Source organism: Notolepis coatsorum, assembly GCF_963971535.1.
Source record: "Notolepis coatsorum genome assembly, chromosome: 15".
NCBI lineage: Eukaryota > Metazoa > Chordata > Actinopteri > Aulopiformes > Paralepididae > Notolepis > Notolepis coatsorum.
This window is the reverse complement of record NC_140179.1, coordinates 45,967,756-46,039,844: the sequence shown is the minus strand read 5'-3', so window position 1 is coordinate 46,039,844 and position 72,089 is coordinate 45,967,756.

Genomic DNA, 72,089 nt, shown 5'->3' with positions numbered 1-72,089 from the left:
GTCGCAGCCCCTGACCTCTGGAACAGCATCCCCATGTCCATTAAATTTGCCCCCTCCATCGAGTCTTTTAAATCAAAACTCAAAACCCACCTATATCGCCTGGCCTTCCATGACTCACTTTGACTCTTGGCGTACTTGTTGACGTGTTGTTCTGTTTTTCCTTTGTCTATCCGTTGATTTTTTTAATTAATTTTTTTGTTTTGTTTATTTTATACTTTTCTTTGTTCTTAGCTTAGCTATGTGAAGCACTTTGGTTGACAAGCGTCATGTTTAAACGTGCTATATAAATACATTTGATTGATTGATTGACTGTAAGTACAGTTACCATTTTGTAATGTAAATTGCTCCGCCATTTTTCATCTGATTGAGCCACGTTTTTTTTCCTAGACGTACACAGAAAGGTAAAGAAACAAACTACGTTATATTTTCATGCTAGAAGTTGAGAAGAGGAGAGGAGCAGGGTTAGAGAGAAGAGGAGAGGAGCAGGTTCGAGAGAAGAGGAGAGGAGCAGGTTAGAGAGAAGAGGAGAGGAGAGGAGCAGGTTAGAGAGAAGAGGAGAGGAGCAGGTTCGAGAGAAGAGGAGAGGAGCAGGTTAGAGAGAAGAGGAGAGGAGCAGGTTAGAGAGAAGAGGAGAGGAGCAGGTTCGAGAGAAGAGGAGAAGAGCAGGTTAGAGAGAAGAGGAGAGGAGAGGAGCAGGTTAGAGAGAAGAGGAGAGGAGCAGGTTAGAGAGAAGAGGAGAGGAGAGGAGAGGAGAGGAGAGGGGCAGGTTAGAGAGAAGAGGAGAGGGGCAGGTTAGAGAGAAGAGGAGGGAGAGGAGCAGGTTAGAGAGAAGAGGAGAGGGGCAGGTTAGAGAGAAGAGGAGAGGAGAGGAGAGGAGAAGAGAGGAGCAGGTTAGAGAGAAGAGGAGAGGAACAGGTTAGAGAGAAGAGGAGAGGAGCAGGGTTAGAGAGAAGAGGAGAGGAGCAGGTTCGAGAGAAGAGGAGAGGAGAGGAGCAGGTTAGAGAGAAGAGGAGAGGAGAGGAGAAGAGAGGAGCAGGTTAGAGAGAAGAGGAGAGGAGCAGGGTTAGAGAGAAGAGGAGAGGAGCAGGTTATAGAGAAGAGGAGAGGAGCATGTTAGAGAGAGGAGGAGAGAGGAGCAGGTTAGAGAGAAGAGGAGAGGAGAGGAGCAGGTTAGAGAGAAGAGGAGAGGAGCAGGTTAGAGAGAAGAGGAGAGGAGCAGGTTAGAGAGAAGAGGAGAGGAGCATGTTAGAGAGAAGAGGAGAGGAGCAGGTTAGAGAGAAGAGGAGAGGAGAGGAGAGGAGAGGAGAGGAGAGGAGAGGAGAGGAGAGGAGAGGAGAGGAGAGGAGAGGAGAGGAGAGGAGAGGAGAAGAGAGGAGCAGGTTAGAGAGAAGAGGAGAGGAGCAGGGTTAGAGAGAAGAGGAGAGGAGCAGGTTATAGAGAAGAGGAGAGGAGCATGTTAGAGAGAGGATGAGAGAGGAGCAGGTTAGAGAGAAGAGGAGAGGAGAGGAGCAGGTTAGAGAGAAGAGGAGAGGAGCAGGTTAGAGAGAAGAGGAGAGGAGCAGGTTAGAGAGAAGAGGAGAGGAGCATGTTAGAGAGAAGAGGAGAGGAGCAGGTTAGAGAGAAGAGGAGAGGAGAGGAGAGGAGAGGAGAGGAGAGGAGAGGAGAGGAGAGGAGAGGAGAGGAGAGGAGAGGGTTAGAAAGAAGAGGAGAGGAGCAGGTTAGAGAGAAGAGGAGAGGAGAGGAGCAGGTTAGAGAGAAGAGGAGAGGAGCAGGTTAGAGAAAAGAGGAGAGGAGCAGGTTAGAGAGAAGAGGAGAGGAGCAGGTTAGAGAGAAGAGGAGAGGAGCAGGTTAGAGAGAAGAGGAGAGGAGCAGGTTAGAGAGAAGAGGAGAGGAGAGGAGAGGAGCAGGTTAGATAGAAGAGGAGAGGAGAGGAGAGGAGCAGGTTAGAGAGAAGAGGAGAAGCGAAGAGAAAAGAGAGGAGCGGGGGTTAGAGAGAAGAGGAGAGAAGATGAGGAGAGGGGATAGGAGAGATGAGAGGTGCAGGGTAGTGCAGTGCTTTCCGGTCTGAGGCAGTTGCCGCGCCGACTGTGAATGTAAAAGTTCACCCCAATCTGAGGGGAGGGCTTTCTTCAGTCTCCTCAGGATGAAGAGGCCCTGTGATGAGAATGTGATCAGATGTGATAAGAGAAAATAAGATAATATGATAACCATTATCTGAAATAATAATAATAATAATAATAATAATAATAATACAAAAAATAAAGATCTAACCCTAACTAACCTTACTGTCATGCACTTGTCCTAATAATAAACTAACCTACACTGTAACACGCAACCCTTTGATGAACATTGTTGAGAGAGTTGTGCCCTTCCTGATGACTTGTCGTACAGAACTTGTAAGTCGCTTAAATGACTAAATGTAAATGTAAATGTAAATGTAATGAGGTGTTGAGGTTCCAAGAGAGGTCCTCGGAGATGTGGACTCCCAGGAATTTGAAGCTGGAGACACGCTCAACCTCCGTCCCATTGATGTGGAGTTGTGGAGGGGTCTCTGTTCTTCCTGAAATCTATGATGAGCTCCTTGGTTTTTGAAAATGAGAGAGAGAGCAAGAACAGAGATAGAGAGTGAAATAGAGAGAGAGAACAGAGATAGAGAGTAAAATAGAGAGGGAGAGAACAGAGAGAGAGTGTGAAATAGAGAGAGAACAGAGATAGAGTGTAATAGAGAGAGATATAACAGAAATAGTGACAAAATGGCATTCAATGTAATAAAAAAAGTCAACAAACAAACTAGATTCTTGTACCGGATCTCCTCTCTGGTAAACAAGAATACCCTGAAGACTCTGGCAGGAGCACTCATTCAAGGGTACTATGACTATGCTTGCACCTCATGGTACCAAAGCACCTCAAAGGCGCTAAAAACAAGACTACAAACATCACAAAACAAACTGGTCAGACTACTGCTTGACCTTACCCCTAGAACCCACCTCACCCCTGCCCACTTTGACAACCTAGGATGGCTTAGAGTAGATGACAGAGTACAGCAACTTGCAATGGGCCTGGTCTACAATATACACTATACGACTAAGGTACCCATGTACATGTCAAAATACTTCCCAAAGGTCAGTGAATACCACAACCACTACACCAGAGGAAGCTCAACAAATCATGTTAAACCCAGATTCGGCTCAAACAAGGGACTAAACACGTTTCGCAATTATGCCACATCAATGTGGAACGCCCTACCCACAGCTGTAAAGGAATGTGAATCCCTACCCACATTCAAAACCGCTCTTAAAGAGCACCTACGGGAGGCTGCAATTCGAAACTGGCCACCGTAAATGCCCAAACCCCCCACCACCTCCTAATAGACAGTCTCCTCCCCGCCGTATGTATATTTCTCTCCCACCCACCCACCCCCTCCTAATGTACAGTCCCCTCCCCATCATATGTATATACTCTGTCAGGATCTATGGGTAACAGTACTGTATATTTGAATACCGTTTACGTCACGAATGTATCAGTACTAAATACCTGTATGTCCCTATGCCATAAATGTCATGTATGTTGTGAATGTCATAAATGTCAATATGAATTGAAAATGGGGGACCCTGATGTAAACAAGACAAACGTCTTTCTCTGGTCTGCATCCCCTTAACAATTGTGTGTATTGAGCCGTACTGTATTGTACCCATTCTGCAATCTGTTAAATAAAGTTTTCATTCATTCATTCATTCATTCATTCATTCATTCATTCATTCATTCATTCATTCATTCATTCATTCATTCATTCATTCATTAATTCATAGAGTGTAAGAGAGAGATAACAGAGATAGAGAGTGAAATAGAGAGAGAGGCAGAGAGGAACAAGGTAAGAAGTGTAATCCCCAGAAATGGTGTATCTTAGTGGTTAAGACCTTCGTCTTTGGGGCCTTGTGTGCCCCCTGCTGGCCTGGGTTTGAGTTAATGAGGGAAAGGTAGAGAGTGGGGGAATCAGGGTATTGGGGACATTCTGCATGGACAGGTCACGTTACTGTCGACAAACAGTGAATACATCTATAGAATTTAGATGGGGCTAAAGATGACTCAACATGGCCTAAATACCCACAAACATACATAGCGCGTTGCCAAGGCCTTGCTGAATAAAATGTAACTGGTTTGCGGATCCCGGACACAGGAAGCACAGTGGGAACATTTCACGAGCAGCTTTGAACCTGTGGCCCTTGTAGAGTCCTCCTAGTCCTCCTAGTCCGGCCCGCAGCTTTGAGCCTGGCTCTTGGCGATAAACCTTTGGGATCACACCGCTCTATCTATCTGATCTCATCTCTCGATACTCGCCTGCTCGTGCTCTGCACTCACAAAATGCGGGGCTTCTATCGATTCCTAGGGTTAAAAAATAAATACGCTGGCCACAGAGCCTTTGTCTACCGCGCTCCCTACCTGTGGAACAAATTACCTCCGTCACGGGCGCCTGCTCTGTCGAAGCTTTTAAAGCCCTGCTTAAGACCCGTCTTTTCTCTCTCTCCTTCAACCTACCCTGATCTCACCTGGTCGGGGACTGACCCTTAGAATAATCTGTCTAGTTTAGTTAGGATGTCTATTTGCTCCCATGTCTGCTTTTCTGCAGCCATGGGAGAACCTTTTTAACCTCTGTCTCAACCGGTCCCATGGAACAGCTTCATACTGCCTTCTGTCTGGCCTGCAGTGCTGAACCTTACCTGCTCTGCCCTGACCAATTCTGAGTGGTTTCTCCTGCCCCCCGGGGGATATGGCCCTGAGCCATTGTCTTGTATATCATCCTGTATACATACACTTGCAGTAGTTCTATCTATTACTCAATTTCACAATTTTCTTATATACTGTGATTCTACTGTCACCATGTATGCATATGCTCACTACATATTTATTGCTCCATCTCCGCCCACTACAAACATGGGAACTCTCTAACCCCTGTCCCCAACCATACCCTACCCCATCTCTCTGAGTGGTTGTCTCATAGTGTTGACCAAGGTGGTGGATGTCTCGGGGTCTTGGCCAAGATTGCAGTGACTGTTCTACGTGCACCGCAGAGGCCATGGATCAGCTTCTTACCGTCTTCTGTCCGTGGTCTGTCAACGTGGTTTAGAGTTCATTGCTGGGTTAAGTACTTCTATTCTATTCACGTAAAATATGCTTACTACATATATCTATTCTATTCACATATATGCTTACCACTTGTATCTATTTCTATGTCCGCCCATCACAATCACGCAAACTGTCTAACGCATGTCCCGTCTCCCTGTCTCCGTCATGCACTTATGTGTGTTTCATTACACATATGAGTGCATGCTTACCAACTGTTTTGCCTGTTTTATCATCACCGACATCTAAGAAGGGAGATCCCCCCTTGAACGGCCCGTCTAAGGTTTCTCTCCTCCACATTGCCTGTGGTGCATTTTTTCTTATTGCTAGTGTAACCCAGGTTTCAGATTCATAACTATTTAGTTATAGGAACATAAATAGTTAATGCCATTGAATAAGAACATAAATAGTTAATGCTATTGTGTAAGAACATAAATAGTTAATGTTATTGGGTCATATGTATATTCATATGAGATTAGCAACGTTTGACCAAATCCTTGAATTGCCTCACTGCCCTTTAAATTACCTCATGACGCGAGATAGGTGTCACGACAGCCACGCCTTGCCTTACGGCAGGTGAGCCTTGCCATACGGCAGATGAGATTACAGATTGAAACGAGACTGACACTGCTGAATGCTGCTGGATACTGAAATGAACTAGCACCACAAAATAGTTATCAAACAGCCATAAAAGATTCCCCCAGTTACAAAACCGAAGAAGTTGTTGCAGTTAAAGAGCATACCATTTCCGGAAGCGGTTTTGGTGAGTTTCATCAATATTGTGCTGTCCATTGTCGAATGTACAAAATCGCTAGCTCAAGGCTAATCAGCTAATAATGTAGCTTCATCCTGAGTCACGCTAGCGAAGCTCCAAGCTCAATTTGGTTAAATGAAAACTAGAAAGAAACCATTTCAGAAGTACTTATAATTGTATTGATATGCTGTACGATAAGAACATGGTCTATATACATTTTGACTGCTTTTGAGAGTTTAATATGGAATGTGAGGAATGTTCCCATATGCTAACTTAGCATAAGACAGATGGATATTCCCACGTGCTGTGATAAAGTAGCCTACTTTAGCTTAGCATAGCTAAAAGTAGCCTGATTGATTATTCATTCTAAAAGCAATGAAAAGATGATGAAGCGATAAAAGATGGTAAATAGCTTTTATTTTCTGAATGCCTGTATAACGCAGGCCAGGTTTTTCTAGCACCCCGTTCCACCCCCGGGAAGAAGTTCCCAGGAGTCCCGGCCGACCACCATTCACCACGTGTGCCCACACGGGACGAGGCAGTGTGCCGGACCGACACAAGATGGCGAGCCAACCCACTGAACCTCAGATCTAGATCAAGGCTATGCCGGCCTGATCTGATTACCCCTGTTGCCTCAACACCTGTTGCCTCAACAGCCTGGTAGGATTGTGAAATTGCCTTCCTCATTCCCAGTGAGGAAGTGGATCAGGAATTAACAAACTAATTGAACTTGAGTCACAAGAACTTCCAAGGACCATCATATCCTTTCTATGACACGAACTGATTGAACGAGAACACAAGGACTTCCTTTGACCCCGTTTCACCTTTTGTATTTTGATATTGTATTTTGTATTTGATTGATGCACATTGTATATATGGGTACTGATATTTCTCCTATAAGAAGGGAGAGTTAAAGGGTAAATGCACCCAGTAAGATACTTGAACCACTGATATTTATCCTATAAGAAGGGAGAGTTAAAGGGTAAATGCACCCAGTAAGATACTTGAACCACTGATATTTATCCTATAAGAAGGGAGAGTTAAAGGGTAAATGCACCCAGTAAGATACTTGAACCACTGATATTTCTCCTATAAGAGGGATAGTTAAAGGGTAAATGCACTGTGGTATCATTGACTTGGTAAAACGGTTAATTGCAACAAACAAGACTGTGTAACCTTGGGTTACTGCTGAAATGCCAGATAACAGGTTGAAACAACATACAACAGGAAACTGTGAGCCAAATAAAACTGCAGATCGCTTACTGGATGTCGTGAAACCCCCACCACCAGCAGCAATGGTTCATCTGTGTAAACAGTGTCACATTCCGGGGTCTGAGTGTGGCCGCTGAGTGTCAGAATATCCTTGTCAACTTAAGAAAGGGTATATTGGAAGGTCATAGGTGTTTCTCTCTTCAATATATATTACATATCTGGTGTAGACAACTGGGCATGGTGTAGAAATGTACAATCAAAGGAACTGTGTATATGTATTTCACACTATACGATTACAGCTTGTAAATTAGATTTCTTTCTATAAATAAACTGAAAAATAGAAAAATCTACATAAATGCTTGGTATCAAACTGAAGGAAATTACATAACACCGGTTGAATATTACATTAGAAGTTATGAAAATAGAACTGTTTTCATTGGGGTCAACTGCTACACCAGAAAGGACTCTGAGAAATGATCCTCTATGCCACCTCAGCAAAAGCCACAGACAACAAGACCCCCCTGGGCTGCAGGACAACACGCCCATATATAGACATGGAGGTCTTTGGGGAGGCAGAGAGGAAAAACCTAGGGACAGCAAACTCTTGGTCTATTATGGAGACATTTCATTGGTAGAGACCATATTTTGGATGTTACTCTGATTGGCTGAAAATAGTTGAACCCGTGATGTCATATTGAGTATAAAAACCAGATCTAAAGTATTAAATCAGGAGGCCAGACACCCAGTCTGGTCTCCCACCGCTTCCATCTGAGAGTGTAAGTACGTGAGTAACCATGATTAACCACTGTTTTGTGTTGTCTAGTTTAATGTGAGGTCATTACACTTGGACCAGGTTGACCATGTATTGCACAGTATATTCCTTTCATTTACAAAACATGACTAATATGTGAGTACTATTCTGCTTGGAATGTTTAAAGTCTGTTAGAGGTCACCAGCGAATTGATAACCATGTATTAGTTATTTGTTTGATAAATGATTTAATCCCTGTATGCCTAACCTGCTTTTCCACCTTGGGCCTCAGACAATAAAATATGAGTTGAATTCAAGCTTGGTTGTTTTGACTACAAACTTTATTCTCCCTCTTGCTAGAGGAGTCAAAAGGGGGGAAACCATTCTATCCTTCTTCTCTCCAATTCAGCAGGCTGTGTACACTGTAAACTAACCTAGGATGTTTACATAATATACGACAGCACCCAATAAGATACCTGAACTACTGATGTTCTCCTGTAAAGAGGACAAATTAAAGGGTCAATGTACCCAGTAAGATACTTGAATCTCACTGATAACATATTGATTATAGTTGAATCACTGCTTGTTCTCCTGTAAAGAAAGATGGTTTAAAGGGTCATTCCACCTGATAAGGTATTTGCATTCCTATAACCTTGAATATTTCTATTGGTACTTTGTTCGTATTACACCTGCAAAGGAAGAGTTTAAAGGGTCATTTCACCTAATAAGGTACTTGCATTCACTCCACACTTAAAGGTTTAAATTAATATGTTTAAACACTTACCAATTGAAATGATAAACTGATATAGAGTTTACTGAACGATAAACTATTATAGAGTTTACTGATCTGCAATTGCAGAAGAAAGATAATGAGTTACTCATGAAAAAGGGATACATCTAATGTCCAACTTTAAACCTAGCTTTTAGCTAGTGACAACCTCAGAGACGTCTGAACCAAACCTAATGTGTTGATCCAATCAACTTAGGACTTGATATCGAATTAACCTTCCTGAAAGAGGGAGTTGTTAAGTAAATAACCAAAAAGGGATACTTCACTTTACGTTTGTATGTATTGTAATTGTCTAGCTAGCGCTGTTGTGAATAAACTACCGGTCACTGTTATAACCTTGTCTTTGGTCTACTACTCCTTTAACTGTGTATATTACTCATCTCCTCATTCGAACCTAGAACTGGTCCGTGGCGAACAGCTCTTACTGTTAGTGACACAAGTGCTACACTAGGTTTTAGTGAGTTTTTCCTTACCTTCGCGTAGGGTATGTCTGGGAGTGTTGCATTTATTTTATTTACAGTATTTAAAATCTTTTGGACTTTATGGTGTTTTTGGTTTGTTCTTGATTTATTGTGATGTTTCTTCTTGACTTGTTTAAAGAAGATGTGTCCGGCCCATGGGGACATTAATGTGTGTTGTTGGGCCTTACAAATACATTTTACACTGAACGATTCACAGAAAGTTAATTTTAATTTAAAGGGCATGGCGAGCATCTGCGATTTGACATATTTCCGAATACAACAGACCTTTGGGGGCGGGGCGGGTTGATTTATTTGACGTTTGATTGACATCGTAAAACACCTGTGCATTTACAGTTTTTATAAAGATAGGGGAGGGGCGGGGTTCAAAATGTAATTGTATTGGACAATTTCTTTGGTGTTCGCCCTCAAGTACAGTGTGATGCAACTCACCGATTACCGTACTTTTCGGACCATAAGCCGCGGCTTTTCCACCCATTTTTCGACCCTGCGGCTTATATAACGGTGCGGCTAATCTATGGATTTTTACAGCTAACTGGGCGCACTCCCTCAGCTCTGTGGCCGTCAGATCAGACTCCTAAATCTGCTGCAGCAGTGCACGCCTCTCCTCCGCCTCATGTCAACAAACCATTACGGCAGTGCTTCTCAAACTTTTTCTGTCAGGCCCCCCTTTGGCGGACCAAAATATTTTGGGCCCCCCACCCCCCCCCTCGCCCCAACAAAATAGTCATGAAATGGGCCATGTTTAAATTTATTGAAATAACACCAATATCGTGACCTTTCAAATTGGCCCTATATTTTGTTTTCAGAGCTGTCATGGATGAAAAGCCAGCTTCACACAGATACTGTATGTGGTGCTGAATGGTATCAACACCTTAACTGCTGCATCATGAGATACTTGGTGGGCCATGAGATGAGATACTTGGTACTCAGCACCACACTCTGAAACTAGCTCTCTAGGTGATATCAGATGAGATTTCAAAGAGTTCTTCCAAGAGTTTGGATGGAGATGTGTCAGGAAGCTTTGTCTCAATGTTGTCTGTAAAGTTTTTTTTTATCCAGAGTAACTTGGTGATCCTTTTCTGTGTTTTATTAAATAATGATTTTCAGATTTTGAGAAATGGTATTTTCATGGAGAACAGTGCAGCTGCAACAGATAGCACTTTAGTGATAATTTTCTGTAATCCAAATATTATTATTTCTTTTTTTATAAATCTCAAGGCCCCCCCTGTCATGCCTCTGCGCCCGCCCTGGGGGGCGCGCCCCCCACTTTGAGAAACACTGCATTACGGCAAGAGTCTACCCAGATAGCAAAAGGTGTTAATTCAATGTTGATTTATGGTCACAATGCTTGATTTTTGGTTAAGGTCGACGATTGATGTTGAATCACCCATTAACCGCTAAAGCAATTGACTAATGTTGAAAACATATCATTGAATCAATATTGTTTTGTGGTTGCATTTTAATGATTGAAGTGCCAATATCTAATAAATGTTGAATCAACGGATGCTGTTCAACGTATGCTGTTTGTCGTCATTACGTTGGACCGATCCGAATCCCCCCCCCCCAATTTAAACAGACGTACGTCCCAGCATGCAACTGAGCACTCTCTCAATGTGAACGTTAGGTTATGGCTATAACCAAGTTCTGTTAGTTAGGGGCGACGCTTGGCATCACCTACTGCACTCCCTCGCGTACGTGCACGCGTACTGAATAACATTCCACAAATATACCTTTAATACCAGTATTAGTCTGACCACACCCCTCATCAGCTTACCTTCATAAGCAGGTGTGTGGTCACCTGCTCTCCTCCTTCCCAAGCTTTCACCACAAGGTGAGGTCAAGGGCTGCAGCGGCCGTCTGATGCCAAGCCAAGGTTATAGCCATAACCTAACGTTCTGTTTCGTTAAGGGGCTCTGCTTGGCATCACCTACTGCACAAGGGAGGCCAAGCGGAGCCGCTGGCTGACAAATACACCCCGCTGACAGCCCCCCACAACCATCAGAACAGGGAGGGCCGAGCCCCCCCGACCCCCCCTAATGGAGGGCATCCCCCCTATTAGGGGCCTCACGGGAGGGCGACGGACCCGACCGTGCGAAGAGGCACTCAAGCAACCCAACGCACAGGGTGAGCAGACCGTGGCTTGACCCCACGACTACACCCACGCACAACCCGCATGCCACCCGGGAACGAACGTAGGAACAACCTCGTCACTGCCCCCAGAATCACGGGGTCAAGGGCAAACCCAACCCCGTGGCAAGGCCGTAGCAGCGGAGCGCGAAGGAAGACCCAGACCCACCAAAAGGACTGGACTCCCTGGAATGGGGGCCCGGAGAAGTCCATGATGCCAGCATCAAGACCCCACCAGGGGGGCACCTAGTGACCCCGCCCCCCACATCGCCAGCGTATTCGGACAAAAGGCCCCTCAGCCGAGCGGGCCCTGTCCTCCCCAACAGCACACCGCCTGGAACACAAGCCCTGCAACAGACAGACAGCATGGTCATAACACACAAGAGTTAACCAACGGAAGCAGGCAGTGCACCGGGGAAAAAGACCAGGCAACAGGCTGTCAACCCAAGCCTGGAAACTGCGGACGAGGCAGGCGCCAGAAAGGACAGCTGAAACAGCCGCCCCGGCGGAAGGGGCGTAAGCTGGCGTTGTCGCATAACCAAGCTTTCAAACAGCACGTCAGAAGTGGGATCCGTAGACCACTCGGCCCCTGACAGCTGCCCACAGAAAAAGCCCATACGATCGGCAGACGTCATGAACGTGCAGGGGCACCCTCAACCGGAGAACCGGGAGTTGACACTGCAGCAACACACCAGAGAACCAACCACCCAGGCATCACCCCATGCAATGGTTGGTCCCATAACCCCTCAGGAAAGAAACCCCGAAACACACCTGCGGCACCGCCGCAGCCCGCGTTCCGGTTCCCAACAGGGCTATCCCGGGCCTACGGGTCAACGAGCATCACCCCGGACCGGGCCCGGTGATACGGGGAGCACAGGGTCTCCGAGGAGGTTAAAACCACCCAACAGGCTCCTCAGCGCCAAAACGCAAGAGAAGAGCGTAAAAATGGAAGACCAGCCCCAGCACCCCGCACTCGGTATTCCCAGGAGGTCACCCAACCAAGTACCAACCAAGACCAACCCGTACAGCGGCCGAGATCCGACGAGATCGGACGCGTACAGGTCGGCACGGCCGTAAGCCATTACGACAGTGCAGAATACAACGCACCCAACAAGGGTCCCATAACGCTCAACCCTGTGACACCCGGATCGACCTAGCATTTTTCCCCCTGAAAAAACCCCAAGTCCCTCAGGGTACCAGAACAGCAGATCTGCATCCCCAGCGGACAACGGGTGCAACTGATCTGGACCAGCGCGACCAGAACCAGTCCCGTGCCCTAATCACGCCGACCTGCCAACCCCAGGAGAAGGGGCAGATATGCGCGTTTGATCCCAACACAAAAAAGAAGGCGCCACCCAGACGTGTCGGTATGAACCACGTCCGGTGGCCCACCCCTAGGGCGTGAGACCCTTCCCCATATGTCCAGACCCATTCCGTCATCATCCCCTGACATGAACGGGAACCCATCGACAACACACAGGATGTCGGAAGAGGAAAACCCCCCATCCCAATTGCTCCATAAAAACGCTGTTTCACCCAAGCAAACAAGGCGCGCCAGTCAGCAAATGGCCCAAAAGCACATCCTGAGCCAGCACTATGTGTGCGTTTGGACATACCCACATCAACAATAGGCCGTTTAGACCACCATATTGAATCCCCAAGACGCCCAGGGAAACGACAAGAGGGGCGAGATGCAATCAACTCCATGAATGAATGAATGAAAAAATTTACCCAACAGACTGCAGTACAGGAATACACACAAAAAGATAAGGGGAGGCAGACCTGAGAAAGACGTTAGTCTTGTTTCCATCAGGGACCCTCATTTCCAATCCATCAAGACACATTCAACTCTTTATAAAAATAAAGAAAAGGCATCACCCGTATGACCCAACTGGACAGCTGGGAGTAAAAACCCTGTTTTTCACATGATTTTAATCCAGTCACTCCTTTTAATCAGAGTGTAAGACCAGACTCTCCCAGAAACACCTTCCCACATGAGACTACGGTCAAGAAAAAAGATATGTAAACTGTGAGACACGTGACCAATAGACTCAAGTTTGACACATAAACCGGGCGCAGCAGGCCTGTAAGCCCTGCGCCCAACCTCGACATCTTTAAGACACCAGCTCATGGAAGGCGTTGCCATAGCAACAACGCTACAATGGGCGGGGAAGAAACCCACCGGATCCTGTCATAACAGGAGTCGGTAGAATACCCCTTCCCCCCCCCCCCCCCCCCCCCCCCCCCTGTCAAGCACTGGCTTGGCCCTGACTGGCTCAGCAGAAAAGATCAAAAATCCTCTAAACCAATCAAGTGGGAAAAAGGAGGGGTTTATTCGACACCCCCTCCCGAAAACACACCCTTTATCCCTACACACAGAAACACAACCGTAGCCATCTTGAAAAACCTCCGGTAGAAAGCAATGCATAGCATAAGCTAATACAATGCCTGCTACCCACAAAAAGTGTAAAAGGGTTTACAACAAAACACAAGTCGCCTGTGCGTGAATCCCATACCCGTTGCCTATGTCATACATAGGAAAGAACGCCGAACGAGAGTAACGGCTAGGCCGTGAAAAGTGTGCGTACGAGCATTACTGCAACTAACAACACAGCATTGTGAAAACACATATACTTAGTTAAAGCAATGGAATAACACCAGTTCTAATTGCATGTGGAGCATCAAGCTAAATAGAACCTATTACCGAGTGTAAGTTGCAGACCTTGCTTAACCTCGTAACACAACACAACTCACCCCCCAACGTAAACAGGGTAGATTCATATATACACAACCCCACCATATGATTTGTATGAAGAAACACACAGTTTGTTCGGCCAAACACAGTCCCCCTTATGTCGGGGAACTTTTTTTATTAAAACTAATAAAGTGTAAGGCACAATATCACAGAGGGGCCGGGAAGGGTGTAGGGGAGGGGACACAGAGGGGAAAAAGTCACTCCTAACGGCATCTGCCACCTCGCGCCGCTCGAGTCTTGCCACCCCGGGGAGCCCCGGAGGGACGGTAGGTTACAGTCTGCTGGACACGACGTTCCCTACCGTCTCCTCCGGTCTGGGATGGGCCGGCGGTGGCCGAAGCGCCGTTTCGTCCCCTGGCCCTCTTGGCAGGGCCAGCAGCGGCGGCGGAGGCAGTGGTAGTGGCGACGGAGACAGCTCGACGTCGTGGAAGCCTTCTGCCCCCACCGGGAAGGACGGGAGGCGGAAAATGGGGTTGAAGGACGGATCTCTCCTCTGCCATTTCTCTGCATGTTGAGGTCATCAATTGCAGGGCCTTCCCGAACAGGCCAGCGTCGGAGAGGGCGGCCGTCAGAAGAGGGGCTCTCTTCTTCTCTGGCACACGGGCCTGCTCCAGCCAAAGGTGACGCTGGCCCAGGGTGGCCAGGGCGCGCACTTTCCCCATGGCTATGGCCAGCACCTGGGAAAGGTGCAGGACAGCTCCCGCAGCCTGGGTGATCTGATCGCATTTTACCTCGTTCAGATCCGTGCCGCCCGTCATTATCCCCGATACAAATCTAGCCAGGTGGGCGATGTTAGACGCCGCAGCCAGCGATTGTGTACCAGCGATGAATGACTGGTCACCCCAATAAGCCAATCGCCTAGCCGACTTCCCCTGGAGGACCGGCTTGCATAGGGGTTCCCACACCATATCCGGACAGAGGAGCGCGGCCATCGGATTGTCAAGCCGAGGCACGCCCTCCCCCATACCTTTGACTAACCCCGACACCCACGTAACTGGTACGTAGGCGGGAGTTAGTCCCATGATGTTGGACACCGCCTGACCCCGACGAACATAGGCCCCCATCGATGGGAAAAATGGGTAGACAACGTCCACCCCTCTCACTGGGGGACGCTGCCAGGGATGGCCTATGAGGTCATCAGGGACAGGTGCAGGCAATGGCAGCGGCAGCGGCACACCGTTTGCGGTGGCGGCTACCGCCATGAGCTCGGGAAACAAGGCCCGCAGTTCCCCCTGCGAACCTTCCTCCACCGACCCCGCATCCCTCGCATACAGCAGGCTGCGACTGGTCAAGGAGCCACAATCCGATGCGGCCGACAGTAGGGCATCCTGCTGATGAGGCCAAGGTGGTTCCTCGACATCCTCGAACAAGGCGCCCCATGGAGCCATTTCTCCCCCCTCCGGGGTCTCCGGAGGAGGGATACTCTCCTCCACGGGACCATCATACAAGAATCCGTCCGCCTCCTCCATGAAGTCCTCAGTTTCCATCAGAAATCCAGAGTCGGACGCATCCTCGCTGGTCTCCAGCAATTCCCCAAACCCAGGCCGTTCGCGTCTGCACGCCACCATCTTGCGACGCGAGCGAGCAGACGCAAAAAGTTTTCGGCGCAAATCCTCCGGCTCCAAAACAATCCCCCGTTCATCAACGGGCGATTCCCCAGAACCAGAGGAACCAGAGTCGAGATCAGGCCATCGCCGGTACTACCGAAGGCACTTCCTTGTGGTGAAAGCGAGAAGGAGGAGAGCAGGTGACCACACACCTGCTTATGAAGGTAAGCTGATGAGGGGTGTGGTCAGACTAATACTGGTATTAAAGGTATATTTGTGGAATGTTATTCAGTATGCGTGCACGTACGCGAGGGAGTGCAGTAGGTGATGCCAAGCAGAGCCCCTTAACGAAACAGAACTGCTGTTCAGAACAGCACGTCTGGTTCCCCCCGGATTTGATTCTACTGAGTGCTTTACAGTAAGTTTTGGCTATATTACTTTTATCTTAACTGTGTTCTGTGAAAAATAACGTTATTGTGAGTGTGCACCAGTGGATCTTGACGGCGTTGTGCATGTGATATGCTGCAGTTTGGTAGGTAAATATATATATACGACAACTAAGATAAATATTCATGAATATTCGTAGCGTGTGCTTAATATAACTCTGGAGAGTGTGCAAGTAGAATCGTACGGTTGTTTAAGTTATTTCGATGTTAACATTACGGTTGTTTAAGTTATTTCGATGTTAATATTAAAGCGCCAACGATTAGAAATTGCGTGGTCCAATTGCGTGCGTTGTTACTGAATGACGTTGTGCGACTCAGCCAATCAAAAGCATGCTTATTGGGTGAACAGGAAGTAGTCAAGGAAGCACGCGCTAGCTGGCCTAGTAAACACGTGGATCCGTAAATGCAACGTTGCCTACCAGACAACAACGGGACCGCGTGTTTCTTTTTGTATGGCTGTTCAAACTAATTTTACAGTTCTGCTAGCTACATGCAGTATTTAGCGAGCTGGGTTAGCCGGTTAGTTGGCTTTGAATCCCGGCTGCGGCTAGGTAGCCAGCTAGCTAAATTCACCGCGACGGTGATGTCACCAAACAAAATGGCGGCGCCCATGTTGATAAAGCGCTTCACATAACAAATCGTTTTTTCTTAGAAACTGCTTATTTTTATAACGTGATTTTTTTCTGTGGCTTATCTAAATACTAATTTGATGCTATGACTATGTTTATATCGCTATATGCTTCATCTCCCCTTGCACTCTTTCTAAGTTGGTTAAGGTTAGAGTTTGTCTTAGAGCATGGCGATAGAACGCCAGGTAGTTTGCAGGCTGTTTGAGACTTAATTGTTCTAGCCAAGTAAATACCACAATTTATGTACCATTACATTGACTATATAGTTAGACGTTTGGTTATATACATGGTATTTTCTAATGAACAATATAACAATAATATAATAATGGACTCTCTTGATATTGATCAAAATGTAGAATTATGCAAGCGTTTCACCCTGCACATTGCAATGCAGCACATTAATGTCGACCCTCCCCCCTTTTTTCTTTCTTTTTCCAGAATCACGTACCAGTTTCAAGAAGCCGCACGTTGCAGCAATTGAAGCAAAGACCTGTTCTAGCCAAGTAAATAGCACAATGTATGTACCATTACATTGACTACAGCACCTCATCACTATGTCATCTTATTCTCGGGCTAAAAGACGTAGAGTCAACAAATTAGTGAGAGAGACAGAGCAGGCTATCCTCACTGATTATAAGTTAATTGTTGCTGCTAATTCAAGGACAAACCATCACTCTTTAGAGAACACAGATCCTGTCACAGCCTATACTGAGTGCCTGCTCGATTTACCAAAGACAGACTTGCCACTAGATTTAACAACTAGATCAGACTTTCCACTAGATTTATCAACTTCAGACTTGCCACTAAACAGACCACTAACTATCAGTGATCAAAGTGAAAATATTGACTCACCAGGTGAGTCAAATGCACATTTTGAAAGTATAGCTGGGGATGACGAAATTGAACCTGAATATGTCTTTGACAGTGATGAGCATAATGAAGATTTCCTCATGACAAGTTTAAAATATTGGGCAACATCCTATTCAGTCTCTCTGGTTGCACTATCATCTTTGCTGTCCTTTTTGAAGATGTTTCACCCCACCCTTCCTAAAGATGGAAGAACATTGCTAGGAACACAAAAACATGTGCCTACCACTAAGATTGAAGGGGGAGAATACTATAATTTTGGTTTAGTCAAAGGGGTGCTTTCACGGTTGGCATGTTTGATTTTACCGGCAACTCTGACAAATCTTAATTTACAGTTTAATATAGATGGTTTACCTTTATTCAAAAGTTCTAAACTTCAGTTTTGGCCCATACTTGGAAGTCTCAAATGTGACTACACAAAGTCCCCATTTGTTGTTGGCATTTTTTGTGGTCTAAGCAAGCCAAAGAGTGTTTTTGAGTACCTAGAGCAGTTTGTCAAAGATCTTCAGAATGTACTGTCTAATGGCATTATTTATAATGACAAGCAATTTGATGTACAGATTTCTTCTTTCATTTGTGATGCCCCGGCTAGAGCTTATATTAAGCAGACCAAGGCATTTAATGGCTATTCTGGTTGTGACAAGTGTTTTCAGGAGGGTGTATGGAGAAATAAAATGACATATCCTGAAACAAAAGTCAGACTTAGGACAGACTCCAGTTTCTCAGACATGGTTGATGAGGCACATCACAATGGGACGAGCCCTTTAACAGGTTTAGTTAAGATGGTTTCTATGTTTCCAACTGATTACATGCATCTCTGTTGTCTCGGAGTTACAAGGAAACTGCTTAATATATGGTTAAAGGGGAAGAATTTGGCAACAAGGGTCCCTTCCAAAACTGTACAAGCCATTTCAGGTAAACTGCTAAAGCTACGTCCCTACATGCCTTGTGAATTTAACCGTAAACCAAGGGAACTGTCAGAGTTAGATCGCTGGAAAGCTACTAAGTTGCGATCCTTCATGTTGTATTGGGGTCCTGTTGTTTTGAAGGATTCCCTCCCCAGTGAGCTGTATGACAACTTCATGTTGTTTTCTGTTGGAATGTACTTGTTGCTGTCCCCTAGTATTTCTGAGGAAATGTTGGCCTTTGCGCACAAGTTGATGGTTTCTTTTGTTGAACACTTTGGGACAGTGTATGGAAGAGGTGAAATTGTGTACAATGTACACCAGCTTATTCATTTGGCTGAGGAATACAGGAAGTTTGGCACTCTAGATAATATCTCAGGATTCCCTTTTGAGAACTATCTTGGACAAATTAAGCATCTTCTACGCAAGCCACATCAGCCTCTACAACAGGTAGTGAAAAGGTTGTCTGAAATTCCACATGTTGGATCCCCATGTCCCACAGATGATCCAATTTTGCGTAATATTCACACTGATGGGCCTGTCCCCCCACAGTTTACTTCTTTACAACAGTACAGGAAGGTCTCCACTCATCGGTTTACTTTGTCCACAAAGAAAGGAGACAATTGTATTGAGGTTGGAGATGGATTTGCATTAGTAGAGAATATTCTTAAATCAGAGGAAGAGGTATATATAATTTACAGAAAGTACAGACACAAACAGCCATACTACATGTATCCCTGTGAATCATCATACATTGGTACATACAAGGTCAGTGGCTTGCAAGAAGATATAGGGATAGGTAAACTTCGCTATATCAAGCGCAAATGTCTTCTCTCTCCAGACGGAGATGGTGCCATTGCAATACCACTACTTCATTTAACAGCATAACCATACTGCCCTACAAAGCTAAAGTGCAGTAACTATATTGACACACTGACTCTAACGTCGGATTTCGGGGCATAACTTACCTCATTAATAAATACACAATTAGTACAATATTACATGTACACAGATAACATGTTTGGCTGGCCAATTGAAACGCTTAAAGGAAAACTCCAACATTTTGTGAAATTAGCTTATTTAACATCTTCCCTGGAGTTGGACAAGAAGATGCATACCTTTTTCGTCTCTCTGCATGCTTTGGGCTTAGGGAACGCCTGGACCGTTAGCCTAGCTTAACTTCATCACTGGAAGTGGGGCAGACATCTAGCCTAGTTCACTACAGTCAGGAAATATACTCCAAATACAACTCCCAAACGTTCCTGTAAACATGTTGTGACCTGTGTGTTGACCCCGTCTCCCAGTCACACAAGTCACACGAGTCTCCCAGTCACATGAGTCTTGTGTGACTGGGAGACTTTTGTGACTTGGAGACTTGTGTGACTTGTGTGACTTGGAGACTTGTGTGACTTGTGTGACTTGGACTTGTGTGACTTGTGTGACTTGTGTGACTTGGAGACTTGTGTGACTTGGAGACTTGTGTGACTTGTGTGACTTGGAGACTTGTGTGACTTGTGTGACTTGGACTTGTGTGACTTGTGTGACTTGTGTGACTTGTGTGACTTGGAGACTTGTGTGACTTGGAGACTTGTGTGACTTGGAGACTTGTGTGACTTGTGTGACTTGGACTTGTGTGACTTGTGTGACTTGTGTGACTTGGAGACTTGTGTGACTTGGAGACTTGTGTGACTTGTGTGACTTGGAGACTTGTGTGACTTGTGTGACTTGGACTTGTGTGACTTGTGTGACTTGTGTGACTTGTGTGACTTGTGTGACTTGGAGACTTGTGTGACTCGTGTGACTTGGAGACTTGGACTTGTGTGACTTGTGTGACTTGGACCTGTGTGACTTGTGTGACTTGTGTGACTTGTGTGACTTGGAGACTTGTGTGACTTGGAGACTTGTGTGACTTGGAGACTTGTGTGACTTGTGTGACTTGGAGACTTGTGTGACTTGTGTGACTTGGACTTGTGTGACTTGTGTGACTTGTGTGACTTGGATACTTGTGTGACTCGTGTGACTTGGAGACTTGGACTTGTGTGACTTGTGTGACTTGGAGACTTGTGTGACTCATGTGACTTGGAGACTTGTGTGACTGGGAGACTTGTGTGACTTGGAGACTTGTGTGACTTGTGTGACTGGGAGACGTGGTAAATACACAGGTCACAACATGTTTACGGGAACGTTTGGGAGTTGTATTTTGATTGTATTTGGAGTATATTTCCTGACTGTAGTGAACTAGGTTAGATGTCTGCCCCACTTCCAGTGATGAAGTTAAGCTAGGCTAACTGTCCAGGCGTTCCCTAAGCCCAATGCATGCAGAGAGACGAAAAAGGTATGTATCTTCTTATAACTCCAGGGAATATGTCAAATAAGCTAATTTCACAAAATGTTGGAGTTTTCCTTTAAATGCTTCAAAAATGCAATGTGTGCGGACTAATTACCAACGTTTCCTCGTACCAGCTAGTGTGCTTATCCAGGCTGGGCTGCTTACCCTGGCGCTTTCACCCGAGGAGCCCTAGACGAGGACCGTGTGGATATGTACACTGGATAACCTACACCGACGACTACAGACAGAAATAAGGCTGGTACTATAGATTATTCACCTTACGTATAAATACGTTTCAGGTGGATACAGCAGTTAGTTACCCCAATAAGTTGAAGCTTTCACCACGATACAACGTGCTGTGAAGTATGCCCGTTTTGCCCCAAAATAGAGCCTTGAGACCGCGTGCAAATTGATAGCTGAAGTGTCAGAGTTTAAAGCTGTATCGTTGAGTTCGACCTATTCTATTATTATTAGTCTATTATGTATAGTGTATCGTGCGGCTACCGTTCTACAGTGACCAGCATTACCAACGTTTCCTCGTACCAGCTAGTGTGCTTATCCAGGCTGGGCTGCTTACCCTGGCGCTTTCACCCGAGGAGCCCTAGACGAGGACCGTGTGGATATGTACACTGGATAACCTACACCGACGACTACAGACAGAAATAAGGCTGGTACTATAGATTATTCACCTTACGTATAAATACGTTTCAGGTGGATACAGCAGTTAGTTACCCCAATAAGTTGAAGCCTTCACCACGATACAACGTGCTGTGAAGTGTGCCCGTTTTGCCCCAAAATAGAGCCTTGAGACCGCGTGCAAATTGATAGCTGAAGTGTCAGAGTTTAAAGCTGTATCGTTGAGTTCGACCTATTCTATTATTATTAGTCTATTATGTATAGTGTATCGTGCGGCTACCGTTCTACAGTGACCAGCATTACCAACGTTTCCTCGTACCAGCTAGTGTGCTTATCCAGGCTGGGCTGCTTACCCTGGCGCTTTCACCCGAGGAGCCCTAGACGAGGACCGTGTGGATATGTACACTGGATAACCTACACCGACGACTACAGACAGAAATAAGGCTGGATTATATTAGTTTAGGACGGTATGGGAATGGCTTGTAAGGAGAGATCATTATGAGTACCGTAAATTCTCATTTCAGCCCTTTGAAGATGAATGGTGAGGTGGTGCTGTGGTCAGTTGTACAGTTCCCAAATGGTGGGACAGCAGTAGTTCTAGGGAGCTGGTTTAATGCTAAAGACCAGACTGTGTTATGGCCCCCTAAACACATAAAGCTCACAAAAGCCCTTCGAGATGGACTGCAACCAGATGATAAATGGATCACCTATAAGGATGTACGTGAGCTTACTACGTGTGGTGAGTATTTCGTGCAACACATACACAAAAAGTGAGGACGCAAATTGTGACGATGCACATATGATAAGAGGTACATATATTTTTTTGTTAAACACTGGACTGCAGATATGTTAATTGTCATTTTCTCTCTGCTCTTTCCAGAGACCCATGATGAGGCCAAAAAACGAGAGACCAAGTACACCTCAACTATGTGTCCAACCTCTGAAATTGAATCTGAGGACGAAGGAGATCTCCCCCAGAAAAGAAGATCCAGGTACAGTGTTCACTTTGTTAAAGGGACAACTCTCCCTAGGGTGTTGTAAATAATGGCACTGCTGTTGTAGTTGCAAGTAGTGCTAAAAGGATAACACACAGTGGCCTGAGGGCCTATGTATTCAGACTTTAGCCTTGACTAATAAACGTAGTATCATAACTACATTTATTTATATGTGTGTATATATATACTTTTTTTTAGGCCAAATCAGCAGTATGTGCACTCGGACTCTGACTCGAGTGGCGACGCCAAAAGAAAACGTTTTGCCAAAGCACCTGATGTGGGTTTCCCAGGTATTGATGCAATGCATTTATTTTATATAGGCACTTTGGAAATGGCTACAGTTAATAATAATAATAATAATAATAATAAACAGTTAAACAAATTAGTCTGACCATGTACCGACAAATTGAGCATTTTAATTTGATTGGACTTCTGCATTTCTTGCAGTTATTCTATAGTTGGCCCAAAATATATACATTGTGAATAACATGCCAACTAAAATATGTTGTAGGACAGACTCCAAAATCGAGCCGGTCTCGTAAGGCGCTAAGATCTGTCAACCCTCCAGTTGTTGGCCAAGAGCCTACAATGAATGGTATGTTGCTATGCATGTTAAAATGCCAACTAGATGACTGTTTAAACATGATTTGTAGCATCTTCAATTCTCACCCTGGCTTACCTTTTTTAGATTCTTTGGATGGTGGCATGATCTACAGCTATTTAGATTCGTTGCAGACTCCTGATCCAAATAACAGTAAGTGAACCCATATCTGTGTTCTTGTGAGGAGATGGCTGGCAGGTCGCTGGCATCATGCATGCAACAGAATACATGTTTACAATGTGCATGCCAGCCCACTACAAAAATTCAAAGCCTTCACAACTTGCAAGCAATGTCACAATAAAAATGTGTAGTTGTACATAATGCTTTTATATTGAGCACAATTTCCACCATGTTTGAGTCGCAACTTATTTTACATTTCCCCTTTGTAGATCTGGTTACTAGCAACTACCGGCAATCGCTAACTCAACATAATGGTGAGTTATCAAGCAATCTCATAACATAATATTCTGGCATGTTTAAAATATCTGTATTGTCTCGCATTGTCTTTGATATTTTTATTAAAGTAGTATTTGGCAGTGCACGTGAAATCAGCTGAATGGAAATCAAACATTTTCTCACATGGGGGATTACAATAGCGTCATTTGCTAATAACTTTGTGTATTTCCTACTGTGTTTCAGCCGAGATGCCAGGATTTGATATTGTTCAGTATCACCAGTAGCAGCAGGCCTCACATGTCCAGCAGCTGCAAGATCGACAAAGTGCAAGTAGTGGTATGATACTGTACTCTTTCAGTAACAGTGTTTTGAGAGACAGGGATACAACTCCTTACACCCCTTCCTGACATAGAGCGACGCGAGCGAGCGAGAAAAAGTGATTAAAATGTATTCGTTTCAATCAGACTATCCTGACCTGCCGCGAGCGACAGTGAACTGAGCAGCGATGTCGTTCACCCCTCAAATATTCGCTCGCTGTGTCTCTAGTTGAGCGATTACGCGGCCGAGTCCCGCCCCTAAACACTTTTTATTGGTCGAGAATCCAGGTAACACACACTCGGACACGCGCTGCGTCATATCAGGACAGTGTCGTGTGCGATTTCGTCTCCAGTTCGCTCGCTTGCTGCCTGTCAGGAACCGGTGTTAGTGATTATGACATGTATGTTAATTTGACTGACAAGTCAGATTTTGTATTTTTAAATATAATGATTTGTTTCTACAGGGATGTCGGGATGCAGCTCGGGGCAATACTACAGTCCCCCTGGTCTCTCACAACATGCACAAAATGGTATGCCATTTTAGAGGGAACTACCACCAGTTTGATCCAATGCAGTCAAACTAGTGAAATATATAACTATGATTTTGTTTCTACAGCGATGTCAGGACACAGCTCAGGGCAATCTGGTGTTTCACAGCGTAGACAGATGGCCGGCGATGACGGGCAGCTTCTGAAAGGCAAGTCTATTGGACATGGTGTAATTCCTCGTGTGATTTGCTGCTTATTTTTATTTCTCACTTAATGATTTTAACTCTTCTTCTGAAGACCTTACCATCCAGAAGAATAATTCAATGCTGGCTGAATTACTTGTCGTGGTGAAGGATCTATCGAGAGATGTGCAGTTCATCAAGACCGAGTTGGCTGAGGGCAACATATCTGGTGGGACCAGGGGACACGGGGTGGCCACCACAACCACTATGCTCCCCTTCCAGCTGCCAATCGCCAGTGAACAAGACTTCAATGAGGCAGAATCATTACTGATGGAGCAATCAGTCCGTCAAAAGATGGTAATTTATTGAACTGCATCCATTTATCAAATGTAGATCGTTTCAGTGTGGTCTTGTTCAGGGGAAAAATGTGTTTAGCACTTTCTAGTTCAAAACGTGTTAGAGCTTGTATATCTGCTATTTATGAAACGTTTTGAAATTGTTCAAATATACCGTTTACATATGGACAGGAGGGTTAATGTGGTTAAACCTAATGACTGGCATGGGCTGGAATATCAGTGCATGCATAAAGTGTGTGTATAAACAAGTTGGTTGCTCTGTGTTCATAAAATAAACGTTATGCTGTTTCTAACGCAGGGCCTTCATTTTCTTCTCTCTGATTTAGATTTCTCGCCTGGCTTTGGTAGGAGGCACCAATTCAGAGAACCTGATCAGACTGATGTTGAAAACTGCTATGACCAACGCCCTGGCCAGTGGGTTCAACTGGGCTGGAAAGAAAGACAAGCGTTGTTCAGAAAGCAAGAAGCCATTCAAGCACACCACACTACAAGCCTGCATGTTTGGTGAGCTTCCTCCCCTGCAAACTACTTCATAGGTTAAGTTTAGGTAGTGAGGTGGTGATGCTGGTGATTCTGGTGATTCAGAATATAATTATGCTGTTGCAAAAACTTTAAAAAAAAGTGTTATGTTGGAATAAAGTGATGAAAGTGCAACCTATAAGAAATGGACAACGTAATTGAGCTTTAGAGGTGCATGGATACACATTGTATTGCCTAGATGGTGTCAGGCTAGGCGATTGCTTAATTCTCTTTCCTGTCCAGTCTAACTGGATGCTGACTGTAGCTTGTTACTGTAGACCTACAGAGTGAGTAATTGAGTGATTAAAAAAAATCGCACTCATGTGAAGTGAGGGCCGGGTGCTCTTATCATCGTACATCATCTCACCCACCTCTCTTCCTCCCTTTTTTATTTTTGTGTCTATCAGCTGCTGCTCGACAGTTTGACCCCAAGCTGACCGACCAGGACTACAGCGAAACTGTCAAGAAGTGGCTTCGTTATGCGCCAGACCGGGAGGGAGGCATCTCAAGGAACCGAAGTGACCCAAACTTAAGTCAAGCGAACCAGAGTCAAACTTAGGGTACCCCAGCACAGCACAGCACACACTGTTTCCCTGGTTCATACAGTACAAGGAATTACCCTGGCATCTACTTGAATGACTTATGCTGCTTCAGCCTGTTCTTGGAACCGAAGTGACCCAAACTTAATTGTCAAGCGAACCAGAGTCAAACTTAGGGTACCCCAGCACAGCACAGCACACACTGTTTCCCTGGTTCATACAGTACAAGGAATTACCCTGATGGACACTGTTCTTCCATGGACGGCATCTACTTGAATATGCTGCTTCAGCCTGTTCTTGGAACCAAAGTGACCCAAACTTAATTGTCAAGCGAACCAGAGTCAAACTTGGGGTACCCCAGCACACTGTTTCCCTGGTTCATACAGTACAAGGAATTACCCTGGACACTGTTCTTCCATGGACGGCATCTACTTGAATGACTTATGCTTCAGCCTGTTCTTGCAGTGTTTATTTTTTTTATTTTTAATTTTACCCAGGGTAGGTTCGCTGAGCACAGATGCTCTTTTTCAGCTACGCCCTGCTTCACATTCACAGAGTTCCATTCACACCTGGGAGCTGCCCAGGCCTAACAAAATTAATAGTTGGTTTCAGGTTGCCGACCGACCCTGCCGATTTAGGTGCGACCCAATATATTTTATGAGTTTTTAGAAAAAATTATAAAAAAAAAAAAAAAACGTTTTTTTTTTTTTTTTTTTTTTTTATAAAGTTTCATATAAATCTTAGTCAAACATTTAGTATTATGGATATTAAACATGCTGGCAGAGTACATGCATCCATGTTGTTGTGAACATTTTAATTAAATAAAGAAATTCCCTATCCATAGTCGCCGTGGGAAAGAATAAAATAAAAAAATAAAATAAAATAAATTCCCTACCTACCCATGGCCAAACTGACAACCAACCTGAAACCAACTATTAATTTTGTTAGGCCCCAGTACAACCACAGTCTGACACTGTTGGCCACTGAGCAACTCCACTGGAGCAGTTGGGGGTTTAGTGCCTTGCTCAAGGGCACTTCAGCGGTTGGTGTTAAGGGTATGGGAGAGAGTTATATGGGAGAGAGTTATAGAAACATTAGGGGTGTAACGGTACACAAAATCCACGGTTCGGTACGTACCTCGGTTTTGAAGACACGGTTCGGTATTATTTTCGGTACAGTGGGGGGGGGGGGGGGGGGGGGAATCCCAAAAAAATTGCTTTTCATTTATCTATTTATTTAACTGTATTAAACAATATAAAACGAATTGGCCATAATTGACTGAGCAAACTAATGCTTACTGCTGTAACCTACTAATAACACTTAAGTAAATCTGAAGATTATTATATAGCAGATGCCTTGGAGGATAAGTCGTGGACAACTGTAGATCATCTAAGCTCCACTGTGTTTAAATTCAAATCCTATGCCATTGTTATTTAACCCTTGTGTCTGAAAACTAAAGTATTATACTCTTATTAGGGGACTAAATTGAAAAACTCCATAAAAAGATTATGTTGAAATAATTTCCCACTTTCTTTTCCATAAATATTTTATTCAACTTCAGCCCTGATCATAACCATTTTTTATATTATTTTTGTAATGAAATACTCCCACTTTTCTGAAAAGAGTTGTTAAATATGACAAAAAAAAGAATATGTGGTGGTTATGATCGGGCTGAAGTGGAATAAACAATTTATGAAGAGTAAAAAAAAAAATACAAGATAATTAAAAGATTATGCCACATATTATGTTGGCTCATCACTGCAAAGTTATCAAACAAATACGAATCTGATCAGACACAAGGGTTAAGTTGTTGTTCCCTTTCTAATTTCCTCAAACATCTAGTCTAGTTAATGTGATCAATATTATTTGACAATTGATGCTTTTTGTTGGACATTTCAGTCAGTAGTGAGCTCATACTTTGAGCTCATAAATTTATAGTTAAAATGATTGCAATCTTGTCTTCGTTGTGCATGAATGCGTGTGCTCACCACACACAATATGTGTGTCACTATTCTGGCAGTGGCTATATTGTTAATGAAAGCTTGTTATAAGGTCTGTTATTTGTTTTTTGTAAAAAGTTTTAGTCACTGGAAGTTCTGATACCCTAGAAAAAAATAAATTTTCATATTAAAGCCATGTTGTCATTTTAGTTCACACATTTTTGGAAATATGGTCATATAAGAATTTTATTATTATTTATTTAACAATAGTGTGTTTAACAGCAGGAAAAAAACATGTAATGTTATGATGTATACATATCAGCAGCAATATTTTAATGTAAAATGTACATTAATCAGTATTGATTCCTTAACTTTACAAGTTACAAGTAGATGTACAAGTTACAAATGTACAAGTAGAGTACCATTTAGATTATGGTTGAATAAACATTGATGTCTAACATTGATTCAATATAAAATCAACTAAAATGTGCATGTAGATTACCATTTAGATTATGGTTGAATAAACATTGATGTCTAACATTGATTCAATATAAAATCAACTAAAATGTGCATGTAGATTACCATTTAGATGATGGTTGAATCAACATTGATATAGTATCAGCTATGGTTGACACCTAACGTTGATTCAACGTTAGGGTCATAGACAACGATCTATATAATTTAGATGTCAGGCTTCAACATAGATTCAATATTTCTGCTGAACCCTATTTCAACGTTGATTCACTAATTTTTTGCTATCTGGGTAGTATATGAGCAGCTCAGGGCTCCTCTTTCAACATAACTGAAGCATTAAACAAAATGACCCAGTCAACGAACTATTCACTTTAGTTTATTTATACATGAGGCGTTGTCTAATGTTATCTAGCTACTGATAGCTCCTGATAACAACGTCTGATATCATCAGTTTGGCACTCGATTTCGCAGGTGCTGGCTAGCGCTGGCTAACTGGCTATCGTTATGAGAGCTAACGTTGCTACCTATATGTACCTGGCACTGCTAACTGGCTATCGTTATGAGAGCTAACGTTGCTACCTATATGTACCTGGTGCTGGTTAACTGGCTATCGTTATGAGAGCTAACGTTGCTACCTATATGTACCCGGCGCTGCTAACTGGCTATCGTTATGAGAGCTAACGTTGCTACCTATATGTACCCGGTGCTGCTAACTGGCTATCATTATGAGAGCTAACGTTGCTACCTATATGGACCTGGCGCTGCTAACTGGCTATCGTTATGAGAGCTAACGTTGCTACTAGGGATGTCCGATATTATCGGTCTACCGATATTATCGGCCGATATCGGCATTAAAATGTGATATCGGAAAATATCGGTATCGGTTTTCAAAAAAAATATATATATATATATTTTTTTTTACATTTCTATAGAAATGATGTCCGATATTATCGGCCTACCGATATTATCGGCCGATATCTGCATTAAAATGTGATATCGGTTGATATCGGTATCGGAAATTAAGAGTTGGACAATATCGGTATATCGGTATCGGTAAAAAAGCCAATATCGAGCATCCCTAGTTGCTACCTATATGTACCCGGTGCTGCTAACTGGCTATCGTTATGAGAGCTAACGTTGCTACCTATATGTACCCGGCGCTGCTAACTGGCTATCGTTATGAGAGCTAACGTTGCTACCTATATGTACCTGGCTCTGCTAACTGGCTATCGTTATGAGAGCTAACGTTGCTACCTATATGTACCTGGCGCTGCTAACTGGCTATCGTTATGAGAGCTAACGTTGCTACCTATATGCACCTGGCTCTGCTAACTGGCTATCGTTATGAGAGCTAACGTTGCTACCTATATGTACCTGGCGCTGCTAACTGGCTATCATTATGAGAGCTAACGTTGCTACCTATATGTACCTGGCGCTACTAACTGGCTATTGTTATGAGAGCTAACGTTGCTACCTACTGTACCCGGCGCTGCTAACTGGCTATCGTTATGAGAGCTAACATTGCTACCTACTGTACCCGGCGCTGGCTAACTGGCTATTGTTATGAGAGCTAACGTTGCTACCTACTGTACCCGGCGCTGCTAACTGGCTATCGTTATGAGAGCTAACATTGCTACCTACTGTACCCGGCGCTGGCTAACTGGCTATCGTTCCTGTTTTAACAAAAATGTTAATAAATGGGAGCTTCCTCAAACAGCCATCTCTTTCCCGACAATCCCCTCTGTGCACGAACCCTTACATATGGTAATTAAACATTAAAACACCTGCAGCTTATAGTCCAGCGCGGCTTATATATGTACACATCATTCAATTTAGCTGCTGCGGCTTATAGTGCGAAAAGTATGGTACATACTTTTTCCAGGAAGAGAGAGAGAGGTGGAGGAAGGCAGGTAGGGAGGGAGGGAGGGTGAGAGCTTGGCCACCTGAGGGGAAGAGAGGATTTCTTTTTTTTGTATCTACTTTTTTCTCCCATTTTCTATTTTTCTCCCATCCCAATTTCGTATCGTCCAATTCTACCCTCCCCTGTCTCGAACGCTGTTAGGCCATGCCTCCCACAAGCCGGCTGCAATGTGGACGAAGCCTTACATCACGTGTCCCCTCCGGTACTCGAGGAAGCAGCGGTCGCATCTTTTCACCTGCACAGCGCGATCTCTCAGCGGCGGGGGTCTGCGTGGGAGGGACACACCGCCCCCGTCGCTTCCTGATTCTGCTGCGCAGGCGCACCAACCGACCTGTAGGAGTCGCTGTCCACAACGTCCGATCCCCACCCATCAGCTTCCCACCCCCTAATACTGCCAATTGTATTAGTATGAACGACCAGCCAAGCTGATAGCAATGAGGAGAGCTGGCCTCGAACCCAGCGTCTCCTGCATTGGTGGCGAGCGCCTTGCCCACTACACCACCTAGCCACCCAGGGGAGAGAGGATTTTGAAGGAGACCGTCATTTGTTTGGCAGACCCACACACACACAGTAATTTGGGCCTGGCACAACCCAGTCTCACTAGACCGTGGTTGGTGCAGCCACTTTTAAACTCCCCTCCTCTGTTATTAGATGGCATCAGAGCCCGGCAGTGTGATCCAAATGTAGCATGTAAATACTGTGGAATATATTGATGTATGAACTACGCCCCCTTCCTCCCCTCCCCTTCCCCCACCCCCCCCATTGTTCACCTGGTACTTAACTGCTCCCCCGACTGGGGAGCAGGATCTTTTTACCTGACTGACGGAGCTGGTCTGTTTAGGTAAGATCTCCAGCCATATTCTCTATTGTTGTAATGATTTGATTTGATCTGGGTAATAAACCTTATTATCTGGACCCTCTGAGTGAGCAAGTCATTTGACTCTATTCCTATTTGAATACTATTATTATCCTACAATTTGGCGTCGCGAACTTCGAGTTTTGTGCAGACTGATCTGTTCTCAGGTGTAGAGAGAAAAGGATTAGTTTAGGCCGGCCGGTATCTGGAACACATTGGTGTGATCCCCACTTCTCTCTACACAAGGTGAGCATTTACAGTGTGTTTTAATATTCGAGACTATGGCTGGACAATAGAATAACGTGTATTGAATATCTGGGCTGTATTGGGATTCGTTACGGGGGAAACGCGTGTACTCCGGTCCTATATCAGGAGGTTCTGATAGGATTTGCTATAGGTTGAAGTGCTATTCCTGGTCGAGTCGGAGCCGACCAAAAGCTAAGGCACACAGTAAGGTTGTCGGATTGCTAACCCAAGTCTAATTCAGGCTGAAATATAGGCAACAAAAGGAGATACGTGAGCTTATTAGAGTGATATCATTGGAAAACGCTACTCTCTTAGAAACTATTCTATGATTCTTTTGGCAAAGAGGCGGGACGTTAGGACCGAGAAGCTGTTATAATCTAATTAGATTTAACAGAGTAACGATATATATTCATAGATGCAACCTTAAACTAAGCTCACAACCTCTTCCATTCCTGAAAACGATATATTTGGATTGAATTAATCAATTAATCATACAGAGAGCGGGAAGGAGACCGGCGATGCCTCGGCAGTACGTGAATGTACATTTAACGGGACATTAATCGCGGGTTAAAGGACCGAGAGTATGATTAAAAGGTATATATAATCTAATATATCGCTATTAAATTTCGAAGTTCAGGATTCGGTCGTTATGTTTTAAAAGACGATGTATAGATAGATCAAGGGTATAAATGCCTTGTCGCAGCAGAGTGCTGGCCGACTAAACGAACAAGCGATCCAATACAGACCAGGTATATACACACGTTAACTTTTATGTATTTTCGTTTGTTTGTCTGTTTGAGTCTTGTTTGTATGTGCACAGTATTATAACCCGCCGAGGTGTTTTATTGAGTTAAGAACGAACCGGCTGATATCGCAAAGCATTGAGAGACGAGTTAACGTTATACAAGGAAGCCAGGAAAGTGATTTCCGGTAGTGATTTCCGGTTGGGAATTGTAGTTTTGGTTCCACTTCCGGTTTCACGATAGGTAATGATAACGGCACTATAAATTACATAGTGATAACGATACATAAAGTAATTGGAATAATATGTATAATGATTCAACATCTAAATTAGGTATAGCAGTATACAACTGAAATACATATATCTTAGAATCAGCCCTGACAAATTAACTTTGACTTGCATGAATACCCAAATTGGTTCTCTAGAACAATATAGATTGCTACAGTTAATAAGTTATAATTAAGATACCAAGTATACAAAATAAGTTATAATTAAGATACCAAATATATAAGATTGAGTGTCTGGTCTCCACCTTATATACAGTTATTTAGTTATAACTAAAAACAGGGCATTTGTTCTAGTTATTTGTCTGTCTATCTCTCTCTCTCTCTCCTCCTCACTGTTTACCAGTCATACCGGTTTGACAACACGGGTGATCATATCAGGGACGTTACATCGAGGGCAACGCGGAGCATATAGCTGGTATCATGGGGCGTTCACTAAGCAAAAATGACGTTACCGGCAACTCTCCGTGCGACTTCATGCTAACAAAATATGGACCTATAGCTGTAAAATATTTGGGATTGTGGTCAAAATGGACAAAAAACAACTGGCCAGTCCTAGGGTGTTTTCATAACGGGAAACTTAGAGGCGTACGCAAAAGTTTCCGTGAACGTGTCAGATCGTTTACCGTGAGAAAACAAAGTCGTATCGAACATGCATTGGTTTTGTGGCAATGTGAAATTGATTTGAGAAATATGACACGTTTAAAAGAAGAGGCGGAAAAAAGTATTATAACGCAGTCTCAAACTAAAACGCTTGACAACGGAAAAGACAGAGAAAGTAACACAAGGCCCAATATCAAAAATGTTAAAGGCCTATATCCAAGCCTGACCGCAAGCGTGGTAGAAGACGATTCAGACGATGACATATCCACAAGAGTGACGTTTAACAGAGACGCACATGTGGTTTTAGATAGGAACCCAGACGAAAGAGAAAATGTAGAAGCAGGACCATCAAGGAACAATAGACCTGCTAGAACACAGGACAGTTCACCAACAGTGCAACCGCCGTCACCACCAGCGAATAAAATAGAAAAGGTTAAAACGCCTCCGGAACCATCACAAATGGTCACTAGATCCGAGAAACCGACCAGCACATATCCTATGAGGATTGTCCCACTAGGCGAAAATGTAAACGCTACAGTTTACCGACCATGGTCACCGACAGAATTAAAAGGACTCGTTGAACAATTTCCCAAACCCGACAGAGACCCAATGGGTTTTATCGAACAATTGGATTTAATATGCCATTGCTATAGCCCGACCCCTAGAGACATGAAACAGCTAATGTTGGGATGTCTAGGAAATAAATATCACAGCGTCTCAACGCAAATGGCTATTCCAAGCAGTGATGCCTGGAGTGAAAACAACACTAGAGAACAGTGTATTACTGCGATAACAGCCGCGGTACAAGGTTTGGCAAGGCGAAATGCATGCATGTCAAATATCACAGCTTGCGTTCAAAACGAGTCTGAAACAGTCGATGCGTTTTACAGTAAATTCAAAGCGGCTTGGGCCGCGAACAGCGGATTAACGGCAGACGAGGGACTCGCAATCCAGGTATCCTATTTCGTTAACGGCCTCCTACCACACGTTGGAAAACATTTGAAAGCCGTCCAGTTAGATTGGGAGAGCTCTCCTATTACAAACGTTAAGAACGCAGCCATCAATATAGAACGACAGCATCACGACAAGAAACGTGTCATCAAAGACATCGGAGTCTTTGTATCTCGACCAGAGGTGGTAGAAGAGGAAGCAATACACTGCTATCCAGCTAGAAATTATTACCCCCAGGGAAATAACCAAAGGGGTGGGGGTGGGAACACGCGAAACGGGCCTCCACAGAGAAACGGGGTACAAACATGTTACCACTGCAATCAACCAGGACACCGAATACAGGAGTGTCCCCATGTAACATGTCATATTTGCCAACAAAAGGGCCATGTGGCGTTCTATTGTCCAAAGGAGAATAGAAACAATGGAAACAAAGGGGAATATATGCAAAGAGACTCACGCAAGCCCCACAAACCCCATCCTAGCGCCCCACCATATGCAGATTACACTATGGTGGATCCGTTCAAAGGAGACGAGGCGACGAATGTCGCATAGAGGTGCCAACAGGAAAAAAAGATCTGTCTGGAGAATGTTATGCAAATATTAACAGCAAATCCCGAAGAGGAACCCAAAATTAACTTAATGATAAATAACAAAGAAGTTACTTCCATGATAGACACCGGAGCCACACAATCATCAATCGATGAGAGTACAATGTCATTACCATTGTCTGGACAGTCTGTATTAACAGTCGGGATAAGCGGCATCCCACAGACAATCCCTTTGTCTATACCAGTTAAAATAGAATCAACTAGCGATTCTTTTTCAACTGAACACTCTTTGTTATTAACATCTAAAGCAGCAGTTAACCTTTGTGGACGAGATTTGCTTTGTAAAATGAACGCTAACATTTACTGCTCACAAGATGGAGTCTTTTTACAGCTACCAGAGAAGGGAGAAAGAATTGAAATGCAACAGATGATGTCACAACGAGTGGGAAATGTGATAGAATACAGATGGAAATTAAATAATGATCCTATCAATGAGTTTGTTTCCACAGCATTGAAAGAAATAACAGAAGCCGACACAGGAGTGAACGCGAGGTGTTTACAGATGAAGTTCCTGGCCGAACACCACGTAACAGCGTCCAAATGGGATACAGACGTACCAAAAGTATATATAGAAAAGGTAAAATCATCCATTGGTAAGACCACACTGTTTCCAGCATTCTCAGAAATATACATCTCCCATGAAGGCATTGCAGCCACAGTAATCTTATCAGAAGTTCAAAGAGTGGCAATTCATGACTCTGATTATACCCCACACATATCAATCGCATTCGACACGGCGGAAGGAGAACAGGACTTGTCCCCCATGATGATAAGACTACAGACACAAAAAAGAACGGCTACCTCCCACACTGTTAAGATGAAAAATGGGTGGAATTTAACTAGATTGAAAGATGGATACATAATAGCCATACCCCCATTCATGATTGAAGGGCCATTGATATGCATACCAGAGCCCCCACACGCTGTTTTCCTTCCTGACACTTCATTGTCTAAGGTACCTCATAAACTGTGGGCGTCGCACTCCACTGAGGTCGGGCTAATGACATCTGCAGTCCCCCACAGAGTCACACTGAAACCAGATTGTACCCCTCCCAAACTAAAGCAGTATCCGCTGAAACAGGAAGCCATCGATGGAATAACACCAGTAATAGAATCACTACTATCACAAGGTATTTTAAAACACTGCGAAAGTCCTTGCAACACACCAATTTGTCCCATTATAAAGGCTAACAAACGCGATTGGCGATTTATACAAGACTTGAGAGCCATAAATCAATGCGTGATCCCCATCACCCCATTGGTTTCTGATTCATCTACAGTAATGGCATTAATCCCCACAACAACAACACATTACACAGTCGTGGATTTATCCAGTGCATATTTTAGTTTCCCAATCCATGCCGACTCACAATATCTTTTCGCTTTCGAATTTAATGGTAAACAACTGACGTGGACAAGGGCACCACAAGGATACACAGAATCAGGAACATTGTATAGTCAAGCTTTGCACCACGACCTAAAAGATATACAGTTCCCCGGCGGAAGTACACTGTTAATGTTCATAGATGACCTATTGTTGTCATCCCCAAGTGAAGCAGCATGCCACACAGACTCTGTCATACTATTGACTGCCCTTGCAAACAAAGGACACAAAGCGTCATTGCCAAAACTACAGTTTTGCAAAACCAGAGTAAAATACCTGGGACACACACTCGACGGTTCGAAACGGGTAATATCCCACACCCGCTCTGCAAAACTGCCCCAATCCAAAATCAAAGACAGAAATGCTATCATTTTTGGGAGCAGCTAATTTTTGTCGCCAACACGTGTTCAACTACGCCGCGCTAGACCAGCCTCTTCGTGCACTAACGTTATCTGACCAACCCAAACAGATCGCATGGACTCCGACACTACAACTTGCGTTCCAAGCAATGAAAGAAGCTTTAACCACAGCGCCCGGCCTTGGCATGCCAGACTACAATATGGAATTCTCACTTTTTGCCGCAGAAAGAGAAGGCTATGCGACAGGGATCCTAGCCCAGAGACATTGCGACAAGATGAGACCAATAGCCTACTATTCACAAAGACTTGATAGTGTAGCCTTGGGGTATGCTCCGTGTCTACGATCAGTTGCTGCAGCCGCGTTCTGCGTATCGAGAAGCGCCAACATTACTCTAGAACATCCAGTAACAGTCTACGTCCCACATTCTGTGTGTATTATTTTACAAAACGCAGCTACACAACACTTATCAGCATCCAGACACACTACATACACAGCGATCCTATTGGCAAACCCAAGCTTGACCATAAAACGTGCACCGCCAATAAACCCAGCAAATTTTGTTCCCCTATATGAGGATAACGAAATGTCACATAACTGTATTGATACAATCTCAGCTGTCACCTCACCCAGAGCCGACTTACAACAAACACCACTAGTTAACAGTGATCTAGTATATTATGTTGACGGTAGCGCGTCAAGACACACTAATGGATGTGATTTGAATGCTGGATACGCTGTTGTTGATGACCATGTGATGATTGAAAGTGCAAAACTACCTAATAATTGTTCAGCACAGGCAGCGGAGATCTTCGCTTTGACGAGAGCGTGCGTGTTGGCCAGGGGTAAGTCTGCTACAATTTTCACCGACTCAAGTTATGCGTTCAATGTAGTGCACAATGTGGGATTAATATGGAAACACAGAGGGTTCATTAAGACATCAGGCATTCCCATCAAACATGCTGTATTAGTCACTAACCTACTAGAGGCGTGTTTACTTCCTAAGCTATTGGCTGTTGTAAAATGTGTTGCACATTCTTCTTCTCCTTCTCTGGTTGCAAAGGGAAACACCAGAGCGGATCACTGTGCCAAAAGGGCAGCGATTGTCCCTTCCCTGTTGGTAAAACAAATGGCTATCACAATCGCCAATGACAATACTCCCACTTTTGATAATGTCGTTTCATTACAGGCAGAGGCGACATCTGAGTGGCCAGTATGGACGTCAGCAGGTTGTTCCAAAATGCCAGACGGCATGTGGAAACATGCTGACGGTAGAGTTGTAGCTCCAAAACAACTCCTTCCCCTGTTAGTAAGATTAGCACATGGACTTAGCCACGTGTCAAAATTCGCAATGGTGGGCAGTATCACTTCACAGTGGCACGCGCCAGGCATCACCAGTTTAGCTCACCAATACTGCTCAAGATGTGTTGTATGCAATCAACACAATATAGGTAAAGCTATAAAGACTAGACGTGGCGCCCACCCACCACCTTGGGGACCATTTGTTAACATCCAAATGGATTTCATCCAATTAGAAAAAAGCATGGGATACCAGTACGCGCTAGTCTTAGTAGATATGTTCTCTAAATGGGTCGAAGTCTTCCCATGCAGACGCAACGACGCTCAAGCAGTAGCTAAGGTATTAGTCAGAGAAATAATTCCAAGATTCGGGTGTCCACACTCCATAAATTCAGACAGAGGTACGCACTTTACGGCACAACTGATAAACAACTTATCTACCGCATTAGGCATGAAAATACACCTGCACACACCCTACCACCCTGAAAGTGCAGGTGCGGTAGAAAGACAAAACTCAACCATCAAGAACCGTCTAGCTAAGACATGTACAGAGACAGGCCTTAAATGGCCCGACGCCCTCCCCTTAGTATTAATGCAAATGAGATCAATGCCAAACAGAGGAACAGGATTGTCACCTCACGAGATATTATTTGGACGTCCAATGTCGACACCAACCACAATGCTTCCCCCGTTATCACAAGTCCAGTTATTGCTAGCAGACGAAATTGCTATTAACTATTACAAAGCTTTGTGTGCCCAGATGAAGAGACTCCACCCCTTAGTGAGGCAGGCACAACCACAACCACCAACAACACCATGTCATGGATTGAACCCAGGTGACTATGTATATATAATGGTGTTCAAAAGAAAAAGTAAACTAAACCCCAGATGGTCTGGTCCATTTCAGGTGCTGCTAGTAACGGACACGGCAGTAAAGTGCGACGGAAAAGCATCCTGGATCCACGCATCCCACTGCAAAAGGGCAAATCTACCATGAGACCAATAACAATAGGAAAAATGACCACCAACTGGAACTGCTTAATCATCGCATGTGGCATAGCGGGATGCATTGTGTGGGCGACACTGGACGAACCTCAATCATGGACCAATGGGTTTAAGGGCAGTAAGGGGAAAGCAGTTGAACGCACCAAAAGATATGTTAACAGTCACCGCAACAACCTATATTTAAAGCTAAGCCAAGCAGTCGCACATTTTGCTAACCAATCAAATTGCTATGTATGCGGCTTAATACCCCATTCTACCGAAGATGGTTTTCCGTTAATGGGCCTCCCACTAACAGAATGCCACAAAGCCTCTCTAAACAAGTCCACAGGGACAGCTGAAAACTGCACAAAATCAAACATGAAGATTCGACAAAGTCATGATACAAATGGAATACCAGTTTCTATTACCCCAGTGAAGTTTACAGAATGTGTATCTCAAAAGGGTTGGGGAAAGAATGTCGGGGTGTTGGAACATTGTGAAGTGCCCCAGGCGACCCGCAAACGAAGAACGATATCCCCCCGGACCAGAGACAATATCTACCCCACCCGCCAACAAAGATTAACACCACCCTGGGATAACATCTACCCTGTAAAGACACCACTGAAACCTACAACCAAAGAACCCCCCACCACCCAACGAACGACAACACCAGCACCGCCTGGGACCTACTGGATATGTGGCGCACAAGCTTACCCGTCCCTTCCACCCGGATGGAAAGGCACATGTGCATTAGGATATTTAGTGCCAGCCATGAGAGTGACACCGACCCTACCACAACACCCACTGACTAGAAAGACACGCCACGCAAATCTCTTCCACACACATGACCGGGCCTGCAAGACATGCGACTTTTTCAGAGCACTAATCCCCTCCTATGGTGTGATGTCAGCCCTAGATAAAATCGCAGACCTATCCACACTGATAGAAGACTTAGCCAACACAGATGCTGAAGGACTGTCACTCGTCAGCAACGAACTGACATCAATCAGATTGATGACATTGCAGAACAGAGCAGCGCTGGACTTCCTGCTATCAAGTACTGGAGGAACATGTAAACTAATCGGTCAAGAATGCTGTGTCTACATACCTGCAAACGACAACATGACTATACCAAGCATCATTGAACACCTGCACAACATCTCCAGAGCCGCACACATCCCCCCAACGTATACCATGTCCGATTGGATGACCGAGAAACTTGGTACAATAGGAGCAGTGGTAGTTCGGTACATTATGTATGCAGTAATAATATTTGTTATCCTAGTAGTGTGTGTGCATACTATAAAATTCGGAGTTGGATACATCACAAAAGTACTCTGCACAAGCCAACCCCCCCCGATAACCATGATGATCGCCACGACCATGAGAGAAGAAACGCAAAACGAACCCACCAACCCCCTCGCACCATACTTCCACAGATACGCACTAGAATCCACAATGCAGAACCTCTAAACCTTACTATTTTAATTCATTTATATTTCTTTTCATTTCTTTAACATTCCTGTAAATTGTGTCATTCACTGAGCTGATGGTCATATTTGCATTAAGTCCTATTCCATTCATGTTTACCGTTTTATCTCATTGTTTACTATTCTAATACATTTTATATTTCTTTTCATTTCTTTATCCAACCTTTAAATGATGTATATTTTTACCGTTTTATCTCATTGTTTACTATTTTAATTCATTTTATAAACATTCCTGTAAATTGTGTCATTTACTGAGCTGATGGTACTATTCTAATTCATTTTATATTTCTTTTCATTTCTTTATCCAACCTTTAAATGATGTATATTTTACCATTTTATCTCATTGTTTACTATTTTAATTCATTTTATATTTCTTTTCATTTCTTTCATTCACGTTTATATCTCTTTGCCAACCTTTAAATGCTTTTATATTTTACCATTGACCTGATGGTCATAGCCAGATGACAGTGTATATACTAAAGTAAAAGGTGTTGCCATCAAGTAAAAAGTAAAAGGGACGATATTCACAACCCTAAAAATACACATAGATCTTAACCCACACTGTATAAATACTGACATTTAAATAATCTTTAATTGTGTATTTTATATTACATTCATTTTATATTTACTTTCATTCCTTTAATTGTTTATTTTATAATTCATTTTATATTTACTTTCATTCCTTTAATTGTTTATTTTATAATTCATTTTATATTTACTTTCATTCCTTTAATTGTTTATTTTATATTTCACCAAATTATCTCATTTATTAATTCATTTTATCATTCCTTTAAATTGTGTATCTCATGTGTTTACTATTTTATATTTCTTTTCATTCCTTTAAAATTGTGTCATTCATTGACCCTATGACCAAAATAGGTCACAACAAGTTTATAATTTTACTATTTTATCTCATTTATTATCTCATGTTATGCTGACCTTACCTATTCCAGTCATACATCTGAGAATACTTGTCCCAGCCACATTATAAAAGAGAAAAGGACCCAACTGTGGAATATATTGATGTATGAACTGCTTGCTACTACTAGCCGAATTAAGATGTATCTGTTTCACCTCACTATTGCTCCGTGATTATAGCCATCCATCCATCTCTAAAGCTAACCACTATTTGTAAAAGCCACAACCACGTTACCATATTTGTAATAATGTAAATCATTGTGTCGTTGTACACATATTGTGTTTATAACGTTAGTAGATAACATAGCTTAGCTTGGTAGCTATTTTGCTAACAACATATCCCGACATCCGGCTCGCTGGCCGGCATGAACGGCCGACCCAAAATGGTTCTCTCCTCGCTGTACACCCCGACCCGTCCCCACGGGTGCCCTGCCGGGGGGCCCATGGACGCGACGGCGGCGGCAGCCGCAGGGCGCCCGAGCCCGCAAAGGCTAGTGTTACACGATAGCTATGAGCTAACTAGCGCTGTGGGCTCCGGCGCCCTGCGGCCGCCGCTGTTGTCGAGTCCACAAGCTTCACTCGGTGCATCAGTCACGAAAGGGGCTATGATGAGCTTGGCAAGCCAGAGTAAAACACAGTTTTCATTCAATCAATCAATAACAACATTAACCAGACTCTCGTTGTGTCTATTATGCTAACGCTAACGTTACCTCATTGTGTCTATTCTACACAGATAGCCTCTCGTGTCTATCTGCTAACGTTAGCATTAGGCTAACTAACGTTACGTCCCTAACCCCCAACAACAAGCGTAACTAATCAGCGATCTTTTTGTCAGACTAAACTCTCCGCTCGGTGGCAAATTGTGTTGATGTCGGTTTTGTTTCATCAATAAATGAGGCAGAATACACAGTGACTGTATCCTTTTTTATTGCACTTGTTTCTTGCTGCAAACATACAAAAGACATCCTACGCGAGACATTAAAGATGGCGGCGTTCTGTTTTCGTTCAGACTCCCCAAACAGTGACGTGTCTCTCTTCTGACCAATCAGTGGTCTGCAGTTTTTCACGTGTCATTTCTGGAGCTCTCATGCTGATCATCAGCAGCCCTGCCTCCCCACACGGAGACAAACTGAGTACTTTATTTTAGTGGAAAAGCAACATTAGATTCGGCTCATTAATATGCAAGCCACACCTGTTGTGACGTCGGCGTTTGATAAGCTTTTTTGACTCTTTCAGAGTGGCATTTCCGGTGTCAAATGGAAAAAAATAAATAATGAAATTATATACCAATGATGTAAACTACCCATAATTGATCAGTAGGGTTTAACCTAGAGGTTGGGCTTTAACTGCTCCCCCGACTGGGGAGCAGGATCTTTTTACCTGACTGACGGAGCTGGTCTGTTTAGGTAAGATCTCCAGCCATATTCTCTATTGTTGTAATGATTTGATTTGATCTGGGTAATAAACCTTATTATCTGGACCCTCTGAGTGAGCAAGTCATTTGACTCTATTCCTATTTGAATACTATTATTATCCTACAATACTCTTTTCAGGTGAATATCCGCCTAACAAACTGTGTGTGGATGTGTGTGTGGGGGGGGGCAGCTCCTAAATGGACTGCATTTATCCAAAGCGCTTTACAATTTGTTCCTCACATTTTTACCCGTTCACTCACACATTCACACACAGACGGCAGAGGAAACCATGCAAGGTGCCAACCTGCTCATCGGGAGCAGTTAGGGGTTAAGTATCTTGCTCAAGAAGACTTCGACACGCTGCGCGGGAGGAGCGGGAATCGAACCGGGAACCTCCGTGTTAACAGAATTCGGCTATAGGGCAACAATAATGTGGTCAAGAGGCATGGTTTCTATCTTGAGCCCAAACTGGCGTGGTTTATTTAATCACATGTTAAGCAGCAGTATAGGTCTTCTCTTACTGAGAGACATGGGGGAGAGAAGGAAGTGGGTGGATACATTTTCTTTTATACTCACCAACGAGGTGGTGTACCTGAGTGGCTCCGCCTAGAGCGCCCTCTAGTGGAAACATATATATATATATATATAATATGCAACTAAACAGTTACTAGTGTAAACAGCCATATGTGCAGTTAGACAGTTACTAACAATCCTACACAGAATCTCTGACTTCAACACTCCGGATTACCAGACGACTGTTCTACCTCCCGAGCCACTGTCACTCCTAGTGGTCAACATTGTCAGACTGTGGTTGTACTGGGCAGCTCCTAGTGGTCAACAGTGTCAGACTGTGGTTGCACTGGGTGGCTCCTTGTAGAATATAGAATATAGAAAAGAGAGAAGAGAGAGACACAAAGGAGAGAGATGGAAGAAATACAGACAGAGAGCGAAAGAGGAGGAGAGTGTTGGAGAGATGACAGTTGGCATGTGTCTGCATCCATGATGCCTGAATGGTCTACTGACACTGACGGATAGCCTCTCTGTCTGGCCAGTGTGTGTGTGTGTGTGTGTTTCAGGAAAATCTTGCAGAAATTGACAGGGCCACCCATTTTTGAGACATTCTATCAGTGTGGAAATGCTCTTTCTCTCTCTCTCTCACTTTCTTACACACGCACGCACGCACGCACGCACGCACGCACGCACGCATGCACACACACACACACACACACACACACACACACACACACACACACACACACACACACACACACACACACACACACACACACACACACACACACACACACACACACACAAAGCTTTGACCTTTTAGGAGCCTTCTCCTAATTGGCTTGTTGTTTTTCTCTGGTGACCATAGGGAGGGGGAGCTAGTAGGCATGTGGAGAGCAATTAAAAGCAGATAAAAGCATAAGTGACCTTCGCTGACATTTTGGGGAAATGTCACGGGAAGTTGGAAAAAATTTATATATTCTGTCTGCGTCATAGTGTTCATAGTGTTTTTTTTTTTTTGTATTTTATTTTTTTATTATTTTTTTAAACAAACACATAAACAAACATGACAACACACAATTAGATATACAAGCATTGTTAACAGTGCACATCAAATTAAATCACCTTTTAAATAAATGTCTTATACAAGATATGCCCCTAATACCTGCTATCTATTCCCCTACACACATATGCTCTTGCTCGCACCCCCCACCCTAGATCCCCCATCCATTATCATTCGCTCTTAACCAGACACTACCATTATATGCTAGCTTTTATTCTCTCCACCAATTCTAACCACATTGTCAATTTGGATTCATTGAGACCCAAAATTCTTGCTGTAGATATGTCTAGATAAATCACATCGAGATATGTAAGAATCCAGACCTTTCGGCGAATTTTTTCCGGTTGAATCCATCGTGATGCTATCAGTTTTTTAGCCACTGTAATACCAGATAAAACCAATCTCTTTAGCTGTGGATGTACTGCATACTCAAAAACATCATTCAGCAGTAATACAGAGGGGTGTACAGGTATATTCAGAATTAAGAGATTTGATAATTGCTGGGTCACTTCTTTCCAGAATATCTTAACTGGTGGGCAGTCCCAGTACATGTGCATAAATGTCCCCTCGTCCCCATTTGTACATAAGGAGCATTTGGAGTCTTGTTTAAGACCCATTCTGTTCAGTCTTATAGGAGTCAAGTATGTCCTATGGATATAGTTAAGATTGATTTGTTGATGGTCCGGGTTCCTTGATGCAAGTCGAACATTTGCCCAGGCTTCTTGCCACTCAAAATCTATTTCCATCTCTGGTATATCCCTCCTCCAAATAGAGTCTAGGTGGAGGGTTTCATACGAGGCCGTTAGTAATTGATGATACAAATCTGATACAAAACCTCTCGATGTCTCTCTTTCATAGAAGAATTTGTGGTATCTGTGGTGTGCAATTGGTATCCTTAATGGAACACAGTGAGACTTCAAACATAACAATAATTGTGCGTAAAAAAGATATGTGGAACCGGTGAGATTACATTTTTTTTCTATTTCATCATAGCTACAAATACCCTGTTTGTTGAAAACATCTCCTAATGTATGTATGCCTTGCTTTTCCCATCTAGGGAATCTTATAGGTCGTTTTCTAATCAGGAGTGCATTGTTATTGAATAAGGGAGTATGATTATGCCATTTATGTGGGTTAGAATATTTTTTTTGTGTTTCACGCCATATCCGGATTGCATGTGTAATTATGGGGCCAAATTTCAGTTCGCATTGCTTAATTGATATTTTGGTGTATACTATGTCCTGCAGTCTCTGTGGTGCTACTATATTTACTTCTAAATTTCTCCAGGATACTGATGCTTGGGGTTCAAACCAGGTTGTCAGTGGTCTTAAAGTGTACGCCTTAAAATAGTGGAAAACATTTGGAATTGCCATCCCTCCGTCGGCTTTGTTTCTCTGTGCGGTGGATCTTTTTATACGTTGTGGTTTGTTATTCCAAATAAATTTATATGCGGAAGAGTGTAATTTTTTTCAGTAACCATCTGGAGGGGGTAACGGAAGCATTGAGCTGATGAAGTTGATTCTAGGTAAGACATCCATCTTAACTATTGAAACCTGTGCCTGTACTGAGTTTTTAAGTTTTGACCACCTGTCAAAGTCGTATTTGATTTTATTTTGGATTTCTATGTAATTGTGTTTCACCGTTTGGCTTATGGTAGGGAATACTTCAACTCCCAAGCATCTAAAGTGTTTAACCATTGGTATTTCTTCTGGAAGACTTGTATTCTTTGCAGGGGCGTTCAGTGGAAGGAAAGCCGACTTTGGCCAGTTTATTTTAAATCCCGATAGGTCGCCAAAGTCATTAATCAACTTGAGAAGATGAGGCATTGCAGTGTTAGGGTTTTGCATGAACAGTATTACGTCGTCCGCATATAGACTAATTTTGTGTTGTGTGCCCTTGATTACGATTGGTTCTATGAGTTGGGATTGTCTTATATATTGTGCTAAAGGTTCTAGTGATAAATCGAATAGTCCGGGACTAAGAGGGCAACCCTGTCTAGAAGAGCATGATACCGGAAATATTCCGGAGGTGATTATACCTGTTGTAATCATGGCCGATGGGTCTTTGTATAATACTTTAATCATATCAATGAATCCTTTTCCTAACCCCATCCTTTCTAATACTGCCCATAGATACGACCATTCCAGCCTATCAAAAGCTTTCATTGCATCCAGGGACAGCATCGCCTTGGGTGTGGTGTCGTCCTTGCTGGCATCTAGTACGTATAGTAATCGTCTTATGTTGTCAGTGATCAAACGGTTTCTTATGAAGCCAGTTTGATCCGGATGAACTAAAGACATCATATGCTTTTGAAGTCTGATGGCTAATACCTTAGAGAACAGTTTGATATCGGTTCCGAGGAGGCTTACGGGTCTATAACTACCGCACTCGGTGGGGTCTTTGTCTTTTTTAAGGAGGACTGTTATGAGTGCAATATTGTCGTTCTTATGAAAGTTCCCCTCCTTGACTGAGTATAAAATCATATTAAGTAATAGGGGTCCAATTATGTCCCAACATGAGAGGTACATTTCTGGTGGGATACCGTCTCTTCCAGGAGCCCTACCACTTTGCATTTCGGATATGGCTTTCCTGAGTTCCTCTAGTGTGATTGGTGTTTCTAACTGTTTAGCATCATCCTCTGAACGTTTGTGGAGGTTAATTTGATTAAGATATGTGTCCATTTTGTTTTGATCGAAGGTCGTTTCTGATTTATACAAGTTGGACTAGAATTCTTTGAATGTCGTGTTTATTTCTTTGGTGTCTGTTACAAGTCCTTGTTGTGCTTTAATGGAGGTTATATCTGCAAATTTTGCGTTAACTCTTAATCGCGTAGCTAGTAGGTGACTTGCAGGCCCGGACTGGCCATCGGGAGCACCGGGAGTTTTCCCGGTGGCCTGGCTTGCACAGATTAAAAAAATATATATATAAAAAAAGAAAAAAAAAAAAAAAAATCTATTTTTTTAATTTTTTTTGCCAGGCCATTGTTTCTAGTTGTGGCGGCGGCGCGGCGCGATAGTTAGATAACCTAGGTGGGTGGGGAACAACCAGGATTTCACTGTCTGCGACAGAGTTGGAGAACTATCTGACTCTCTCCCTCACGCGGACACACACACACACAATGGAGCCGTGCTGCCGCTTGTGATTGGTGGAGGCGGGACCAGGCGATACAACTGATTGACAGCGGAGGCGGCAAATGGAATGGCAGACGGCACTCAGATGCAGAATAACAGCCAGGCAGTGAGCCAGGTAGTGAGGGACTCGGGAGAGATACAGTAGAGCGAAAGTCAATTAACGTTGATGTCAAGATGGACAGTGGAAGAAAGAGAAAGGGTGGAGGAGAGAGGGATAAAACAAAGAAAAAGAAAGGCCCTTACAGGAGAGAGTGGTTAACTGTATTATAATAGTAAATAGAAAAATATGTTGTGCTCTTGCTTTTTTCTTTTTGAAGGTGGAGAGTAGCATTGCTAGTGCCACAACAGTTTTATTTGAGGTCCATAACAGTACATTGTACTAAGCAATTGTTGGCTCATTAGTTTGTGATTCACATGCACTAAAATTCACCAGAATGCAGGAAATTAAGTCTTTGTAACAAAAAATTTCCTGGTGGGGGACCCCCAGACCCCCCGCTTAAAAAGTGGCCTGATTGGGGCTATATTTCGCGCTATATCTCCCGGTATGAATTATTTCCCCAGTCCGGCCCTGGTGACTTGGTTTGGAACCTTGAGAGTAATGCTGTTGTCTTGTGCTACGTATTTGTACTTCAGATTGTTGTCTGTAAATGGCGTTAATCTCTATTTTTAGTAAATTAACTTGAGATTCCAGTCGAGCCAAGTCGTTATATTGTAAAGAAGTAAATAATGTAGAGTAAAGCGTTTCTAATTCCGCCAGTTTTGAGCATCGATTCTTGCGTATTTTGGATGAAAAGCTATCCGTGAAATCCTTGATCATTTACCTTTACAGCAAGAATTTTAGGTATCAGTGAAACTAACATTGCAATTTGGTTAGAAGTGGTGGAGAGAATAAAAGCTAGCATATGAATTGTAGTTCCTGGTTAGAAACTATTGAAAATGGATGGATTATCCAAGAGGGGGTCCGGGGGGGGGGGGGGGAGAGTAGCATTGCTAGTGCCACAACAGTTTTATTTGAGGTCCATAACAGTACATTGTACTAAGCAATTGTTGGCTCATTAGTTTGTGATTCACATGCACTAAAATTCACCAGAATGCAGGAAATTAAGTCTTTGTAACAAAAAATTTCCTGGTGGGGGACCCCCAGACCCCCCGCTTAAAAAGTGGCCTGATTGGGGCTATATTTCGCGCTATATCTCCCGGTATGAATTATTTCCCCAGTCCGGCCCTGGTGACTTGGTTTGGAACCTTGAGAGTAATGCTGTTGTCTTGTGCTACGTATTTGTACTTCAGATTGTTGTCTGTAAATGGCGTTAATCTCTATTTTTAGTAAATTAACTTGAGATTCCAGTCGAGCCAAGTCGTTATATTGTAAAGAAGTAAATAATGTAGAGTAAAGCGTTTCTAATTCCGCCAGTTTTGAGCATCGATTCTTGCGTATTTTGGATGAAAAGCTATCCGTGAAATCCTTGATCATTTACCTTTACAGCAAGAATTTTAGGTATCAGTGAAACTAACATTGCAATTTGGTTAGAAGTGGTGGAGAGAATAAAAGCTAGCATATGAATTGTAGTTCCTGGTTAGAAACTAATGAAAATGGATGGATTATCCAAGAGGGGGTCCGGGGGGGGGGGGGGGAGAGTAGCATTGCTAGTGCCACAACAGTTTTATTTGAGGTCCATAACAGTACATTGTACTAAGCAATTGTTGGCTCATTAGTTTGTGATTCACATGCACTAAAATTCACCAGAATGCAGGAAATTAAGTCTTTGTAACAAATCCAATGTAATAAAAAAAGTCAACCAACGAACTAGATTCTTGTACCGGATCTCCTCTCTGGTAAACAAGAATACCCTGAAGACTCTGGCAGGAGCACTCATTCAAGGGTACTACGACTATGCGTGCACCTCATGGTACCAAAGCACCTCAAAGGCGCTTAAAACAAGATTACAAACATCACAAAACAAACTGGTCAGACTACTACTTGACTTTACCCCCAGAACCCACCTCACCCCTGCCCACTTTGACAACCTAGGATGGCCTAGAGTAGACGACAGAGTACAGCAACTTGCAATGGGCCTGGTCTACAAGATACACTATATGACTAAGGTACCCATGTACATGTCAAAATACTTCCCAAAGGTCAGTGAATACCACAACCACTACACCAGAGGAAGCTCAACAAATCATGTTAAACCCAGATTCGGCTCAAACAAGGGACTAAACACGTTTCGCAATTATGCCACATCAATGTGGAACGCCCTACCCAAAGCTGTAAAGGAATGTGAATCCCTACCCACATTCAAAACCGCTCTTAAAGAGCACCTACGGGAGGCTGCAATTCGAAACTGGCCATCGTAAATGCCCAAAACCCCTACCACCCCCTAATAGACAGTCTCCTCCCCACCGCATGTATATATTCCCTCCCCGCCGTATGTATATTTCTCTCCCACCCACCCACCCCCTCCTAATGTACAGTCCCATCCCCATCATATGTATATACTCTGTCAGGATCTAGGGGTAACAGTACTGTATATTTGAATACCGTTTATGTCACAAATGTATTAGTACTAAATACCTATATGTCATGTATGTTGTGTATGTCATAAATGTCTATATGAATTGAAAATGGGGGACCCTGATGGAAACAAGACAAACGTCTTTCTCAGGTCTGCATCCCCTTAACAATTGTGTGTATTGAGCCGTACTGTATTGTACCCATTCTGCAATCTGTTAAATAAAGTTTTCATTCATTCATTTGTAGCAGGGTGGATTATCCCTGCTTCGTGGGAACGGGTGGGCACAATCACTGGGTAGCGAGACACAGTAGAGCTCTGTCTGACTGCACCTCCGTCTTTGAGTCTGGAGCTTCGACTGGAGGCTGGTAGTGTGAGTGGATGGGGCCCGGGATTTACCAACCTGGTCTGGTACTCTGGTCTTCCTCCCCTGCAGCAGGGCGGTCAGCAGTACTCCCCAACGCGCTCCCACTTCCCCCAATTGCTCCTTAAACCCTCCCACACCTAGTGACTGAATTGTAAATAAATACCCTGGGTTCCCCCCGCAAGCAGTACCCTCCCTCAATGACCCTAGAAACCTTACAATGAAAAGGGAAAGGTGGGATAGGGGGGGGGCAATTATGTTAACGTTACCCACACCAAAAGAGTTGTTAAGCGGCTCATGGATAGACACGCACACAGAACTCCCATCTAATTCTTTAATGTTAATTATACTGGTCAGTTACAATGATTTAATAATAGTGACCAAATGGACTGAAGTCCCACTATAATTCCGTTTGTAACTCAATACTTCATAAACCCGTATATTACACCCACCTCTGAGTTAGTATCAGGGGTAATATACTGCAATGTGTTTGACTCCTCACCCACGTCTGGGTCGCCCTGTATAATACCTCTGACAGGCTTTAATTATACGGCAAGAATAATACCTCTCTAGGCTTTACTTGTAATGCAACAGGTCTGTAACCTCCCCACAGGGAAAGGGTTAATTAGATGGGAAAATATTATTAAACACAAACACGTTATCACACTCAAAGAAAATGAAAATAAATCAAAAGGTGGGCCCACAAATACCAAACACAGGTCCTATATTAATGCCGGCATATATTGTTTGGGTTCCCCTTATGAACTGTAGTTAGCACCGTTAACTCCGCCCGCAGGCTGCACCACACTGTGTACTGTGTAATAGCTCCGGAGCATAGATGCTCAATTGTACTCAACCAAAATGGCGGCCTCGCCGCGCCACCGTCGTCCGGAAGGCAAGATGGCATCGAACGCTCTCGGCGAGGGCGCTAGCAAGCGGGGCTGTAGCAGAGGGCAGTGTTGGGCTGAGAGTGTGTGCTGGGTGGTGGCGACCTCTGTTGGTCGGGACGAACTCCCGTGCTCTGAAGGCAGCCTGGTGCAGATCTGGTTGTAGACAGCCGGAGCAGACCGGTGGTAGACGGTTGGTGTTGGGTCGACGCGCATTTATAAGCTTGCCCTCACTAACACTGCAGCTACATTCTGGGTCCCAAACAGCCCTCCTGCTAGACGGGATATATAATAACGCAGGGTGTCCCTAAACACCGGTCCTCTTCACGCCACGCTGGCGGGGCGCCTCCATAGAGGGGATAGACTTAACTTAAGCCCAACTCGGCTATACCGCCTTTGTTCTAGGATAACTCGTTTTATATCACTAGGGATATTCAGGGGGGAAACATGCAAGGCTCCACTACGATTACGTTCATAGGATAACCCGTCACATGCTCCGGTTCAGTTCGCCCGCCCGTGTTTCACAACGGGGCTCCCCGATCCACGTCTGTTCACAACAATCGTCCGGACTCGAAGAGGTCCGTCTCCCCTCTTCCGCCTCCATATATTCCCTTCCATCTCTCTCCGACACTCTCTGCCTGCCACCGCCCCCTGCTGGTACCGCCAACTAGTCACACAGGGAAAAGACTGATAGAGTATGGTCCAGTAACCCTGTTCATAATCCATATTTCAGCGATAGAAGAAGGAGGAGCTCGCGTCATTGTTCGTGAGAATATCAGTGGAAACTAATTAGAATGTCTTGGTGCACCAGGGGAGATAAAAAGGCAAGTCAGCAATTCTGAATAATAGTCATATTTTAAGGATGCTACACATTCATTTCATGTCACACAGCCAGTTTGCATCTGACAGTTCAGACAATATTTCTTCAACCCTTTGTTACCTATTCCGCCTGGATCTTTTTTGTATTTTGGGCTGTAAAATTGTCAAAGAATGTCTGAGGAGTAAGTGCTTTTGGCTTTTTTCCTTTGTTACTTCATCAATACCTCAGATGTTCAACATACATGTGTGTAAGAATGTGTAATAACTAAGGCTGTCAAAGTTAAAGCTTTATTAACGCATTAACCCACAATTCTTTTAACGCAGCTATTTTTTAATCCAAGATTAATGTTTAAAAAATATATATATATATTTTTTTTTACCAGAGCTCTTGGGGGCCACATCAAATGACGTGGCGGGCCACATTTGGCCCGCGGGCCATGAGTTTGACACCTATGGCCTAGAGGGATGGGTGTTGTGTGATGCTGGTAATTGGCAGACCTGCGCCCCAAGGGGTTAAGTGTGGAGTGATAACACCTGTGAGGAGGTTTGTTTGCAGCGATGGGAGCAGGTCATGGTTGTGTAACTCAATTGAAGAAGACAGAGTCCAGGTAAAGGTAATTAACAACCTTAGGGTGTCTGCGGACAATAAAGAGGTATCCGTTCTCCTACTCCTAGATTTAACGGCTGCGTTGGACACAATTTACCACACAATTCTAATGCACCGCCTCGAATATTGGATAGGTCTGTCAGGCACGGCCTTGTCCTGGTTTCATTCCTACTTAACAGGTAGAAGCTACTCTGTCAATCTAGCAAATTATGATTCCGACAAACACACCATCTGTTCTGGTATCCTGCAGGGATCCATTCTTGGCCCTTTATTGTTCTCCCTGTATATACTGCCGCTGGGTGGACTTATTACCAATCATAGAGTTAACTTCCATTTATATGCTGATGATACCCAGCTTTACCTCTCCGTAGCTCCAGACGAGCCCTGTGCTCTAGACCCGCTGTTGACTTGTTTGTCCAGCATAAAAGGCTGGATGAGTGAGAATTTTCTCAAGCTAAATGAGGATAAGACAGAAGTTCTCATAGTGGGGTCTAGTGAGCAGAGAGAACTGATAAAAAGTAGACTGGGTAACCTGAATGTAGAAAATAACACTGCAGTAAAGAACCTGGGGGTTATTATTGATTCTGAATTGAATTTTAATACACACATTAATCATGTCACGAAGATTGCCTTCTTTCATCTTAGAAATATTGCACGAATTAGAGCTGAATGTGTCCCTGGATGATGCAAAAACGCTAATCCACGCTTTTGTTTTCTCTCGGCTTGATTATTGTAATGCACTTTATTCTGGCCTTCCAAAGAAAACAACTGACAGATTACAACTTGTCCAAAATTCGGCAGCCAGAATTTTAACTAGAACTAAGATGAGGGAACATATTACTCCAGTTTTTGCTTCACTGCATTGGCTCCCGGTTGTCTTTAGGATTGATTTAAAAATTATCTTGCTTGTTTTTAAAGCTCTTAATGGTCTGGCACCATCTTATCTCTGCGACTGCTTACCAGTGATGCCACAGATTACTTGTAAAAGTAATCTGATTACTGATTACTGATTACTCCTTTAATGTCCCCATGGGCCGGACACGTCTTCTTTAATTAAACAAGTCAAGAAGAAACATAACAATAAGTCAAGAACAAAACAAGAACACCATAAGGTCCAACACATTTAAAATAAATGCAAATAAATAATAGAATGCAAGCACTCCCAGACATACCCCACGCGAAGGTAAGGAAAAACTCACTAAAACCTAACAATAGGGAAAAAATGCTCCACAGGCAGTGTGGAGGAGAGAAACCTTAGAAGGGCCATTCAAGGGGGGATCTCCCTTCTTAGATGTCGGTGATAGTAGTGTTGCAGACTAACAGTTGGTAAGCATGTGTGTAGTGAAACACAGATGAGTGCATGCAATAGCAACTGAACATTTTGAAAAATTAAAGATAACTTCCTGAACATCGGGGAAACTCACTGCTCATGAATCACTCCTTGCCTTTCTGTCTTCAGCTGAGGATGAGGAGGAAGAGACGGCTGAGGACGAGATGGTGGCATCTGAGATGGCCGAGGCCTCTGGGGATGATGTGGCTGAATCTCAACTTGCTGAGGATGACTCTGACGATTTATCTGAAGATCCTCCTCGTCAATGCAGACGTAGACGTAGACATGGATCTAGCAACAAACAATTAACTAAATAACTACATGTCCGTTATAGGACACCACCACAATCTAGGATCGATCCACACCAAGTGGTCACTAACACAAAGCCACAATGTATATCGCTTCCACCGCGACAGCTAGCAGAGAAGGCAACCTCCTCACTCCACTCTGAGACGTGGCAGTGATTCAAATGAGGCGCCAGGACGTGTGTCATTTCCCACTCTATTATTCACTCATCTCCACTGCCTGCCTGAAGATGCACCAATCAGGTGCAACCAATCCAATCAGGGAGATGAGTGGCATCTGCGGAACAGAACAGAAGATTAGGAGATGACACAACATCACACATACAAAACAACACATTTACATATACTAACCTGATGTTCAGATGGTGTCATAAATACAGTAATAATGGTAATGACCAACCCACGTACCCATGTACTTCACACCTCCCCCCGAACCTGCAGGGTTAGCAAAACATTATTACTTATTACCCAACATGAGATTAGTACCACATACCTGGGAGAACAGAAACAACAAAAAAAAGAATTCTCCCTCCACAAAATCACCCTCCAAATGGGCCACATCAGCACCACACAGGCCCTGCGTCACCCTCCTGCAGTACAGAAAACGGAGAGACACATTAGCCTTGGGAGCCAGAAGGCAAAAAGAGCTCCAGGGACCATGGCCATGTGTAGCTAGCCCCCCTTCTTTTTTTTCAGGGGGTACAGAGCCTCTCTCCCCATGACCTCCCTCATCGCCACCGGACACCGATACGCAAACTGCTTAACGGGGTCCGCACTCCCAACAGCAACACTGTGCGTCCTGTAAGGCACATCAGAACACAACACAGCATGTGAACCAACAACCCTGTCACATCCCAACTCCGACGAGACGCGGGCAGGAATCTTCATTAGCCTATTCACATGACACCAGCGTGTCCTCCTCCGCCGCTCGGGCGTATACAACATATACTTAGTGGCAGACACCTTTCTTTTTACCACATAAGGTCCTGAGAACCGGGCAGTGAGCATAGTACCAGGCGTGGGCAGCACAATAAACACCTCATCCCCCACCTCAAAATGCTGCTCCACCGCCAATTCGCAAAACTCACCACAGACAGAGTCACCCAACGCTAGACCATGGCCTCGCTTCCGCTCCTGTGCCCTAGTGACAGCACAAATAGAAGGGACATTGGGGTGATTATCAATCAATGCATCACACAATGAGTTAGTAAATGGAGTGTCCTCAACCTCCAACACAGGGACGACCTTACCCCCAGCGATATCATTCCCCATGACGAAATCCACGCCCTTTACGGGAAAACATGGGCGAACTGCGACCGGAAAACAACCTGTGATCAGTGCAGACTGTACATGCACCTTATGCAACGGCACGCGCACACACCCCATGTCAATACCTCTCACCAATTCACTCGACTGACAGGAGCCCACATCCAATGGTAATACATCAGCCAGGATGAACGATTGAGAGGCTCCTGTATCACGGAGTATTCTCACCCGTTGGTAGTCCCCAACTTTACCTGACAGGGACACATAACCATCAAACAAAAAGGGTTCAAAAGAGCTATTCTGGTCAGGACATGACACTGTACCAATCAACCCCACCCCTTTCGGTTCCTGGGCTGACTCCCTGGTCTCCTGTCGATCCCTTAGCGCATGACAGTCCCTCATAAAATGCCCTTCTTTCTTACAATAATGACACACAAAGGTGGCCTTTTCAGACGGCGGTGAGCGTGGTCGGAATGCTCGCTCGTCACCCAAGGCATTTCGAGACGGCGGTGAGCGAGGTCGGAATGCTCGCTCGTCACCTCCCTGATACGGCGACTCAGAAGGAGAGAACGCACCACCTCCTACATACACATTATTTCGCACAGCAATATTTTTGTGGATCAATGCGAACTCGTCTGCTAAAATTGCAGCTTCCTGGAGGGTAGAAACTTTGTGTTCCTCTAAGTACACTACAATGCGTTCGGGCACGCATTTCTTAAATTGCTCAATGAGGACTAACTCGCTCAAAGCTTCAACACCATCCACGTTACATGCTTCACACCAACGAGTAAACATAGTCTGTTGTTCACGGGAAAAATCAACATGTGTTTGAGAGGGAGCTTTACTTAGTGCCCTAAATCGTTGCCTATACGCTTCCGGCACCAGTTCATATACGCGCAAGACAGCACTTTTCACTTTCTCATATACCACGCTGTCTTCATTCGATAATGACTGGCACGCCCCCTGAGCCCTACCAGTGAGTCTGTATCGCAATAAAATCGCCCACTGGTCCTTTGGCCAATGCAAAGCCCACGCTATTTGCTCAAAAACAGAGAAATATGATTCCACCTCAGACTCCCGAAAAAGGGGAACTAAAGAAATATGCTGCCCAATATTAAAAAGGGCCTGGGAGGCTTCAGTTGAGGAGGAGGAAGAGCCACCACTCTCCAACTCCATCCTTCTTATCGCCAACTGTAGCTCCCTATCCTTCTCCTCCTTTTCCCTCAGCATCTCTCTTTCTTCCCTTCTCTCTTCCTTCCTCTCCTCCCTGTCTCTCTCTTCCTTCCTCTCCTCCCTGTCTCGAATAGCCGCTCTCTCCTCCATCTGGAGACGGGCCAAACGTGCACGCGATTTAACAGTGGGAGAAGAAACAGAGGCACGTCCTGAGTGTACAGAGTTATCACTGTCATTCTCCTCCCCCTTGGTAATGCCACCTCTCCGTTTTTGTACCGCACCAGCGTTTCGATCTAAACCACCAGTGTCCTCAGCCGCCTCGCCGTGCGCGACGTTCTCAGAGACATTTCCCTGGGCTATGGGCAAACTAAATATATTTTTATCCAACAACCCAGCCAGCACGATCGCTTTCAACTCCTCTTTACTTTTCGAACTTTGGACAGTAATGCCATAATGTTTGGCGACACTACCCAAATCTATTTTTGTGCAGATATCAATTTGATCCCTCGTAGGGTCCGCCAAAAAAACGTCCAAAGTAAAAGCTGCCCCAGCCATAGCCCTTGCAGAATATGACTATGCCACAAATAACATATGTATAAATACTAGAGGTGGGCATAGATTAATTTTTTTAATCTAGATTAATCTATCTGCAATCCTGGATTTAATCTAGATTAATCTAGATTAAAATGGCTCAAAAAGAAAAAAAAAACCTGCCGAAGGCATTCAAAATATGTGTGTTCTACCCAAATAATGACCAGAAGTAAGTCCTTACTTTTTCTTTCCTCCTTATGTTTCTCAGGCCAGGTGGCCCATTACACCATGAGCCCATCTCCCGTTTCCAAAATGCATTACAGACTGTTTGAAAAAGCTGTTTTGCTATGATAATTGGTAATGAAATATCAAAATAATGTTCAATAAGATGTACTTGTGTTTAATAAGTTGTTTTATTCAGAAGTTAACACAAATAAATAATATTACCAGTACAGTACAGTATCTAGCACTCTCAGGAGCAAAACAGAAAGAATCATTTCAAACTTGAACTATGTGACATGGCTTGAATCAACTGCTCCAGTGGAGTTGCTCAGTGACCAATGGTGTCAACTGTGGTTGTACTGGGTAGCTCCCAGGTGTGAATGGAACTGTGTGAATGTGAAGCAGGGCGTTCCTGAAAAAGAGCATCTGTGCTCAGCGAACCTACCCTGGGTAAATAAAGGTAAAAAAAAAAAAAAAAAAAAAATTTGATTAATGCGTTAATTATTTTATCGCGCGATACTAGTATAGCGTTAACGCAGCACGTTAACGCCGTTAATGGCCCAGCTCTAATAAATACCCTGTGCTCCCGTAGCAACCCGCGTTACCACCAAACAAATAACAGGCACCAGGAAATATCCACTCACCTACTCCACAATATCCGTGCGTAACACATTTAATCGCCACATTCCGCAGTATACAATCTAACCAATCTGATTTAATGCCCACATCTACCATTCATGAAAACAATAAACGTTGGTCCTAACCATCTAACTAGGATCACCTGTGTCACTCTAGCATATCCCCAGCTAAACTACTCCCCTTACCGATTTCATTGCGCGCTCCACTGGAATTACGACGCGTGCCCCCCACCCACTAACCAGGCAGGTGATCCCCCTGTTACCTATGTGGCAGAAAAAAGATTAGTTTAAGAGCATTACATACAAGAACGGTTTACATCAATCAAACTGTGTAGCACGGACAATGGAAACACAATACAACTTACCAATGAGAAAAAAAAACGCTACCTTACCTGCCATGCTCCAATTGACAAGTTTCAATGTTACATAACTATACAATTGCGCAAACTAACGAGCCCCCATGTCATGTACAGAGGTCTAACAACCGCACAGAATAGTAGCTGGAGCAGGCTGTACATGAACAGAAACAGCCCCTCTCAGTAAATGCTTTTCAAACAGTCCCGGGTAGGCAGATAATAAACTAAGACGTTTCAAATGGTAGATAATATTTATTGTATGTGGGGCTTTAAACCCACTGCTTTTCCCAATGGGAAAAGGGATGTTATTTCAGAGGGGATTTAAACCCAGACCACACAAAGGGAAAAAGGTAAGGGGAGAACAAACACGGTATACATACAGACAAACAAACAATTAACAAAATAACTACGTGTCCGTTATAGGACACCACCCCAATCTAGGATCGATCCACACCAAGTGGTCACTAACACAAAGCCACAATGTATATCGCTTCCACCGCGACAGCTAGCAGAGAAGGCAACCTCCTCACTCCACTCTGAGACGTGGCAGTGATTCAAATGAGGCGCCAGGACGTGTGTCATTTCCCACTCTGTTATTCACTCATCTCCACTGCCTGCCTGAAGATGCACCAATCAGGTGCAACCAATCCAATCAGGGAGATGAGTGGCATCTGCGGAACAGAACAGAAGATTAGGAGATGACACAACATCACACATACAAAACAACACATTTACATATACTAACCTGATGTTCAGATGGTGTCATAAATACAGTAATAATGGTAATGACCAACCCACGTACCCATGTACGTCACAGGCTAACCCAGGTGGCCAGCATACTCGGCCCAATTCCGGCTACCGGTCGGCACACTCGGCATATGTCCGGCACGGCACGCCAACGTTGAGCCGGATCTGGCGCGGTAATGGTTGCCGGGGCAGAGCCGACTCGCGCTCGCCAAAGATAAACCGGCTCTGGCCCGGGAATGGTTGCCGGGGCGGAGCCGACTCGGGCTCGCCAAAGATAAACCGGCTCTGGCCCGGCAATGGTTGCCGGGGCGGAGCCGACTCGGGCTCGCCAAAGATAAACCGGCTCTGGCACAACAATGGTTGCCGGGGCAGAGCCGACTCGGGCTCGCCAAAGATTAACCGGCTCTGGCCCGGCTCGGCTTGCCGTGCCAGAGCCGACTCGGGCTCGCCAAAGATAAACCGGCTCTGGCACGGCAATGGTTGCCGAAGCAGAGCCGACTCGGGCTCGCCAAAGATAAACCGGCTCTGGCCCGGCTCGGCTTGCCGTGCCAGAGCCGACTCGGGCTCGCCAAAGATAAACCGGCTCTGGCACGGCAATGGTTGCCGGGGCAGAGCCGACTCGGGCTCGCCAAAGATAAACCGGCTCTGGCTCGGCAATGGTTTGCGGCGTCGTTTCTTGCGCTAGCCTCTTGTTAGCCAGCATTAGCCTTAATAGCTTTGAGCTAAGGATCTTTGCCGATGCATAAAGTATTGTTTATAGTGCATTTCTTGCCACCTTATAGCATTTGTACATTTGTATGACCGTCTATAATGCTCCCGTTAGGTTTTTCCGGACGTTTTGGTAATGATTTTCACTATAAAATCATATTTCTAAATGACAGGAAGTTGATAAACTGGCCGGAATAGCTTTGAGCTAACGGATCTTTGCCGATGCATTCCATTCTAAACGTAACGTTAGTTGTTCAAAACATTACCCGTCTATATAATTTGTTCCTCAACGTTATATAGACGGGTCATGTTTTGTAAACTAACGTTATGTTTAGAATGGAATTAATACATGGGTCGGGAAAGATAGTTAGCTCAAAGCTAATCCGGAAGGACAGCTAACAGTAGCTACTGTCTAACTGTGATGCATTTTCTGTTTGCAGTCCAATGTTCACCAAAACACACACCCACACACTTATAATTTGTTCCTCAACGTTATATAGACAGGTCATGTTTTGTAAACTAACGTTATGTTTAGAATGGAATGAATACATGGGTCGGGAAAGATAGTTAGCTCAAAGCTAATCCGGAAGGACAGCTAACAGTAGCTACTGTCTAACTGTGATGCATTTTCTGTTTGCAGTCCAATGTTCACCAAAACACACACCCACACACTTATAATTTGTTCCTCAACGTTATATAGACAGGTCATGTTTTGTAAACTAACGTTATGTTTAGAATGGAATGAATACATGGGTCGGGAAAGATAGTTAGCTCAAAGCTAATCCGGAAGGACAGCTAACAGTAGCTACTGTCTAACTGTGATGCATTTTCTGTTTGCAGTCCAATGTTCACCAAAACACACACCCACACACTTATAATTTGTTCCTCAACGTTATATAGACAGGTCATGTTTTGTAAACTAACGTTATGTTTAGAATGGAATGAATACATGGGTCGGGAAAGATAGTTAGCTCAAAGCTAATCCGGCCTGTTTAACCACTAGCTTCTGTTAGCTAATGCTGGCTGAGCAAGGAAACTAACAGTAAACGTTTTTACATGAAATACAGCCCAAAAACCCTGCTGACAAACGTTTGCTTATTAAATACATTCTATACTATAATAATACAAACGTTTCATTGCCTCTCTGTGACAACAAAGTTGTTTAAATAAGGGGAGAAAAGTAGCTAAAACCAATGTATTTGGATGGGACAGGAAGTGCTATTGGCAACCGGAAGTCAGCCGGAAGTCCCTATATTCAGGTTGTGCAAGTGGAGAATTATTTTAATGGCAACAAATAAATAATAATAATAAAATTAATAAATAAAATGTTAGAGGAGTGGAGGGGGGGGGGGGGCAGAGCGAGGTGGGTGTTAGAGGAGTGGAGGGGGGGCAGAGCCTCATAACATTAGCTGCACTCATAGGAGCCTGCATGTTGATGTAGCCTCATAAAGCTAACATTATAGCTGCACTCATAGGATGTTGATGTAGCCTCATAAAGCTAACATGCTGCACTCATAGGAGCGTGTTGATGTAGCCTCATAAAGCTAACAAGAGTATATGTAATACTGTGGTTATGGCCTCTATAGTTAGCAGCTCCCCAAGCTAACACAACATGGACCGCAGCTCCCCAAGCTAACACAACACAGACTGCAGCTCCCCAATCTAACACAACACAGACTGCAGCTCCCCAAGCTAACACAAGCTAACACAACATGGACCGCAGCTCCCCAAGCTAACACAAGCTAACACAATACAGACTGCAGCTCCCCAAGCTAACACAAGTTAACACAACATGGACCGCAGCTCCCCAAGCTAACACAACATGGACCGCAGCTCCCCAAGCTAACACAAGCTAACACAACACAGACTGCAGCTCCCCAAGCTAACAGAAGCTAACACAACACAGACTGCAGCTCCCCAAGCTAACACAAGCTAACACAACACAGACTGCAGCTCCCCAAGCTAACACAAGCTAACACAACATGGACTGCAGCTCCCCAAGCTAACACAAGCTAACACAACACAGACTGCAGCTCCCCAAGCTAACACAAGCTAACACAACACAGACTGCAGCTCCCCAAGCTAACACAAGCTAACACAACACAGACTGCAGCTCCCCAATCTAACACAACACAGACTGCAGCTCCCCAAGCTAACACAAGCTAACACAACATGGACCGCAGCTCCCCAAGCTAACACAAGCTAACACAACACAGACTGCAGCTCCCCAAGCTAACACAAGTTAACACAACATGGACCGCAGCTCCCCAAGCTAACACAACATGGACCGCAGCTCCCCAAGCTAACACAAGCTAACACAACACAGACTGCAGCTCCCCAAGCTAACACAAGCTAACACAACATGGACCGCAGCTCCCCAAGCTAACAGAAGCTAACACAACACAGACTGCAGCTCCCCAAGCTAACACAAGCTAACACAACACAGACTGCAGCTCCCCAAGCTAACACAAGCTAACACAACATGGACTGCAGCTCCCCAAGCTAACACAAGCTAACACAACACAGACTGCAGCTCCCCAAGCTAACACAAGCTAACACAACACAGACTGCAGCTCCCCAAGCTAACACAAGCTAACACAACACAGACTGCAGCTCCCCAAACTAACACAAGCTAACACAACATGGACAGCAGCTCCCCAAGCTAACAGAAGCTAACACAACACAGACTGCAGCTCCCCAAGCTAACACAAGCTAACACAACACAGACTGCAGCTCCCCAAGCTAACACAAGCTAACACAACACAGACTGCAGCTCCCCAAGCTAACACAAGCTAACACAACACAGGTCATTTGGACATTCTTTCGATGCCATTATGAATGACTAGCAATCTGTCGGAGTCGATGAGAGCTTTCATTTATGTCATTTAGTCATTTATTCAAAATGCCATTCCAGAATCCGTTCCTATGAGACAGTTTTAGTTCAATTCTGCACTAATGCCAACTGTTTAACATGCAACAAGCTCATACTGGCTGCATATCTGTTCTACTGTCTATCTAGAAGCTCATACTGGCTGCATATCTCTTCTACTGTCTTATCTAGAAGCTCATACTGGCTGCATATCTCTTCTACTGTCTTATCTAGAAGCTCATACTGGCTGCATATCTCTTCTACTGTCTTATCTAGGAGCTCATCTGGCTGCATATCTTTTCTACTGTCTTATCTAGAAGCTCATACTGGCTGCATATCTCTTCTACTGTCTTATCTAGAAGCTCATCTGGCTGCATATCTCTTCTACTGTCTTATCTAGAAGCTCATACTGGCTGCATATCTGTTCTACTGTCTCTAGAAGATCATACTGGCTGCATATCTGTTCTACTGTCTTATCTAGAAGCTCATACTGGCTGCATATCTCTTCTACTGTCTTATCTAGAAGCTCATACTGGCTGCATATCTCTTCTACTGTCTTATCTAGAAGCTCATACTGGCTGCATATCTGTTCTACTGTATCTAGAAGCTCATACTGGCTGCATATCTGTTCTACTGTCTCTAGAAGATCATACTGGCTGCATATCTGTTCTATTGTCTCTATATAGAAGATCATACTGGCTGCATATCTGTTCTACTGTATCTAGAAGCTCATACTGGCTGCATATCTCTTCTACTGTCTTATCTAGAAGCTCATACTGGCTGCATATCTCTTCTACTGTCTGTCTAGAAGCTCATACTGGCTGCATATCCTTTCTACTGTATCTAGAAGCTCATTGGTTTGTAAATTGACTAGATTTTCTAGAGATTTTTAGTTTTTAATTGTATGTTTTGTAATCTGTATCTGTCGTTACCAGTTAGTCGTGTTACTTTGCTCGTATTCACTGTTCTGGTGGTTCTAGTTGTACGCCTGGATCTGGTGTTCTTTGACCGTGTCCTATATGCCCTGTAAATAATATGTACAGATACCGAGATGTCACAAGAGTTTTAATTGTCACGGCATACAAGTATACAATGAAATGCGGGTGGTCTTGCCCGCAACAATGTTTTTTTTTTTATTGGATTCTATTATATGTTGTACCACGTATTGCACATCGTTGCGGGCAAGACCACCCGCATTTCATTGTATACTTGTATGCCGTGACAATTAAAACTCTTGACTTGACTTGACTTGACTTGACCCTGCTACACAATTCATCTCAAAACAAACTGGTCAGACTACATGCTTGACCTTACTCCTAGAACCCACCTCGCCCCTGCCCACGTGACAACGGCTTAGAGTAGACGACAGAGTGCAGCAACTTGCAATGGGCCTGTCTACAAGATACACTATACACGATCAAGGTACCCATATATGTGTACATATAAAAATACTTCCCAAAGGTCAGTGAATACCACGACCACAACACCATAGAGGGAGCTCCACAAATCATGTTAAACCCAGATTCGGCTCAAACAGGAACACGTTTCGCAATTATGCCACATCAATGTGGAACGCCCTACCCAAAGATGTAAAGGAATGTGAATCACTACCCACTTTCAAAACACTCTCAAAGAACACCTACGGGAGACTGCAATTCGAAACTGGCCCCTATAAATTGTTATGGTTCGACACCGACCCCAAACGCAACGACACAAGAGAGTAGGATTCAGAGTTGCCAAATACGAGGGCTTGTTTATTTGGTACTAGGAATAAGAGAAACAGGGAAAGCAAGTCAAACAAGACAGGTACAATGATCAAGGGGCAAAGTTCTGCTGCTCTGCAGCTTCTCCCGTGAGGGTTGTCTTGGGAAGCAGGTGTTGACTTCTGAACCGCTCTGCAGAATCCTCTCGGTGGGTTCTCAGATGTTGTTGCGAGACCGAGAGAGGGAGAGAGGGAACGAGTCAGTGACAGAGCAGTCTTAAACGAGCAGGAGAACCGGGTGTACAATTCTTCGTGTTAACAACACAGTGAGCACAGTTCCAAACACAGCCCAAGTGAATCTCTTCGTGTTAACAACACAGAGAGCACAATTCCAAAAACAGCCCAAGTGAAACTCTTCGTGTTAACAACACAGAGAGCTAAATCCAAACACAGTCCCAGTGAATATCTTCATGTAAACACACAGTGAATATCTTCATGTAAACACACAGTGAATATCTTCATGTAAATACACAGTCCAATTGTGAAATAATATCTTCGGTGTGAGCAAACACACAGTGAACCTCTTCATGTAAACACACAGTCCAATTGTGAAATAATATCTTCGGTGTGAGCAAGCACACAGAGGGAGATGGAAGATCCCAAAATATTATTCCATAAAGGAAATAGCAAAAATAGATAATGGCTGGGTGAGTGACTGTTTGACAAAAAGGTGGTAGTCTTCAGTGTAAATTTTACACACGAAAAATGGAATAGGTCAAGAACAGTCAAAAAGATAACTCACCCAGACGAGATGCGTAATTGGAACTGGATCAACAGTGGAGGCGAGCGCGCGCCACGGGAGCAGGTATCCAAGCGAAGGCTTCTAGGAATTCCTGGAGAACAGCACAGAGAAAAAAGCAGCAGCAACAGCAACGGGGAAAAATATCCAGAGACAAATCAAGGCGACAAAACAAGACGATCCAACAACTTAGGGTGGGGAGAAACGGGGTATAAATAATGAGGGATCGATTGATTGAAAAGCGTGGGGAAGTGAGAGAACCAATCAGCGACGTCTCTGATGACGTCAACGGGGAGAAAGCAGTGACAGCTGGGGAATGTGATTGAAAAGCATGGGGAAGTGAGAGAACCAATCAGCGACGTCTCTGATGACGTCAACGGGGAGAAACGTGTGAACGAGGGGATAGAACCAATTGACAGAAACTGAATGAAAACATAGCGAGGGTGGTTAAAGGAACAGAACGAGTGAGAGCGCAAGGACAGAAACCTCACAGTACCCCCCCCTCCACGGGAGCCACCCGGCGACCAGGCCGACCCGGCTCGTCAGGATGGGCCCGATGGAAGTCGGTGATCAAGCCGGGATCCACGATGAGCTGCCGGGAGACCCAGCTACGCTCCTCAGGGCCGTAACCCTCCCAGTCCACCAGGTATTGGAACCCCCGGCCCCGCCGACGAACGCCCATCAACCGGCGGACCTGCCACTGGGGGTGACCATCCACTAGCACAGGAGGCGGCGGATCAGGAGCCGGAGGCATAAGGGGACAGAGGGAGACGGGCTTAACCCGGGAGACATGGAACACGGGGTGGATGTGCATGGATGCAGGAAGCTTCAGGCGCAGGGCCGCCGGACTGAGTACTTTCAGGACCTCGAAAGGCCCGACGAAGCGGGGGTTGAGCTTCTTGGCCGAGGACCGTAGCGGGAGGTCCTTCGCGGAGAGCCACACCCTCTGCCCAGGGCGGTAAGTCGGCGCGGGAACCCGGCGCCGGTCGGCACCACGACAGGCACGCTCAGATGTTCGGAGCAGCGCGGTCCTGGTGATCTCCCAAACTCGACGGCAGCGGTCGAGGTGGACCTGCACGGAGGGAACTGCCACTTCCGTCTCCTGTGCGGGAAAAAGAGGGGGCTGGTAGCCCAGGGAGGCCTCAAAAGGGGAGAGGCCGGTGGCGGAACTGACCATTGAGTTGATGGAGTACTCAACCCAGGGTAGGAAACGGCTCCAGGACGCCGGCCTCTCGGCTGCCACACACCGAAGAGCAGACTCCACGCTCTGGTTCATCCTCTCCGTCTGCCCGTTTGTCTGGGGATGATAGCCAGAGGAGAGACTGACCGTTGCCCCCAATCCTTTGCAGAAAGCCCGCCATACCTGGGAGGTGAACTGGGGCCCCCGGTCAGAGACGATGTCCTGGGGAAAGCCGTGAAGGCGGAACACGTGGTGCGTCAGGAGGTCCGCCGTCTCGGCTGCTGAGGGAAGCTTGGAGAGGGCCACGAGGTGGACCCCCTTGCTGAATCGATCCACCACGGTCAGAAGGCAGGTGTTCCCCTGGGAGGAGGGTAGACCAGTGACGAAGTCGAGCGCCACCTGTGACCACGGACGGCTTGGAACGGGAAGGGGCTGCAAGAGCCCGGAGGGCGCCTGGTGAGAGGCCTTGCTGCGGGCACAGACCGCGCAGGCCAATACGAACTCCTTGACGTCGTTCCGCATGGTGGGCCACCAGAAACGACGAGCCAGGAAGGAGAACGTGCGATGGACGCCTGGGTGGCAGGCGAACCGGCTAGTATGGCCCCACAGCAGTACCTGGGACCGGACAGAGTCGGGGACGAAGAGACGGCTCCTAGGGACGTTGCTTGGAGCACGTTGGAAGCGAAGGGCACGCCTCACCACACCCTCGATGCCCAAGGTGATGGCTCCAACCACTCGGGCCTCCGGGATGATGGGAGATGGGACCTCAGAGGGTGGAGCCCCCTTGGAGTGCATCCGGGACAGAGAGTCGGCCTTCGTGTTGCGGGAACCGGGGCGGAAGGTCAGCGAGAAGTCGAACCGGCTGAGGAAACTGGCCCATCTCGCCTGCCGACCGTTGAGGCGCCTGGAAGCGCGGATGAACGTTAGGTTCTTGTGGTCCGTCCAGATGGTAAAAGGCTCCTCGGCACCCTCAAGCCAATGACGCCACTCCTCCAGCGCAGCCACGACCGCCAGTAGCTCCCGATTGCCGGTGTCGTAGTTCCTCTCGGTGGGGAGGAAGCGACGCGAGTAGAAGGCGCAAGGATGTACCTTCTGGTCGGAAGGAGAACTTTGGGATAGGACAGCGCCCAGACCAGAATCCGAGGCGTCCACCTCCACGATGAACTGTCTCTTGGGGTCAGGGTGGAGCAGGATAGGGGCGGAAGTGAACCTTCTCTTGAGGGAGCGGAACGCAGCGCATGCCGCTGGGGACCAGTCGAACGGCAGAGCGGGGGAGGTCAGCTTGGTAAGAGGCTCCGCCACTTGACTGTAGTTCCGGATGAACCTTCGGTAGAAGTTGGCGAACCCGAGGAAACTCTGTAACTCCTTCCGAGTGGTGGGTTCCGGCCAATCCTCCACAGCCTGGATCTTGCGAGGATCCGCTCGGATCAAGCCCTTCTCAACGATGAAGCCCAGGTACTCGACGGAGTTGGAGTGGAAACGGCACTTCTCCGCCTTGACGAAGAGCCGATTGTGGAGGAGGCGCTCCAGCACCCGACGGACATGCAGGATGTGTTCCTCGAGGGTCCTGGAAAAGATAAGAATGTCGTCCAGGTACACCACCACGAACACCTCCAGCATGTCACGGAGGACATCGTTCATGAGTGCCTGGAATACCGCCGGGGTGTTGGTGAGGCCGAACGGCATCACAAGGTACTCATAGTGGCCCCTGGGGGTCTTGAAGGCGGTCTTCCATTCATCGCCCTCACGAATACGGACAAGATGGTAGGCACTTCGGAGATCCAGCTTGGTGAAGAACGAGGCCTGGGTCAGTGGCTCGAAGGTGGAGCTCATGAGAGGTAGGGGGTATTTGTTCTTGATGGTGATCTCGTTGAGCTGACGATAGTCGATGCAGGGTCGCAGGTCCCCATCCTTCTTACCAACAAAGAAGAACCCGGCTGCCACCGGGGAGGAGGAAGGCCGAATGAGTCCTGCTTCCAATGACTCAGAGATGTAGAGATCCATCGCCTTCTTCTCCGGGACAGTCAGACTGTAGAGGCGGCTGCCGGGAAGGGGAGCCCCTTGGCGGAGGTCGATGGCGCAGTCATAGGGGCGGTGAGGTGGAAGGGCCTGAGCCCTGGTCTTACTGAATACCTCCATGAGGTCGTGGTACTCGGGAGGAATGGACGAGGGGTCCGGGGGCAACTCACCAGCCGGTCTCCGGGGCGGGGGACAGGACGCCGCCTGCAGACAGCGGGCGTGACAGGAGGAGCTCCAGCCCCTGATGGTACCGGAGGACCAGGCGATGTGGGGCTCGTGCAGCGCGAGCCAGGGCCTACCCAGGACCACCGGGACAAGGGGGGATTGGGTAATGAGGAACTGGATTCTCTCGACGTGGTTCCCAGCGATGGTCAGCACGACTGGGCCGGTGCGTTGAGAGATGTCGGCCAGGCGGTGTTGGTCCAACGAAAAGATCTCCAAGGGCCTCATAAGGGCCTCAAGAGGTATGTTGGCTTGGGTGGCAAACTCGAAGTCGAGGAAGTTCTCGTCTGCCCCAGAGTCGATGAGGGCCTCCACCGTGGCACGTTGGTCCCCCCAGGCCAGGGTGACGCTCATCAGATGGTCAGGTGGTGCGCGGCGCTGGGACTGGGAAAAACGGCTCACCAGGATCTCCCGGGGTCTTGGTGAGCCCGATCTTTTGGCCGGGTAGGGCAGTCGGCGATACGGTGTCCCGCACCTCCGCAGTAGAGGCAGAGACCGGACCTGAGCCTTGCCTGACGCTCCGCCTGGCTCAGATGAGAGCGTCCCAGCTGCATGGGTTCCTCTTCGCGCACCGGACGGGGAAGCCTGTTACCATCAGTAGTGTTGGGGACGGGGCGTCCAGGAGTCCGGGGTGCTTCAGGAGGTGACAGTCGGGTCCTCTCGCGCCTTCTCTCCAGGAGGCGTCCGTCAATACGGATGACAAGGCTAAACAGCTCCTCGAGGGAGTCGGGCACCTCCCTGGTAGCGAGCTGGTCCCGGACTGCGTCACTGAGCCCCCTTATGAAGGTTAGGCGAAGAGCAGGTTCGTTCCATCCACTCTCCACCGCCGCCAGTCGAAACTCTATGACATAGTCCGTCACCCTGCCGCTCCCTTGTCGGAAGGTCCCCAACCGGGCTCCAGGGTCCAGACCTCGGGCTGGATGGTGGAACACTCTGCGGAGCTCCGCCACGAAGTCTGGGTAGGAGAACAAAAAATCTGCTTCCATTGCCCAGGAGGAAGTGACCCACTGGGCAGCATGGCCTGAAAGTAGGTTGGTTATAAAAGCCACTCGGGACCCATGAGCAGAAAAACGGCTTGGTTGATGACGGAAAACCAACTCACATTGCATGATGAATGTGGCACACTCCTCGGGATTACCGTCGAACAGCCGTGGGACGGAGAGATGGGGTTCCCGAGGTGCGAGATCTGCTGGGGCTGCGGGGAATGTTCCTGAAGGGTATGAGAGATGAAAAGTGTTAACGGCGTCGCCCAGCGAGTTAAGCTGAGCGAGAATCTCGGACTGTTGTCCCGCCATAGCGGCCATAGAACCCTGCATAGGCAAGACCTGGTCCCTGAGGTCTTGCACCGCAGCCGCAGCCCGCTCTAATTGGAGACCGTGATCCCTGGTCAACTCGACTTGAATAGCAAGTGCGGTTTTGACCCTCTCTGTGTCGGCTGGGGTCGTCATATTGTTGGTTGGATCGTAATGTTATGGTTCGACACCGACCCCAAACGCAACGACACAAGAGAGTAGGATTCAGAGTTGCCAAATACGAGGGCTTGTTTATTTGGTACTAGGAATAAGAGAAACAGGGAAAGCAAGTCAAACAAGACAGGTACAATGATCAAGGGGCAAAGTTCTGCTGCTCTGCAGCTTCTCCCGTGAGGGTTGTCTTGGGAAGCAGGTGTTGACTTCTGAACCGCTCTGCAGAATCCTCTCGGTGGGTTCTCAGATGTTGTTGCGAGACCGAGAGAGGGAGAGAGGGAACGAGTCAGTGACAGAGCAGTCTTAAACGAGCAGGAGAACAGGGTGTACAATTCTTCGTGTTAACAACACAGTGAGCACAGTTCCAAACACAGCCCAAGTGAATCTCTTCGTGTTAACAACACAGAGAGCACAATTCCAAAAACAGAGAGCTAAATCCAAACACAGTCCCAGTGAATATCTTCATGTAAACACACAGTGAATATCTTCATGTAAACACACAGTGAATATCTTCATGTAAATACACAGTCCAATTGTGAAATAATATCTTCGGTGTGAGCAAACACACAGTGAACCTCTTCATGTAAACACACAGTCCAATTGTGAAATAATATCTTCGGTGTGAGCAAGCACACAGAGGGAGATGGAAGATCCCAAAATATTATTCCATAAAGGAAATAGCAAAAATAGATAATGGCTGGGTGAGTGACTGTTTGACAAAAAGGTGGTAGTCTTCAGTGTAAATTTTACACACGAAAAATGGAATAGGTCAAGAACAGTCAAAAAGATAACTCACCCAGACGAGATGTGTAATTGGAACTGGATCAACAGTGGAGGCGAGCGCGCGCCACGGGAGCAGGTATCCAAGCGAAGGCTTCTAGGAATTCCTGGAGAACAGCACAGAGAAAAAAGCAGCAGCAACAGCAACGGGGAAAAATATCCAGAGACAAATCAAGGCGACAAAACAAGACGATCCAACAACTTAGGGTGGGGAGAAACGGGGTATAAATAATGAGGGATCGATTGATTGAAAAGCGTGGGGAAGTGAGAGAACCAATCAGCGACGTCTCTGATGACGTCAACGGGGAGAAAGCAGTGACAGCTGGGGAATGTGATTGAAAAGCGTGGGGAAGTGAGAGAACCAATCAGCGACGTCTCTGATGACGTCAACGGGGAGAAACGTGTGAACGAGGGGATAGAACCAATTGACAGAAACTGAATGAAAACATAGCGAGGGTGGTTAAAGGAACAGAACGAGTGAGAGCGCAAGGACAGAAACCTCACATAAATGTCCTAACCCAACCCCCTCCAATGTACAGTAAAGTACCAAACATGGTTTTGTCAATATTCCAATGTACAGTTGTGCTTGTGCAGTTGTACAGTGTGCCCCCCCACCCCTCCTACCCCCCCCACCTATAATGTACGGTTCTACGTCAAATATATACTCTCTTTTCTAGACTCTTTTTGTATCACAAACAGTAGGCCTACTGTATTTGCAAATCTGGTATGTCATAAATGTATAGAAGTGTCTATCTGTATGTCACATCATGTTATGATGAATTGAAAATGGGGGTCCCTGATGTAAACAAGACGAACGTCTTTCTCTGGTCTGCATGCCCTTAACAATTGTATGTATTGAGCTGTACTGTATTGTACCCATTCTGCAATCTGTTAACAAAGTTTTCAATCAATCAAAACCGTGGTCAGTCTGTGCAGAGAAACAAGGATAGCATGGTTGCCAGATCGGATTAACAATATCCGAACCGCCCATTATTATCAAAGGTTTGTCAGATTAAGGCTGACTCTCAAATCTGGCAACACTGATGCGTTGCATTGTGGGGGATCCCGGTTTGAAATTTGAATTGAAGCGCGCTACAGACAGAGCCTGCACCACGTCGTGAGCAACGGAATTGCATCTTCTCCTCAGGTAATTGTGCAACACATATCTTTTATTATTTATAAGTAATGCGTGCCGCTGATATAAATGAGTGCTGTTTAGTCTGTGTTTTCAGTGACTACTGTAACGTTATTAGCTCGATATTATTAAACTGGCGGGATCTGTAAAATACCGGAGCTGCTAACTGGCTAACGGTATGACTAGCTAACGTTGTATACTGTACCCGGAGCTGCTAACGTTATGACTATGACAGCTAACTTTTGGTTCCTACTGTACCAGGAGCTGCTAACTGGCTAACGTTATGAGAGCTAACGTTGGGGTACATACTGTACCCGGAGCTGCTAACGTTATGACTATGAGAGCTAACTTTTGGTACCTACTGTACCAGGAGCTGCTAACTGGCTAACGTTATGAGAGCTAACGTTGGGGTACATACTGTACCCGGAGCTGCTAACGTTATGACTATGAGAGATAACTTTTGGTACCTATACTGTACCAGGAGCTGCTAACGTTATGAGAGCTAACGTTGGGGTACATACTGTACCCGGAG